The sequence below is a fragment of the Hibiscus syriacus genome, unplaced genomic scaffold (assembly GCF_006381635.1).
Source record: "Hibiscus syriacus cultivar Baekdansim isolate YM2019G1 unplaced genomic scaffold, ASM638163v2 tig00007204_pilon, whole genome shotgun sequence".
Taxonomy (NCBI): Eukaryota; Viridiplantae; Streptophyta; class Magnoliopsida; order Malvales; family Malvaceae; genus Hibiscus; species Hibiscus syriacus.
The window spans coordinates 193,602-265,690 of record NW_024062129.1 but is presented as its reverse complement, the minus strand read 5'-3'; the positions used below and the strand labels follow the sequence as shown (position 1 = coordinate 265,690).

General features: G+C 34.5%; 4 protein-coding genes across 4 annotated transcripts; 2 read left to right on the top strand and 2 right to left on the bottom strand.

The window, feature by feature from the left end:
* The first annotated feature begins 23,434 nt into the window (after positions 1–23,434).
* LOC120201424 (phosphoenolpyruvate/phosphate translocator 1, chloroplastic-like) lies at positions 23,435–26,872 on the top strand. Its single transcript, XM_039202033.1, has 9 exons — positions 23,435–23,964; positions 24,453–24,575; positions 24,666–24,818; positions 25,083–25,168; positions 25,334–25,418; positions 25,589–25,708; positions 25,810–25,878; positions 26,508–26,637; positions 26,749–26,872. The coding sequence occupies exons 1-9, from the start codon at positions 23,578–23,580 to the stop codon at positions 26,817–26,819; spliced, it is 1,224 nt and encodes a 407-aa protein (XP_039057964.1). The 5' UTR covers positions 23,435–23,577; the 3' UTR covers positions 26,820–26,872.
* A 2,573-nt stretch (positions 26,873–29,445) lies between these two features.
* On the bottom strand, positions 29,446–30,995 carry LOC120201407 (transcription factor MYB98-like). Its single transcript, XM_039202022.1, has 3 exons — positions 30,412–30,995; positions 30,169–30,295; positions 29,446–30,066 (listed from the first exon to the last, which is right to left on the bottom strand). The coding sequence occupies exons 1-3, from the start codon at positions 30,993–30,995 to the stop codon at positions 29,539–29,541; spliced, it is 1,239 nt and encodes a 412-aa protein (XP_039057953.1). The 3' UTR covers positions 29,446–29,538.
* A 324-nt stretch (positions 30,996–31,319) lies between these two features.
* LOC120201423 (GDSL esterase/lipase At5g62930) lies at positions 31,320–50,825 on the bottom strand. Its single transcript, XM_039202031.1, has 9 exons — positions 50,821–50,825; positions 45,070–45,082; positions 39,898–39,902; positions 33,765–33,893; positions 33,599–33,676; positions 32,881–33,021; positions 32,385–32,461; positions 31,963–32,127; positions 31,320–31,698 (listed from the first exon to the last, which is right to left on the bottom strand). The coding sequence occupies exons 4-9, from the start codon at positions 33,861–33,863 to the stop codon at positions 31,530–31,532; spliced, it is 729 nt and encodes a 242-aa protein (XP_039057962.1). The 5' UTR covers positions 33,864–33,893; positions 39,898–39,902; positions 45,070–45,082; positions 50,821–50,825; the 3' UTR covers positions 31,320–31,529.
* Positions 50,826–55,398: 4,573 nt separating this feature from the next.
* Positions 55,399–57,575, top strand: LOC120201406. The gene is made up of 3 exons (XM_039202021.1): positions 55,399–55,705; positions 56,638–56,718; positions 57,325–57,575. The coding sequence occupies exons 1-3, from the start codon at positions 55,399–55,401 to the stop codon at positions 57,573–57,575; spliced, it is 639 nt and encodes a 212-aa protein (XP_039057952.1).
* The last annotated feature ends 14,514 nt before the right edge of the window (positions 57,576–72,089 follow it).

Below are 72,089 nucleotides of genomic sequence, written 5' to 3'. Positions count from 1 at the left end.
ATTTTCTTGTTGGGATTTTCATTTCGCATTGCGATTCTCTCGTTGCGATTGTAATTTCCGTGTTGCGATAGTCAAATGCATGCCTAATAAGTGATAACAACTGAATAACAAGAGTTGGTTAAGTCAAAATGGTTGGCCTGAGTCATTAATTCAACTGAAAATGTTAAAAGTTCACACATAAAATCCACATAATACAACGTTTGCATTTAAAAATCACCTAAGTTAACAGTCCCAAAAGGTGAAGCCAATTGTGATTGGGATTTTAAAGATGATTGCCTTTGCTTGACACCATATGAGCTTTGGATTTTGATGAGGATCCATATTTTGGTAGAGGAAAAGATGATTTTGATGGCACTGGTGATCCACATGTCAACCTTGTATGACCACTTTCCTTGCACCGACTACATGTCGATCTCTTCTTCTCTTCACCCTTAGACGGTATACGATCGTGACTTTTTGGTCGGCCAGGTAGCCTTCTGTCCATGGCTGGTGGCAAAACTGTTTGTAAGTCATCTGGTATGTCCCACTCAGAAGGATGTGGAATAGGGTAGACAATCTCGGCATAAGTCTGTCGATAAACTTCTGTAGTGTAGCAATCCATAGCGTATGCGCTTGAATCATCTTGGTTTAAATGAAGAGCAACTTTTATAACATGGCCACACGGATAACCAGATGTTTGCCATTTCATACAACTACACGTCTTTGCATTTAGATCGACTAGCCCATTTAAGTTATTATCCAGTACTTGAAACAAAGTGTTTGAACATGGTTCAACTCTCCATGACGTTGACTTCACAACACGTTTCGTTATCTTTTTTTCAGTCTATGGTGTAACACGATGTTCCAATGTTCCTGTAAATTTAAATAAACAATACTTAGTAAAATATATAAATATGATAAGTTACGAATTCAAAGAAATAATACCTGCATGGTTTCTTTTCTTGTAGTACCACTGTTGAATAGAGGCTCGAAAAAACTCCATTAACATAGTAATGGGTAATTTCCGGGAATGACGACTTAGAGCGTTGATTGATTCTGCACTATTAGACGTCATGAAACCATATCTTGCTCCAAGTTGATGTACTCTTGACCATCTTTCAAACCCGACATCTTCTAGTGTTTAAGCACACTGAGGTAAAACATGTCTTAAACAATTTATATGCTTATTGAAATCCACTTCCCGATAAGCTTTTACAGCCTTCCAGTATGTCCATTTGTGCTTTTTTATACCAGCAGACCTTGATTTTAGATTTCTATACAAATGAACACCACAAAGTCCATGAAAAGCATCTGGGAAACACCTTCTAACAGCGTTGTCAATTGAGTTTGCCCTATCGGATATGATTGTCAGATTGCTAATAGGACCTATGCAATCCCTAAGATGTCCCATAAACCATGTCCATGAATCAGAGGTTTCAGATTTGCCAACCCCGTAAGCTATTGGCAATATCCCATTGTTAGCATCCATGGCTACTGCTAATAAGTTTACTCCAAGGTATCGACCTTTCAAATGTGCTCCGTCAACTATAATAAATGGGCGCATGCAAGTAATAAACGAACGAATCTACAAAATAATATACACAAGAAATATAATCATTTAAATGTGAAATGCATGTAACTAACAAAAATGAGTCAACAAAATTATATTGATTTACTAACCGTAGCACCAATGGCGATAAACAGCAACTCAAAGTGTCCATCTCTATCTGTTTTGATATGAGTTACTGACCCAGGATTTTTCAGCTTTAAATTGTGACAATAAGCCGGCAGTTGGGCAAACGATGCTTCTGGCGACCCCCTCAACAATTCCAAGGCATAACATTTGGCTCTCCAAGCTTGAGAATATGATATACTAATCTTTAACCGAGCATTCATGTCAGTCATAATTTCATGTCCCCGATATACCCTGCCATTCAAAAACATTAACTCAGCCAGAAAACCACCCAACACCTTTTTGTTTGCCTGTCTATGGTGAGGAAAAACTTGGGTTCTTGAACATGTATGTTTATCAATAAAAGTCCTAACTTGAAACATTTCGCAATCTTTTATTCTCTTTGCAATCATACGCCACGTACAGTTTTTGTCAATCATACACCTTGTTTCGAAACGATCTTTGCTTGATTTGTTAACTTTTAGTTGATAGCCATCTTCCACACATTTCGTATACAAAGCTATCTTCAAGTCTTCCTTTATATCAAAACAATCATCTTTCTTGATACGAATAACTTTTGTGTAACAATCAACTGCTTTCTTTACCAACTCTTCTTCCGGTATCTGAAGTAATTCTGGCATATTCCAGTTATACGCCCGTGGCATTTTCTTTTCTTCGGGGACTTTTTCTTCTTCTTTTTATTCTTCAGGATTATATGAATTACAGAATGGATGTTCAACATGTTCATTCACAGTCGTAACTTCCTCCTCATTATCATCAACAATACATTCTTCGACAACGGCTGTTTCATCATCAAAATTCGGGTATTGACCAATATCAAAATCATTACACGCAGGGTCTGTTTCTTCTTCTGAAACATCATCAAAATCCGTGTATTGACCAATATCAAAGTCCGGATATTGACCAAGACCAAATTTCGAATACTGACTAGTACTCACAATTTTTTCTGTTGGCTCATCATCGTCTAACTGGTCAATACGAAAACCGGAATTTGGTGCTGAAAGTTGATTGGGATTTGGATTAGAGAAAGGTTGTGGGTTTTGAGAAAAACTTAGTTGATTACTACCCGCTACTGACCCAACAATACTACTTCTAGGTTCAACAACATACAATGTAACATCATCTTGTGAAACACTAATGTAAGCAATGAATCGTTCAACATCTTCATTGTCGGTTAACAAATAAACTTTACCATTTCTCTGATAAGATAGCCTAAATCCACTTAGGGGCTCTAAATTCAATTTATTTGAAACACGTAGCATTAGAGTTTCATAAGTTAACTTTTGTAAAGACAATTTTAGTTGAAGATTCATGGGTAAAGGCATATATTGTAAAACACCATGACCATTATCCCATGACCCTCCAAAACACAAATCTATCCAAACATGATCAACATTAGATGATTTCATGGTTGTAAATTAATTTACTAAACAGACGAGCTGCGAAACTAAAACCTGTTGCCGGATTGGGAAGGATGTCGTTGGATATAGGAACGGATGTCGCCGGAGAGAGTGATAGATGGAGATGGAATGAGTTGTGATTTAGGGATTTAGTTTATGATTTGCTGCTGTTGCGTAGTTATATACCCAAAATTTCAGTGTTGTGATTTACAGATTCTCGTTGCGATTTACGGATTATCGTTGCGATTTACAGATTCTCGTTGCGATTTACGGATTATCGTTGCGATTTACGGATACGCGTTGCGATATACGGATACGCATTGCGATTTACGGATACGCGTTGCTATTTACGGATACACGTTGCGGTTTACGGATACGCGTTGCGATTTATGTGTTCGCGTTGCGATTTTCATATTCGCGTTGCGATTCTTGAAAATCGCAATGCGAATTTGTACTATCGCATTGCGATTTTCAAGAATCGCGTTGCGATTTTGGAAACTGATTTGCGATTCTGGGGATCGCGTTGCGATTTTTATTTCGCGTTGCGATTTTGTTGGTCATTTTGGCAAATCCAAAAAAAGTTGGTTAAAATCGTATATTATAAGGCATTTTTGGTCACTGAGGCGATTTTCTCTTTAAATTATTTTAATTATATTGGTACATTTGAGTTAAGGGATTGAAAGATGATTCACATTAGTGATGGTTAAGAGAAATTAGGAGGGGTTTGGGATAGTGGAATGTCAATATCCATGATAAGCTGATCTTCTTGGTGAAAAGAAAATGCATTTAGGCAGGCAATGGACATGTGTTTGTCTTCATGTTATGTTATATACGATATTAGGATTGATGGTTGATTGTTTAGTACTTTTTTTAAAGATATGTTTGGATTATATTTATAACTAGTCAGTGAATAAATTATGAAAGATTTTATTATATATATATATGATAAAAATTAAATGGACTTTAAAATGAATCATATTATGATTCAGTAATAATATTTAGAATACTGATTTTTTATTAAAAATTAAAATGGTTAATTTGATAAGATTATGCGGATTTATGTATAATAAATAATATTTCTGATAGTCTTTCAAAAAAGTATGTAGCATTCCTCTCTCATGGCTGAAAATTCAATTTCAATTTTTTTTTGCTCAAATTACACTTTTTTTCTATTTAAATTATTTTTCATTCAATATAAGTACCTAACGTTACAAACATTACCATTTGAAGTGTTCCGTCTGTAATGGAAATTAAAAGATTCCGTTAAATGACAAGTGTTATTTTGAAAGTTTTATTTAAAATAAAAAACTTAAAATTATATTTTCCTAAAAATTCTAAATTTTTTGAAATCTTAAAAAAAAAAACCCAAAAATCTCGAAATCCTTAATTTTAATCTCTATACTCATGTCAACCGATGTCATTTGTCGACGTCACTGTTGATCTAACCTTCCCCGTCGATACAATCACCTGAAGAACCCTAACCAATGATTTAATTCAATTCTTTAAAATTTTAAATTTATAAACCTTAATTTTTTAAAGGCTTCATGTAAAAAAAGTGCCCAAACTGTACCTATTTTCTCAAAGTGGTGCCTAAACTTTTTTCGGTCAATTTAGATGCATAATGTTATAAACGTTATCATTTTAGGTGCCTTTGCCGTGACGGCCGTTAAAAAAGCAAGTTAAGTGATATTTAAAAAATCTTGTAATTCTAATCTTATATAAAAAACTTAAAATATTAGTATATTTAAAAAAATATTAATTTCTCTTAAAATAAAAAAATCCTAATCGTAATTCTAATCTTACCTCCCTTTCCGGCCACGACTACTGCCGTCAGCATCATCCTTGTCATCTCCCTAGTCAGACGTCGACATCCTTATCGTCGATTGATCATCAAGATCGTGTAGTGTAGCGTGATTCGTTGGGTCCATTTTTGGTTCGTTCGCTCCTATTTGTCGAAACGATTTTTTTAAAACGGTACGGGTAGGGGGCGAAATTTTGAAAACCACGTCATTTTTAATTATTCTCTTTTCAATTGAATTTTTAATTAAAAACAATGCAATTTTAGAAAATCTCTCGTTTCGAAAAAATTGGAAATTCCTTTATGATAAAAATATAAGGTTCGAGGAGTCGCCACCAATCTTTGATTAGGGTGTGATTGGGCACCCAAAAACGTCGTCATTTTAAATAAAAATTAATTTTAATTAAAACAACAAATTAAGGTCTGCGTTATCAAAATCTGAGTTCGGGAGTCGGTTACGCGTGGGGAAGGATTAGCACCCCCACAACGCCCTAAATCGGTACCTAGTCAATTAATTAATGTCTTTGCAACGAATTTCACAAGTTCGAGTTTAATTTGATTAATGATCCCTTTAAACAATAAAAGTGCAAATTGGTAACATTGAAAAGCAACAAAATATGTTAATTTAAAATTACCGAGTCATTAAAAAGATAAAGGATATTCGATTATGTAAAAATATCGAGACCAGATCTTTAGGTGAGTTCTAACGATCTTTTCTCAAATAATTTAAATAGCCGAATATTTCTTTTTCTTTCATTCCCAAATTTTAAAGTGATTAATCAATTATTTTGGTGACACTGTTGGGATACATTTTTAATTTAAAACCGTTAAGAACAACTTTCCTGTAAGTTAAGAAAAGCTATTCGGACAGTTTTTAAATTAAAAGGGTATTACCCTTAATCTGATTATGTGATTAAGTTGAGTCATGCACATGAGGCCAACATGCGTAAACGCTACAACTAAATATATATGTACTAACGACATGCTTGAAATAATATGTACATGCATACATTCAAAATAAATCTAAATTAGCTCTACAAACATGCATGGGATATTGAACAAGTGGCTAAGATATAAAGAAAATAAACAGTGAGCTCTTTTCATAAAATCTCATTTCCAAGTGCTGCAACCATAATATAACCAAAATGCTATATAGGATCAAAAAGAAACATGCAAAAATTGAAGGTTAAATGTATAGAACATCAAGACTTAAATACACTAAACTGGGGACCAAAATTAAATACGCTTAAAACATTGGGACAAAATTACAAACATTCAAACGTTGATTTATGGACCAAGTTAAAATGCACATAAAATATGAAGATAAAATTAAAATGTGCAGGAAATATGAATTGAGGACTAGAGTGCATTAAAGTAAAAACAAGCGTGACTCCCTCAGCCATAATCCCACGCGAACCGGCCACCCAAAACGCTGCCGTCTTGATACCTTAATATATATGATATCATAGGTAAAACTGAACCCTAGTTCCCATTTCATCCTCAGTAGCCGCAACCCCTCTCACTCTCAAACTCCTCTCTCGCGAATGGTCACTTCAAAGCACAAAAGAACCAACGCCGGCCACCGTGGCTTCCGATGGAGACTCACGACTCTCTCAGGTAAAAACTAACGCTTTGATCACTCTTATTTTGATTCTAGTCTTAAAGCCTAAAAATCAACCCTAACTATTTCCTTTCTCCCTTGACCGAGACTCTCCCCAACCCAGATCCGCGATGACAAGGTGTTTACCTTTGTGAAAGGAGACGACTTTGCTCCGATGAAAGAGACTTCAGAGCTCCCGAATGTGAAAATCTTCTTTTTTTTTCTTGTCTTCGATTATTTCAAAATGTTTGTTTTGTGTTATTTTGATTTAAGTGAAATATAAACTGAGAGTGGGTTTATTGAACGAAAGAGAAAAAAAAAACTCATTTTCATTTGTCATGAAAATCTTGTCACATTGTTTTCGAATTCAAAGAAAAACTGGATCAAGAGTAGAAGCCCCCTCTTTTTTCTGTTCGTGAATCTCCCTTCGTTGTTCCTTCCTTTGAATGGTTGTTGGAAATCTTCTCCTCCCCTTTCGCTCCTGAACCGAGCGCCCCCCATTTGCTGTCTGTCCTCGTTGCCTTTAATCTGCCCCCCCATTAATTGATATCCCCGTGATTCTATATTGATTGCTATTTTTCGTTCTGTCTCGTGGTTGATTTCTCCTTGTTCACTGCTGCCCGTGACCCCCCTGTTATGTTGTTTTCTATATTAATGTGCTGCTTCATCATCTTGGATTTGCTGTTTGCAGGGCACGCACGAGCTGTTGCCGTTGGTGGGTGATGGGGAACCGAGCTGTTCTGATCAGGTTTGGTGTTGGCATGGGCAGTGGAGCTTCAGCAGTATGGGCATAGGTGACATGGGAACATGGGACAAGGCCTCGGGAGGCACCAGCTGCTGTTGGGAGTGGAGTAGAGAATCGAGATGTTCTGCTCGGGTTTGGTGCTGGCATGGGAAGCTGCTCGGTTCTAGTATTTCACGTGGGAGACAGTTGCTAAGGAGCTGTGCTGCACATGGAAGGCATGGATGACAGCCACCAGTGGTCTCACGTGGGAAGCAATGGTCAACTCGGGTCTTGTAATTGTTGAGTCAATTATTTGAACTCGGGCTTGTAAATGGACTTTAATTTTAGAATTTGGATTTCAATTTGTGCCCCGATTTCCATATACGATTCCAATTCCAATCGAGCACCTAAAGCTTTCAAACGTGAAATTCCACGCTTCATTATTTGAATTAATTCTTCATCGAGCACTAACATCTTCAAATTAACTCTTGATCATCTTCAAAATGAAATTAAAAGGCCCGGACAAAATTAGGGTATTACAGCTGCCCCTCTTTGCTCGTTGTTGTGAACACAAGAACGTAGCAAAGATAAAAAAAATGACCTAATTTTGTCTGACTGCAGCATCCTCTTCCCTTCTTCAGTCTTCCTCTTGACTTTCGCCTCTATCTCACGTTCATAAACCCGAGAATCTTCGACTTCCTTTTTTTTATCTGACGGTTTGCTCCAACACTCTTCTGAGAAAGCTTAAAATGTCTCGGACGACTTATATTGTACTTGGGCGTTTTTGTCCAATTCCATCTTCTTGCTTCAAAATTTGATAAGAGATCTGCTTCACTCCTCCTTCGGGGTAGGTGAGACTTGAAAATCTTTGGAAAACATGTCTGTTCCCTATTCTTTCAGAGAGTATAGGACTCGATTAATCTTCAATCAGCGTACTTGCTCTTTATTCTTTTCAGAGAGTATAAGACTCGAACAATCTTCAACGATTGTGTCTGCCCCCTATTTCTTCAGAGAGTATAAGACCCACAATCTTCATCAATCGCGTATGCCCCCTATTTCTTCAGAGAGTATAAGACTCGAACAATCTTCAACGATTGCGTCTGCCCCCTAATTCTTCAGAGAGTATAAGACCCACAATCTTCATCAATCGCGTTTGCCCCCTATTTCTTCAGAGAGTATAAGACCCGAACAATCTTCAACGATTGCGTCTGCCCCCTATTTATTCAGAGAGTATAAGACTCGAACAATCTTCAACAAACGGGTTTGCTCCCTATTTCTCTAGGGAGTATAGAACTCGAACATCTCTTCAAATGGGTTCGCTCCTTCTTTATTTAAGGAGTATAGAACTCGAACATCTTCAAACGGGTTTGCTCCTTCTTTCTTTAAGGAGTATAGAACTCGAACATCTTCAAACGGGTTCGCTCCCCCTTTCTTTAGGGAGTATAGAACTCGAACATCTCTTCACGGGTTCGCTCCCTCTTTCTCTAGGGAGTATAGAACTCGAACATCTTCAAACGGGTTCGCTCCTTCTTTCTTTAAGGAGTATAGAACTCGAACATCTTCAAACGGGTTCACTCCCTCTTTCTTTAGGGAGTATAGAACTCGAACATCTCTTCACGGGTTCGCTCCCTCTTTCTCTAGGGAGTATGGAACTCGAACATCTTCAACTGGGTTTGCTCCCTTTTTCTTCAGGGAGTATAGAACTCAAAAATCTTCTTCTTACGGGTTCGCTCCTTCTCTCTTTAAAGAGTATAGAACTCGAACATCTTCAAACGGGTTTGCTCCTTCTTTCATTAAGGAGTATGGAACTCGGATATCTTCACACGGGTTCGCTCCCTCTTTCTCTAGGGAGTATGGAACTTAGACATCTCTTCAAACGGGTTCGCTCCTTCTTTCTTTAAGGAGTATGGAACTCCAACATCTTCAAACGGGTTCGCTCCTTCTTTCTTTAAGGAGTATAAAACTCGCATATTTTCATTTGCTTCACTACTTTATTGTGAAGGCTTGAGTTTGATTTGCTTCAAAGGTCAAACCTGAAAATCAAACATTATCAATCATTAAAGTATGCTTGAAGATTCGAAAAATATTATACTCAAAAATTTAGAATTTAAGAGAATCTTTTCGAAATCATTTCTCTTGTGAGAGCTTGTCTCGCCGCAATTGAATACGAGAGTCTTCCTTGACTTGACTGCCATTTGAACCTCTCCCTTTATGGGACCTTGAATCGGTTAATGACTCCTCACGCGCGTTTCCTTTTAATCACTTGATCAGCTTCTTTGTACTCAAAACCTTTTTCTTTTTCTCCTACATCTGATGGTCGGATGGTTTGTTCCAACACTCTTCTGAGAAGGCTTAAAATGGATCTGCTTCACTACTTTTTGGTGAAGACTTAAGATGGTTTGCTTCACTACTCTCTGGTGAAGACTTATGATGGTTTGCTTCACTATTCTCCGGTGAAGGCTTCAGATTGATTGTTTCACTATTCTCCGGTGAAGGCTTCAGATGGTTTGCTTCACTATTCTCCGGTGAAGGCTTAGGATGGTTTGCTTCACTTCTCTTCGGTGAAGGCTTAAGATTGACTTTGCTCCAATCTCATGTGTGCAAGTCTTTCTTCATACACGAAAATCTTCGTTTTTCTTCTACATCTGATGGCCTTCACTTCAAAGCAATGCTCCTTCTATGGATTAGACCTCTCTGTTTTTCAGGGTATGCCTCTTTAAACACTTTGCATTTGAGGTTTGAAATATTCCTTTCGATCATTGGGATTTTAACATTCTGCATCTTCTCTTTGCGCCGGAAGATATGTCAAAATCATGTATTTATGCAAGAAACACGAATGCAATTCAACGTATTAGTGTAATGTATTTTCTTTTATGCAAATGATGTTATCATGAATGCATAAATGTTGAATCAATCTTCACTTGGCTCCAAAGTGGTGAGCTTGGTCTTCTTCTATTTGATCATTCTGTTAAGGGTATACTTCATATGCTCGTGTAACAACTCATAGTTTCCAACTTGCATCTTTGAAGAGCCATCTGATCTTCTTTTATCCTCCTTTCGCCTTTGTCTTCTGTCTTCATTTTGGAGAAATCATTTTCTCTCTCGACTTCTTGCTATGGTTAGAAGCATAGATGTATTGCCCCATTCTCGGAGACTATGTATATGACTGCGCCAAACCCCACAAAGATCAAAAGGAAAGTTACGTCCATTCTGATTTGACTCTTGAAACACGACGCCAAGAGGATCATATCAAATCTTCTGTTCCTCACATTTAATCAAATAAGGCTTGTTTATACTATTTCATGCCGAGAGGTTAACAATAACTCATCAATGAACCTTAGTTGGCTCCACTAGTTTCTTGATGTTTAACATTCCATCGCCTTTTCTGCTGGAAGAAAACTTCATCACTTCTCCTTTTAACCTTGGGGTTGTTGTAGAAAACAACCTTCATCTTGGTAGCAGAAACAACACATGACCGCAACACTGGTTCTACACCATATTTAATGGTTCGTAAAACATTTGACAACATATTCATCTTTTCATGTGGCTTATGCTCATATCTTTCAACTGGAGAAGCTCTTCATAGCATTCAGAGTTTTCGTACGATATTACAATGATACCAAAATTCAATGGAGATTAAAGTGGGATGCTTAGGCTCGCCAACCTTAATGCACGTGCAATCACCAGAATAATGCAATTGATAATGGACAAAATGATCATTTATGGTAAACTCCACTGTCATAGTTTCACCATTTTTATTCTTCGTATTTTTCTATCTCATTGGAAACTATTTGTCCAATTAAATGATCTTGCCACAGGACTTCATAGGTTTCCAAAGATGCCCCACATTAATACCTCCAGTTGAAACATGTCGTCACTTGTGCCGCAACATTATCTTATATTGATACGGGCCTTCAAAATGCCAACACCTCAATTTGTAAGGCTCATTCTCAATGTCTTCTTCGTCTGGATCTTGTCATTTCAAAATTATGTGGGTTCATTCGTGCCCCAACATATCACAACTTGAATGTTCTCATTCTGGTGTCACTACACAATAGTGTTGTCAAATAGTTTGAGGGCATTTCTTCATGCTACTTAGGAAGTGATCAACCCTTCTAACAAATGTCTTGCATTTTCATTCGGACTGAGATATGTACCCCTTTCAAATATGGCGAGCATATACTCCTTGATGGGTTATTGACAACGTCATCTGGAAATGCTAAAAGCTCTTATTCTTCATCCATTCTGATTTCTTAGACCTTCTGCTTCAAGGTCGCGGAATGCTTCATATTATGGCCCCGCTTATTCTCTTTCTTCCAATAGAGGCATAATGAGCCTCTCCAGCTGCAAGGACTTTTCACGTTTGAAACTTGTCATGTTTGAAAATGTTTTTATCCCTTCTCTTATTTTTAGGGAATGTGAAAAAAATTATGAAGAAATTTCAAAAATACTGTCATTTTCTTCAGGCTTGCAATCAAAACAAATTGTAAAACAAGAGTTCAATAAATACCAAATAAGGCAAATTCTCTTTTAATCCTTCAAAAATTATATACATTTGAAAAGAGTAAAGATTAATACTGACAAAAGGCTTAGGCTAACTTGGGAAGGTAATGTGTTTCAGGTTAGCTTCCTGCATCCTTGATCCTGGTGTTTTATTGATGTGATGAGGTAACCATTTTGCTTCTCTTCTGGAAATGTTCACTGGTTCTCAGTCTTCGTGAGCGCTTTTGGACTGTGAGATGCTTTATCAAGAGATGTATAAGATCATCCTTCTGTACAATGGTCGACAATCTTTGTGTTCGAGTTGCCTTTTCAGGTTTTCAACTCGAATTCTCCTTTGGTTTCAAGACTTGATCTAAAATTTTACGTCTTGAACCCTCCTTTTTATTGTTCTTCCTATCATGCATTAAAGATTTTAAAAGAATTATTTACAAATAAAATTAACCCTGATGGGGCGGATTGAAATATGAAGATAGTCTCTCCACTTAGAAATCCATGTATGATTAGAAGGGACTTTTCAGGCACGTAACGTAGGCTATGGCTCACGGTTATGAAAGAAAAGGATAAATAGGCTCAAACAAGTGTTTAAGGGTTATCAAACCAAGGATCAATTTGTTCTGCTGTCTTCAACCTTGCTCTGCCTGATTTGAATCTGCTCGTGCATATTCTCTTCTTCTTCTTTTTTCTCAATGTTTCACGATCTTCGGGTGAATAAAATTGAAATGTTTGAACCACTCTTCTTGAGGTGTTTGATCGATTTTCTTTCATTCTTTTTTTTCATTTTTCTCATTTTCAATTTTTCTCTTTCTTTTCCTTTTTTATTTTCTTTTTCATTTCATCATTTTTTTATCTTTTCTTTTTCTCTTTCTATATTTCTCTTCTTTCTCTTTATGATGTCAACTCAATTTGATCTTAGAGCGCTTTGTATTTGGTCTGCCTCCTGGTGTCATGACTTTCTTCTGTAGCAAAATCCGGACTGATAATCTTCACCCGTGCGAGCAGAAGTTATTCACCTTTGCCCTCCAGTGTGAAGGGTGATCCTTGGTTTGGGTTGAATCCGAAGAAAATTACTATAGGCTCAAAAGGGGACAACAAGGGGTATATATACATATATTTGGAGGGATAAATGAAACAAAGTCGTTCATCATCTCATACATGGAAGTCTTCATAAAGGAGGTATCCCCAAGGGGATGAATTTTCAGGATTAACCTTATCTACATGAAAACAATATAATTAATGCATGATAGAATTATTTCAATGATTCCCTTTATTTCTTCTTCTTCTACATAGTCCTCGCATGCCCTTGATTTGTTACACTCCATCTTGTCTTTCTTGCAGGAAATGTCCTCGTCATGCCCTAGGGATTTATTGAGGTTGGGGAATTGATGTCAATGATTAGTCTCTGGGTTATTTCGGGTAAGGAGTCCACCAATGGTTCCTCCGGCTTTGGATGGGACATGAAAGGTCTAATCTTACCTCTTTTCAAAAGCATATAATTAATGAAGTAGTAAAACAACCTTTAACTCAAAAACAATTACAAGATCAAAACTTGATTCATTGCTCATGACCTTTGGAAAATGACGTAAGTTCATTTAAAAATCCTTTTCAAAAAAATTGAGAAAAATGACAAAAACATGTTCAAACAAGATGTTGCAAATGACAAAATGTTTCATGATGAACAAAAGGATTTATGCGCAGTCAGGATGCCCCCATTATTCGTTTGATGCAGTGATGTTTGATTCGATCAGGTGCTATGCATTGTGCTCTGGTGCCCCACTCGAGCTCGTCATCCATTGTTTCACCAATTCTTGTGTTAATGTCCCATTTTCCACAAGCATCTCTATCTCCTTGAACAACATCCTACAATTCTCCGTAGCATGCCCTAATGCCCCTAAGTGGAAATCACGAACACTATCCTGATCATAGCTATGAGCAGAAGGGTCTGGTTGCACTTTCACTAGCCTTGGTGTGAGGTATTCACCTTTAACCGAATGGGGATACAGATCCGAGATAGACATTTGAAATACTTTCAAAGTATTTTTCGATTTTGGGACTTTCTTCGGATGACTCGAGTACCCTGCTGCCCCTCTTCTTTTACGGTTGTGGGAGCTATGAACGTGACATTCATTCACCTCATCAGCTCTTCGCTCTTCATTTCTTGAGCTTTTGGAAGTGACTTTCAAGTTTCCTTTACTAATTGCATCCTCAATTGAATCTCCAGCTAACATAATATCCTTAAAGTCATTTGTCGAGTTTCCCAGCAATAACTCAAAGAAAGGAGCTGGGAGAGAATCGAGAAACATATATGTTATTTCTTCTTCTAGCAAAGGAGGCTGAACTTGTGCTGCTATTCCTCTCCATCTCAGGGCATATTCTTTAAAGCTCTCAGTAGCTCTCATCCTTATCTTTTGAAGGTGATGACGTTTTGGGGCTAAGCCTTTAACATATCGATATTGCCCCAGAAAAGCATCAGCTAGATTGACCCATGTCTTAATCTGCTCTCTGTTCAAATGATTATACCACACTACCGCCGGGCCAACAAGACTATCATGGAAGTAATGAATCAACATATTGTCATCATTTAGGTACCCTTCCATCTTTCTACAAAACATTTTCAGATGAATTAGGGGGCAACTAGTGCCATCATATTTCTCAAAATTAGGCACCCTAAATTCACGTGGGATGACCAAATCAGGGACTAAACTGAGTTCCCTAGCTTCTAACTCCTTGTGAGAGGCATTAACAACCTTCATATTTTTAACGGCTTCATTCAACCACTTGAACTTGTCTTCAAATTGCTCAAAATTGACGAGGCTCATCTCTCGGTCTGAGCCAGACGTCCCAGGGCCAATTATCACTCTTGATGTACCAATCTGAGATTGATTTCCTCTGTCATCCATTTTCTCTTTACCAGTAGCCTGTGGTATCAGTACTTGGGCCATTTGATTTGATACGCCTTGTAGAGAACCCGATGTTTGATTCCTTGTACCTTGTAATCCGATCAACTGTTCTTGCAACTGATCTTGTGATTTCTCATTAACTTGCTCCATCGCTTCCATTTGTTTGTTCATGATGATGAGGAACATAATGAATGAATGATCTTGTTATTACTGTCACATAACCTCCCATAAGTTATTTCCATGTTTTCATAATTAATGCATATAAAATGCTTAAATAAATACATGCAATGTAAATGCAAATGAAAAATGCAAATACAAAAGGTGTCATTCTAGAGTGACCATCTTAAAACAACTTTCATTGAACACAAAGGTTTCGGTACATCAAACAACTTTTATAGATAATGGACAGCTTTCACTCCTAGCTTTTCTATCTCCTTCAAAAGCCAATTTAACTTCCACTCATGCTCAGGGGTTGAGTTGTCAATATGCTTTAATTCTCTTGCAAAGCCAGCTAAATCAACCCATTTGTGAGCCACATCACTTGCTTGGGTCATAACCTCTTTTATAACGTTGTCACTTTTCTTTATCTTGAGAGCTGATTCTCGGAGCTGCAGACACTGCTGTTGATTTTTCTTTGTAAGAAAATCATCGTGGTTATGAAACTCTTGCATAAGATTACTACAATCATCCACCATCTTCATCAACTTCTTATTCTTGGCTTTAGTGGCTTCTAGCTCAGCTTCACTCTCCCGTTTATGGCGTTGATGTGAGATTTCTATGTTAGCTATGGCCAAATTCAACGTCTGATTCTCGGCTTGGTATCTGCCCAAATCATTGATAGTTGTATCGCACATTTTCTCTGCAATATGTAATTCATAAGAAAACTTATCCGCTCGGCCTTCATGCACCTTGCAATTCTTTCTCCACTGTTTAATATCATTCTTCAATTTAGTGACTCCTGCTACCCACTCCTCTGGGACATTTCCTATGCCGGCAAATTTAAAGGCGTGGTTGATCCTTTGAAAACTATCCCGCATAACTTCCATCTCTCTGCTTAATCTATCATTCTCGCTCTTTAAATGACGAATCTGAGCTTTATATCTTGACAACCTATCTTCTTCTTGGATGTCCTCACTGATACCCTTACCTTTGAACACATTTGGCTCTGACTCAACAGGATAAGCTGCTACCGAAGCGTGTTGTCCTTCCGATTCAAATTCTAATACTCCATGATCCAGAAGATGTTGTACTCGATGTTTGAAGGTGGCGCAATTCTCAATGGAATGTCCTTGAACCCCAGCATGATATTCACAACGAACATTTACGTCATACCATTTTGGATACGGAGGCTGCAACGGCTTCACATAATGCGGAGCTACTTCTCGGGCTCCCACCAGTGCATCATACAACTCCTTATATGATATTGGGATAGAATTAAAATGAGAACCACCTTTCATCTTGGGTTGAACTGCAGTTTCAATTTTCACTTTCCTCGATGTCTGGAGTAGACTATCAAATGCCACTGCGTTCTGACTGCATGGCTTCTTTTCATTCTTCTGAATTTCTAAAGTTTCCACTATTTCTTTGGCGTTTCCAAACAACTTGTTGATACGAACAATGATTGTGCGTGGCTTCTCATACTGGCTAAGATCAGTAGGCTCTAAAGTGGTCTCTTGCATATTTGACACCTCAAGGTTGCTTCCGTCAAGCTCTTTCTGTCTTGTTGTAGAAGTCCCACTTCCTTTGGCTAAAGCATCTATCCTATCCATCATCCTGGACATCTGCTCTTTTATCTCTCTTATCTCCTTTTGCTCTTCCTCAGCCATGCGATCTTTGGGTGCAGATCTTTCCACTATTCTCGAAGCTTTCTGGTGATGCCACTTCTTAGCTGCGTTATAGTCTGCTTGATCACGAAACCCCTTGTTCCTCATGAAAACCTTCTACTATGCTGACCACTCACAAATCGACACCTTTTGATTATGTCATGATCATGCAATGCAAACAATGGGAAAACCCACATAAAAAACAAGTTAGTTCAAACAAAATGTCAAAAGGCAACAATAGCAAAATAAGTAAATTAATAAGATAATGCGAAAATAAAAATACGAGTACAAATGCAAATGCACGAGGTGTTAATCCCGAAAGTGACCACTTATAGAACAACCGTTCACTTAGACAACAAGAATTCCATGAGTACACCGTAGTCCAAATACAACTGTGCTTCTTCATCTCTTCATTTCCTTAAGTCGTACTCTTCATGGGATCTGGTATTGCACCTTCAAAATCGTCGGCGTATTCCATCACATTTGATGACGTCGGATGTCTTGAATCTTAAAATCTTCATTCTTATCTTCCATGCGATGTGGACTTCTCGTCTTTACGAAGGTCTTCTCGTCTTTATGAAGGGTCTTCTCGTCTTGATGAATGGCATTCTCGTCTTGATGAATGATATTCTCGTCTTTATGAATGCTCTTCTCATCCTTGTTACGATTGTATCTATCCTTTGACTCAACATCTTGGCCTTTACAGTTTCTTCAATCAGGTTCAGATCTCTTCATTCATCGGTTGTCCTTCATGGATCGTTTGAACATCTCTGGATCTCCTGGTTTTTACTACATAGTGGAGAATTTCTTGCCTCAATATGGTCAGCCTTCTTGTTAGTCAATCACTTGTGAATTAACACCCCTCGATGACATGAGGATGCAAATGCAATAAAATCACAATAAAATAGACATAGAACAAAAACGGGTTAGTACACATAAGATAAACAACAAGATAGTGGATACCGTAAACATCACATAAAACCTACCCTCACATGCTGGCTACCCAATCATGCTTTAGTAGATCCTACCCGACATGATATCTACCCACATGTTTTGTCATTCTTAAAAGATCCTAACCGCATGGTATCTAATTCACATGTTTTGTGCGAAAATATAAAACCTAACCGCATGCTTTTCTAGTTCTCATACTTATTGCAAAAATAAATTCGAGGAAAAGGTTAGAATGAGTTTCCCCTTCGTGTCTGCAGACAGAGATTCAACATAAGATGGGCAGAGTTTCAGTATTTCTAAAAGGGTCCCCGAATTATCCTTTGCTGGTGCCCCATTGGGCTTGCCAGACCCTCGATCCTCGCCCATTATAGGCTTAAAACGGATCAAGTTCGATTCGAGAGGATACATTTCCCTATGTCCATGCGAGGAAACTCAATGTTTCACTCGTAAACATAAGGCATGTACCCCAGAGGTTACTTGCTAAAGCCCATGTGGAGAAAAGTAATTTTTCTCACGTAAGCGTAGCGTTCACCCCTACCTAACGGGATAGAGCACAGTAAGAAGGCTCTAAATATCAAAACAGTTGTAACGACAGTGAGGGGAAACCCATAATCCTTTGCCTCGATCCAAGAAAAACAATAGACTAAAACGAAGGTCAGAAAACTGAAACATGTAGAACACACATTAGTACAACTATTTATTCATTCACCAAATTACAAATTAAGATGTAAATAAAACAATTCAAACAAACAAGGGATCAAAGACCAAATTAAAGCAAACTTATAAATTTTGTTGCAAAGACAATTAATTAATCGACGATCGGCCTGACTCTCTAAAAAAAGTCCCCAGCGGAGTCGCCAAGCTGTCGAAACGATTTTTTTAAAACGGTACGGGTAGGGGGCGAGATTTTGAAAACCGTGACATTTTTAATTATTCTCTTTTCAATTGAATTTTTAATTAAAAACAATGCAATTTTAGAAAATCTCTCGTTTCGAAAAAATTGGAAATTCCTTTATGATAAAAATATAAGGTTCGAGGAGTCGCCACCAATCTTTGATTAGGGTGTGATTGGGCACCCAAAAACGTCGTCATTTTAAATAAAAATTAATTTTAATTAAAACAACAAATTAAGGTCTGCGTTATCAAAATCTGAGTTCGGGAGTCGGTTACGCGTGGGGAATGATTAGCACCCCCACAACGCCCTAAATCGGTACCTAGTCAATTAATTAATGTCTTTGCAACGAATTTCACAAGTTCGAGTTTAATTTGATTAATGATCCCTTTAAACAATAAAAGTGCAAATTGGTAACATTGAAAAGCAACAAAATATGTTAATTTAAAATTACCGAGTCATTAAAAAGATAAAGGATATTCGATTATGTAAAAATATCGAGACCAGATCTTTAGGTGAGTTCTAATGATCTTTTCTCAAATAATTTAAATAGCCGAATATTTCTTTTTCTTTCATTCCCAAATTTTAAAGTGATTAATCAATTATTTTGGTGACACTGTTGGGATACATTTTTAATTTAAAACCGTTAAGAACAACTTTCCTGTAAGTTAAGAAAAGCTATTCGGACAGTTTTTAAATTAAAAGGGTATTACCCTTAATCTGATTATGTGATTAAGTTGAGTCATGCACATGAGGCCAACATGCGTAAACGCTACAACTAAATATATATGTACTAACGACATGCTTGAAATAATATGTACATGCATACATTCAAAATAAATCTAAATTAGCTCTACAAACATGCATGGGATATTGAACAAGTGGCTAAGATATAAAGAAAATAAACAGTGAGCTCTTTTCATAAAATCTCATTTCCAAGTGCTGCAACCATAATATAACCAAAATGCTATATAGGATCAAAAAGAAACATGCAAAAATTGAAGGTTAAATGTCTAGAACATCAAGACTTAAATACACTAAACTGGGGACCAAAATTAAATACGCTTAAAACATTGGGACAAAATTACAAACATTCAAACGTTGATTTATGGACCAAGTTAAAATGCACATAAAATATGAAGATAAAATTAAAATGTGCAGGAAATATGAATTGAGGACTAGAGTGCATTAAAGTAAAAACAAGCGTGACTCCCTCAGCCATAATCCCACGCGAACCGGCCACCCAAAACGCTGCCGTCTTGATACCTTAATATATATGATATCATAGGTAAAACTGAACCCTAGTTCCCATTTCATCCTCAGTAGCCGCAACCCCTCTCACTCTCAAACTCCTCTCTCGCGAATGGTCACTTCAAAGCACAAAAGAACCAACGCCGGCCACCGTGGCTTCCGATGGAGACTCACGACTCTCTCAGGTAAAAACTAACGCTTTGATCACTCTTATTTTGATTCTAGTCTTAAAGCCTAAAAATCAACCCTAACTATTTCCTTTCTCCCTTGACCGAGACTCTCCCCAACCCAGATCCGCGATGACAAGGTGTTTACCTTTGTGAAAGGAGACGACTTTGCTCCGATGAAAGAGACTTCAGAGCTCCCGAAGGTGAAAATCTTCTTTTTTTTTCTTGTCTTCGATTATTTCAAAATGTTTGTTTTGTGTTATTTTGATTTAAGTGAAATATAAACTGAGAGTGGGTTTATTGAACGAAAGAGAAAAAAAAAACTCATTTTCATTTGTCATGAAAATCTTGTCACATTGTTTTCGAATTCAAAGAAAAACTGGATCAAGAGTAGAAGCCCCCTCTTTTTTCTGTTCGTGAATCTCCCTTCGTTGATCCTTCCTTTGAATGGTTGTTGGAAATCTTCTCCTCCCCTTTCGCTCCTGAATCGAGCGCCCCCCATTTGCTGTCTGTCCTCGTTGCCTTTAATCTGTCCCCCATTAATTGATATCCCCGTGATTCTATATTGATTGCTATTTTTCGTTCTGTCTCGTGGTTGATTTCTCCTTGTTCACTGCTGCCCGTGACCCCCCTGTTATGTTGTTTTCTATATTAATGCGCTGCTTCATCATCTTGGATTTGCTGTTTGCAGGGCACGCACGAGCTGTTGCCGTTGGTGGGTGATGGGGAACCGAGCTGTTCTGCTCAGGTTTGGTGTTGGCATGGGCAGTGGAGCTTCAGCAGTATGGGCATAGGTGACATGGGAACATGGGACAAGGCCTCGGGAGGCACCAGCTGCTGTTGGGAGTGGAGTAGAGAATCGAGATGTTCTGCTCGGGTTTGGTGCTGGCATGGGAAGCTGCTCGGTTCTAGCATTTCACGTGGGAGACAGTTGCTAAGGAGCTGTGCTGCACATGGAAGGCATGGATGACAGCCACCAGTGGTCTCACGTGGGAAGCAATGGTCAACTCGGGTCTTGTAATTGTTGAGTCAATTATTTGAACTTGGGCTTGTAAATGGACTTTAATTTTAGAATTTGGATTTCAATTTGTGCCCCGATTTCCATATACGATTCCAATTCCAATCGAGCACCTAAAGCTTTCAAACGTGAAATTCCACGCTTCATTATTTGAATTAATTCTTCATCGAGCACTAACATCTTCAAATTAACTCTTGATCATCTTCAAAATGAAATTAAAAGGCCCGGACAAAATTAGGGTATTACACTATTCTAATGGCTTTTCGTTGGATAATTGGTTGTCTGGTGAAGATGCAATCAGGTGGAGATTCGACGACGACAAAGGCCGACAACTGATGTGGGATTAGAGATTGAAATTAAGATTTTCAAAGTTTTGAATTTTTAAAAAAAATTATTTTTTTTACCTTTTTAATATATACAAAAAATTTTAATTTTTTATTTTAAATAAACTTCTTAAAATTAAATAAATGTGACATATGTCATGTAATGCAATATTTTAACGACTGTTACAACTGAAACACTTAAAGTAATAATGTTTATAACGTTAAACATCTGCACTGACTGAAAAAAATAAAAGTTTGGTATTACTTAAAAAAACGGCATAGTTAAGATTTTTTTTGTATTAAGCCTTTTTTTTAAATCCCTAAATTACTATATTATATAACTATCACTCGCCAATTCTTGGTGAACTATGGGGGGATTTAAACATTTTAATGCAAGGATGTGGGATTTCATAGAGGGAGAGGGCTGAACGGGGACGAAGGGTGGGTGATTTTTTTAAAGATTTTTTTTAAAATAATACTTTTGTTTTATAATAATAAAAGTTCAAAAAAATATAAATGCGATATCTATCATTTAACGGATTACTTCGATAATCATTACGGTAAGAGCACTTAAAATAATAAAATTTGTAATATTAAACATCTAGATTGATCGAAAAATAATTTGAACACATAAATAAGAAAAAAATAATTTAAACATTTTTTTATATTAAGCATATATATATATATATGTCTTTTTTATTTTTAATCCCATTTTTCGATCGGTTTTGAAAAATGCATAGTTTTCTACTCCAATAGAACCTCCTCTAATATGGGACGCAGATATTCTTACCTAAACCAATTTGGTAGGTCGTCCTCGAGCGTATCTCACGTTAACCAAAATGCATTGGTATTATTATTATTATTATTGAAATTCAAAGTATAATATTGTACAAACAAATACCAACAAATGTACCAAAAATATATTATATTTCAACAAAAAGCTATATATCAACAAATAATATAAAGGATCTGTTAAAAATTAATATAAAGGATAATGATTTTCAGTCATAAGTATATATTGAATATTTGCATTACGCTACCTTCTTTTTTTCGTATCATTTTCTATAGATTACATCAATTTTTTTAATTTTATTTAGTCGATGACGATACTGATTTTGATGTTGATCATCAATAGCCGATTCTCTTATTTCTTTGTTTGTTTTTTAGCTTTTTAATAAGAATAATTATGCATTTGTAACACATTTTTCTCTGTCTTTATGACACATTTTTTGTCTTATTTCTCGGTCATTTGGTCGTTCTTTTTATTTTATGTTTTCTCAGGTTTGGATTTGAGGATGCTATGACTGATCAAGATGACGTTTATTTGTAATTCTATTGATCTTCCTTGCTATGGACCATTATATTGAATTTGGATACACGATTTTACGGTCATGTATAGTTTCTCACAGTACTCGGCTCTGATTTGCAATTCTCAGTGGTTTTGAAATAGCTTAACTCCCTTTTGTGGTTTGTTTGTCGATGCAGTTAGATTTGTTAATATAAATTTTTTGTTTGAATCTTTTGGTTAGGTTTTTAACATTATATATGTTTGGTATTTATATGATCTAAAGTGAGTAGTTTCAATTTTATAGGAAAATATAAAAAATTATGTATTTAGTTAACGGTGATAGTTGTAGACCATTGTTGTAATTTTTAGATATTTGATTAGCTGTTTTTATTTATATATATATATATATATATATATATATATATATATATATATATATATATATATATATATATTTGCATTACGCTTAAGTAATATACATTTGTTAAATTTCTTTAAAAATGAAAGAGTAAAAAATAAAGTAAATACATAAATTAAATTATATAATCTCAATAGATTGATGATGTTTTGTACTTTTGAAACAATAAAAATTATTGCAAAAATAAATTTGAATATTGACGAGCACGATATTATAATTATAAATTGAATGATCAAAGAAAAAGAAAATAGAAACTGCTAAAATTCATCTGACCTACTTTCGGTAACCGATAGAAAAAGAATTTCAGCCAAACATTAGAATATTCGTGGCCTTTTTTTTTCTCTTTAAATATATGACTTGTTTTAAAATAATTTTTTTATTTGAGTAATTAAAATAATTTTATTTAAAATAGATTATATTAAATTCTTACTCAAGTATTTAAAATGTTATTGATTAAAACAGACGTTTAAGATAATTTTTTTGTTTAAAGATTTGATAATTGACAGTAAACACTAATTATAAAATATTATAAGTATTTTAAATGAAAAAGGGAATTAGATATTTTTTAACTGAAAATTTTCTAAATATTTAGATAAAAATAATATATTTTAAATATTCAATTTTGAATTAAATCTATGTATTTCGAATTTTCGATGAATTATATAAATGTAATCTGAAAGTGGGGGTGTGAGGGCTGAGGGAAGTAAAGCAAGCGGACTCACACTGTTCCCACCAACCCTCCCTCTCTCTCGGCGGATTCCACAAAGCTCTTTTCCATTTCTTTTCTAAATCCCTTTTTCATTTTGTCTCCGTAAATCTCCGATTGAGATCTTTCGTGGAATCAAATCAACAATGCAAAGCGCAGCGTTTTCTTTGTATTCTCCTTGTTCGATTCCTTCTCTGAAACCGCGAAAATTCGGTTCCTCTGCTGGGTTCGATCCTATTCGCGTTTCCTGTTCTTCCTCCGTTCCCAAACGCCACGATCATTCTGCTTCAAGCCATGCCGTTTCCGTTACTTCTTTGCCTAATAGATCCTGGCCTCTCTCTTCCTCCTCGTCCTTGCCGCTCAGGGCTTGGAACTTAGATTCAAAGCCAGACCGCTTCGAAGTTAGAGCCACGGCTGCGGAGAGTGCCGGAGAAGGCGAGAAGCCAGGTAGCTTGATGAAGACATTGGAGCTTGGATTGCTGTTTGGATTGTGGTACCTCTTTAACATCTACTTCAACATCTATAACAAACAGGTTTCGCTTTCTTTTTTCTTTTTACTATAAATCTTTGATCTCCTTTATTGTTTTAAGATTTACTGTCTCGTTTACTCTTCTTTGTTATATTAGCTGAATTCAATTCGAAAATCAGCTTATTGGTAAAATATTTCCGTGATTTTTTTTTTTTTTAAATAAAACTGTAAAAGGACATTAAAGTGTAGAGAGGAATTCAGAATCAGAAGAATAAAAAACTCAACCGGATCCAAAGAACAAATAATATTGTGAAGAACGAACAAAAAAGATTAAACTATTTTGAAGTATATATTTATATGATTTTACTTTAGTATATCTTAATAATGTTAGAGACTAGTGGTTCCGCTATGCTGGTGCATGCTAGTTATTTTGTTCATTTTTAAAGAATTATAACTTGATTTTCAAGAGACTAAATTCGATAAGCTAGATTGAATGATAGGATATAATTTAAGAGAATGGACTGTAACTGACTTCTGTTTCTTTGTTTACAGGTTCTTAAGGTCTACCATTACCCTGTAACTGTCACTGTCATTCAGTTTGCTGTTGGGACTGTACTTGTTGCCCTGATGTGGACTTTTAACTTGTATAAGAGGCCAAAAATCACTGGTGCACAGGTAATTAGAAAAACATTTTGGTGCAACATTCTCTTGGGATTGTTGGTTCCTTTCTGGATTGATTCTAATTTTTTAATTGTTTATTTGCAGCTAGCAGTAATTCTACCACTTGCTGTGGTGCATACCTTGGGCAACCTCTTTACTAATATGAGTCTAGGAAAAGTGGCTGTTTCTTTCACTCACACGATTAAAGCTATGGAGCCATTCTTCTCAGTTCTGCTTTCTGCAATGTTTTTAGGAGAGGTAATTTCTTGTTTAGTTATTTTCATAATTTTTTTCCAATCATATTTTTATAATTATATTGTATCTATAAATACCTTTTTAAGTTTCCTTTCTTCTGTAATCTCTTGAAGTTATTCAAATTGTTGATTTTTTTACAAGAGTGATTATTGTGCCTGTTTGAAACTTCTTCAGTGTGAAAACTGATGCAGTTTCTTTCGTTTTTGGGAATTAGTAATGCAATTTCATGTTGGTTCTAACTTCGAGTATGATATTTTACTGTTACAGCTGCCAACTCCTTGGGTAGTTGGTTCCCTTGTACCAATTGCTGGAGGAGTTGTACTTGCGTCTGTTACTGAATCCTCATTTAATTGGTAAGAATTGTACATACTAGCATCTACTATCGTCCTATAACTGTAGAAAGTTTTATTTTACTTGCTATCCATTTCTGAATTTGATACAGATATCTTGTTACCAAGTACTTGAATTGGTTACTTTTATATCATTGTAATATAACCTCCCCTTTTTTACCTATACAGGGCTGGATTTTGGAGTGCAATGGCTTCCAATTTAACAAACCAGTCCCGTAACGTTCTTAGCAAAAAAGTTATGGTTAAGAAAGAGGTAATTTTATTTTTTGATGTCTTTTCTTGGTCACTATGGTGCTAACATTTATTGGAGTATAAATTCTATCTCCTTGTTTGTTTCACTGCAAAGTAATCTCTATTCATTGATAATCAAATTTTGGAGTTGATTTTTTTATTGGTACATAACAAGCTGTTATTATGTTACAGGACTCTATGGACAACATTACCCTCTTCTCAATTATAACAATTATGTCCTTTTTCTTGCTAGCCCCTGTGGCTGTCTTCATGGAAGGCATAACATTTACCCCTGCCTACTTGCAATCTGCTGTGAGTATTCTTAATCAGCTAAGTTGCTATAGGTGCCCTGATTTCACTTTTGATAATGTTGTCTTAATCTCCTTGTAATGGACTACACTTTTGTCTAACAGGGTTTAAATGTTAAAGAAGTTGCTGTAAGATCTCTGCTTGCTGCTCTTTCCTTCCATGCCTATCAGCAGGTAAGAACTTTTTCTTTTGATGGTTTTTCGTGATTCTTAAGAATCAAATGCATGGGTACAATTTCACTTCGTAGTGATGAACAAATTAAAAATGGGACAAAACTTGAGGTTTCTTAGGTCAAGTTCGGTAGGTTTCTTGTTGAAAATACCAAAGTAAACTTAAATTTGGAAAACAAAATAGATGGGTTGAAATATCATGTGATATATACAAAATCTCAAAAAAAATTGTATTTGTTCTGATGATTTATTTAAATGGGCATTTTTATTGGAAGTTCAAACAAGTCAAAGAGTCACTGTTCAATCCATATATAAAATCTAAGCCTAGATGCTACTTTGATTAACTTTTTGCATATTATTGATCTTCTTATTGAATTCTATTGGTCTATTTGAGGAACTATATTGATGTATTTGGCTCTAGAGAGATTGAGAAATAATTGATGTAAGGAAGTGCAATGATTACGTCGGATGTCTGAATGTCTCTATTTTCTTCTTTTTTATTCATTTCTTTTATGAAAGTAATAAAAGTTTGAGTTATGTCAAATCCTTCAAGTGCAGTCTTAAATTTATTTTTAGTGCAGTCTGCTCAATGCAAAGGTGATTAGTGTTTGATGTAAAACTATAATATGCAGGTTTCATATATGATACTGCAAAGGGTATCCCCGGTTACTCATTCTGTGGGCAACTGTGTGAAGAGGGTGGTTGTTATTGTCAGCTCTGTTATTTTCTTTAAGACACCGGTCTCACCGATCAATGCTCTTGGTAAATTTGCATTCTAATAATTTGTTATTGAAAATTGTGGCTGTTTTGAGTTTTTTTAATGGCGCCTTTATGTTTTATAGTTAATGGATCTTATTGTTATTATTTCTGCAGGAACTGGAATTGCCCTTGCTGGAGTTTTCCTGTATTCTAGGGTCAAGCGCATTAAGGCAAAGGCAGCGTAATAGGTTTGCCTGATATGTTCAACTTTTATGCGACAGATTGAAGGATTTGTTTCTAGTTTAGACGGAACCTATTTTTGGTTTTTGTTTTCGTATTTGGATCATTTTAATTCTATTTTTGCTGACTGCATTGCTACTTGATCTTTTAATCAAAGGGTCGATTGTCATTTTATAAGTTGGTTCTTACATTTTATTTATTTATTATTATACTATAATGATTATAAGGTAGTATCTGTTTTAAAGGTTCACAACCATTTGACAATGGAAACTCACACTCTGTAGTATATGGTCCTCAAATCTAGAATCTCTAAGAATAATAAGCACCTCTCTAATCATTGAGGTAGTTTGGTTCGAACGTTACTTTTAAGATAAAGGAACTTTACAATCTTTATTTCCAACTTTCTGATCCAACCGAAAGTGGAATACCATTGTGGGGAGTGTGGATATAGCACCAAAGTTAAATTATTTGGCTATGCAGTGGGGATCACAAGTTCCACAGGTGATTTGTGCAAGATATGTGGAGGAGAATGTGAAGCTGACGTACGCTCACTTAAGAATCGTGATGGCTGCTAGCTTTTCGCAAAATAATTATAGGGTAAATTATACAAATGATTATTAATATTTGAATAAATTTTATTTTTCTCATTGAAGTTTTAAAACTAATTAATTGGTCATTAATACTATTGATTTATAGCAGGTAATAGCTGTTACGGAAGATGATAGAATGTTGATATGTTGATGTGACACTTTACACTCATGTTGACCACACTTCGACTTAAGAAAATAATTTTGAAATAAAGCCCTCTTTTCTTCTTCACCTTTCTTTTATCTTCTTTATCTTTCAAAAATGGAACAGTGAGATAAACCAAATCGGCAAATCCCATAAGTGAAATGACAGAAAAAAAATGAAGCTAATCTGTGAACATACTGTGAAGTTTTAAACACCGATGTAGTTCCATTTCCAATGAGCTCAAGTACCACACCATGCATTCCTTTAAGGTTATTTCCAATGCAGATGTTTCTCCAACCACATCCAATATAGACTTGACTATCACTCTCCTTGTGTCCTAGACTTGCCATCCGTGATCTCCGTTGTTCATCAACAACTGTCTCACAAGATTTACCTATAAAACCATTGAATCTCGTAAATTTTCTCGGAATATTATGCAGTTGTAAAACTTGAAACATGAAAAGCCTGAAACCAAGAATTGATTTTATAGGCATGTTGTTTGTAACATACATGCTAACCAATCTGAACCTTTTCATGCATGCAATAGTGCCTCAAAGTTGCCACTAAATGAGGGCTTCCATGGCTCACCCGAGTGCTCGCCCATTTATCTTTGGTTGAACTTCTGGTTTGGTCTTTGATTTTGGTAGCAAAAACTGGGTATTCTCTTTGACATGCACTGGTATCAAATACCAGAACGTCGAGCACCATGTTTCCTCCATATCCGAGCACCAAGAAATCCCCTACATGCAAATCGTGGTCTTGAGCGAAATCTTTCCACCCATCTTAAGAAAGGAGTTAATATTTTGGTTGCTCTCCCGGTTCCAAAGCTTCGCCTTCACTTCTCTGGACCAACCCAGCACACCTAATTTTGGTGATTGAGCCTCTCAACATGGGTTTTCTGCATGCACAATAACTCGAACTCGAGACTTGTTTAAACGCTGCTTAATACTTGAACAGACTCCTATTGGTAAAAGGAGTTAATATTTACTCATCCGATGTCCCTATTTCCAAAGCGAGAGGAGGGATGTTTACCTCAAAAAGTGTGGAACAACTTAAAAACCCCTCTTAATCACCCTGAAACTTCGCTCATTTGTTAATGTCCCTCAAATCAAGAGAATATACAAGTAAACAGTGAATTACTAACTACTTCACTTTATGCTCCCTTTTCTAACATTCAAAATCCAATTTCACCAATGATCTTCAAAACAGGAAAAATGCATAACCTCTATATTTTTTAAATTCAACTCCAGTATCATTTTCTTTCATAAACAACACATTTTCAATGTTATCCATAATCAGTGCAATTTAAACCCAATTACACAACAAAAGACAGCACATGATATGATTATTTGGAAGATGATGAAAGACATAGAAGAGAAAGAAAAGTAGAGAAGCAGATGGGGTTTATTAAAAATACTTTTTTGGAGTCAAAGTGGGATCAACGTGATTATAAAATGTCACATCAATATTTTGTTATTTTTCCTAACAACGGTTGACGGCGAGTGATTGATTCTGTTATAAATAGATGTCCAATTCGTTAGTTATCATTATAACAAAATGATTCCACCCATTAAACTAATATATTTGGAACATGGTTGCTTCAAGCTTCTACAGACGGGTATCAGTCAAAATTGCATTTATTGCACCATGCTTTATTTCTTCCATTAAAAGTTGAGTAATTAAGTTTTAATAATATATAAATGAAGGAAAAATCTTTTTCAAAGCTTAGAATTATATCCTTCCATAAGAATCCAACACTAGTGGATTCCGTTCATATGCTTTGTCACATTCATGCAACATTAATTCCGACGAATTCAAGTCCCTTTATTTTTATGTGTGTATATATATAAACCATTATTATTTATTATTTAATCCCTTTCTACTGTAGTGATACCAGTGCCACCCTCTTATCTCTAAGATATTTCTTCTCCATCTAGAAAAACCCTAAACCTCCTCCGGATAGTTTGTCTCACACTGGTTTTGAGGTGTTATTTAGATGTTAGGGTGGGCTGAGATCATCTCCACCAAGTCTAGCTCCTTATTCACTGTCCCCATATCCATCTCAAATCTTTTGTCACCTGCCATAGGAGCAGCGGGTATTTGATCAAGAAGAGAGTCAATGCTGCAGCTCTCTTGAAGCAGTTTCTCATCAAAAGAAAACTCATTAAATACATATTCTGGAACCACACGGTCTGTGCTAGGGCAAAAATCTAACGGCTTGGTCGAGCTCTTATCTGCTGCTGGTACCTCGGTAGCATTCGAAGATTTTTCTTGGGATCTTGTGCTGCTGCTTGACTCTAAGTTTAAGCTCTTGATGTATTCCTGCAGGATGGAGCCTCTAGGGTACTTGGAACGACATTTCCTCTTTGAAAATTGCCTTCTTCTGGTTGCATTCCAATGATTCTTGATGGAGTTTTCTGTTCTTCCAGGGAGCCTCTTTGCAATTTCTGCCCATTTGTTCCCTATTTCTGTATGGGATTCTATTAACACCTTATCCTCCTCCTCACTCCATGTGTCCTTCTGCAATATTTAACCATCTCATATACACATATACATGTTGTGCGTATATCAATATGTGAACATGCATGCACAAGGTAATAATATTATTTAGTGTGACTTAACCTTGATGTCTGGTCTTAGATGATTGTGCCATCTCTCTCGGCATTGCTTCCCTATTCTTCCAGGCAACATCTGAGCAATATGAGACCATTTTCTCACTCCATACTGATCAACTAACTGAATCAGCAGCCTGTTCATGCGTGCAGATATCGGTAAGAAGACAATTGAATTAGTTTGTTTCGGATTCGATCCATGGACAACATTTAATCCCCAACAAAAAGGAAAAAAAAAAGGTCCATAATTTACCTGTCTTCTTCCATTGTCCACTGTCCCTTGACTCCATTAGACTTCTTACGACCTTTCCAATTTGTAGTCCTCCTAGAGGTTGGATTGGCCAATGTCCTATTCTTGTCGCAGTAACCATTTTCTGCAGTCACACACGACATTTCATCCGCCACCACAAAATCAAAGGGTGCCGCCATGTAATTCCCGACGTCGGATCCCATAATAATATCGTTGGACATGTTCCCTTGATGACAAAGGTTCAACATTCCCACGCTCCCGAAGTTGTCCATGACCTGTCCATGTCCGACGCTACCGTGATCCGCTACAGCAGCAAACGGCTTGCACTCGTAAAAATCTAAACTGTTCCTGGAGCAGCTGTAAGGGAATGCATCGAAAGAATCATAAACATAAACAGGGTTCGAAGACGACCCATTGACGTGAATTTGATGATCATGATCGAGGTGGTGAAAGTCTTGCAGGTAATAATCCTTTGAGGAAGAAGATGGGATCGTGGTTTCAAAGGGTTTTAGACAGTTGTCAGACAACAACATCGGCGGCTGGCTTTGAGTAGACATGCTTACCCCATGCTTTGGATCAAACTCCATCGTTCACAAAACCACAATCCAGGACAAAAATATTACGTTTTGGCCGTGTCTTGTCAGCTTTGAGTTCCTTAATAAGGTGAGAAATAAGGGAGGACATTTACTATATTGCTTGATCTAGGCCGTCCATTAAGGCTTAATCCCATGGTTAACATTCACGTAACATCATGCCTAATTATATTATACTGCCCTTGCTTATACCATGTAACCTATAGGCCAAGTGGCAGTTGCTCATTGGCTGGCTGGTGGCAAATTTTCACTAAAAGGGCATTTTAGAAATTAGCAAATTGATATGAAAATTCATGTAAATCAGTAACGCAAAGTGTTGGGAAACTAGAATTAAATACTAAAACAATTAATGAACTTTTAATACTTTCTTTGTAACCTTCAGAATAAAAGTATTAAATGTAAATTGTAACACACATGTAAATGCAACATTAATGCTTGTGAATTTTTCATGAACACATTGAAATGAAGCATCAGAAGTGAAAATGTTATCCCATATTAGAGTGAGGGGCGGGGAAGAACCAAAGGAAGCTACAAGCATTTATGCTGAAAAGCCTTTTCTGGGTTGTTGCCATCGATGTCGGAGTGGTGAGGAAAATCGTAAGGCATTTCTGCAGGGTCAAGCCATGCTTCCTTGAAAACCGTCACAACTTCTTCAGACACAACCGCATTGCCTTCTGCTGTCAGATGCAATCCATCTCTGAAATACATACCAACAACCGATTCATTAGTAACAACAGTTTGCTGTGCCTAATACCCCAACGATTTAGTTGGTTTTTGCCCACCATTAAACCTTAGAAGGAAACTACTTAGATGTCAATGAGCCATCGTGAGAGAATCGGATACCGTGCGGAGGATATAAATGTTGCAAATGTGTGTACAGAACTTTTCTTTGACTAAGGATCTTACTTTTTAGATATCGAGTATCAAGCTTCTAAATGTGCTAATTTAGAATACAACAAACCTTAGATATTTTCTCTGCCAACCATCTGTTTCCTGCATCTTGGACCAAATATTGATGGATCGGATACCCAGTTCTCCAGCTACTTCAACACACCCTTTAGCATACACTCCGGCATTTTCATTTGTTCGTTCTGGCAATTTCATTGCTTTCTCACCATAAGTTGCTCTGTTGAACAAAATTAAAAAAAAAATATTTGAAGTTCATGGCAACCAAAGTAATGTTCAATAATCTAGTACAAGAAATGCACTCTGCAGCCTGCCCCTTGTGAGTGTATTATACGTGCAAGATAAAGTTCATGACAACCAAACCCATGTGATGGTAGCAACACTTTAATTATGTGTAGATCCTTAATAATCTCAAAAAAGATGATAAGGTCCGGTAGTTATGTGTAATGATGGATGAAGGAAAACAATGTCCTGTACCGTGCATATTCCATACGCCCTTCCTCATCAATAGGGGGTGGAGTTATAAGAACCATAAGCATGGTGGGTGAACATTCCTGTGGAGAGACAATGACGATTCGTGAAAAGTAGGTCAACAGAACAAGTATGTAGGTTCAAATGCATTTTCCTATCAGGTGAAGTATGAAGATAACTCGGGACTAACTCCTAAGGACTGCACTTGCTAAAATCTTTGGGCAAGCAGCACCTAGAACTGTCTAGGCTCATGCCGACATTGCTATAGATCATCATCATATGTGCAGATTAACTTGTAGCTTCCTCTTAGTAGGATATATTTTCCATTGTATTCTCAGAATGTACGAAAGCTCATTAGAAAATGCAGAATGGATTCTAGAATAGGGATGTCAGTTACAGAAACATATGCTATAATTAAAGCTGAAAGGGATACAGCGTCAATTGTGAAATGCCCTCCTAAAATGATTGCTTAAAAATAATAGTGAAGAGATGAAAACTTAACCTTCAAATGGGCAACCATTTTTCTGAGGTTGTCCTTGTACTCTTCTATGGGGACATGCTGCCTTTCTCCGGTTCTCCCTAGGAGAGCTGCATCATTAGCCCCGAAGAAAATTGTGGTAGCAATAGGAGGTTTACTCGAGTCCTGAGAGAAGAAAGATAAATCTGAGACTAGCGTGTAATATATGGTGCAAAAATGAGGGGGAAAGCCGGAACAAACAAATACAACAGTTGAATTTCCTGGAATAAACAAAGCAAGCAAAAGAAGATATTTAAATGTTAGTGACTATCATTGATGAAATTAGAGATCACCTAACAATGACGGTACCGTAGAAATGTAAATGTCAAAAGTAGATCATATATGGATAGATTTACATACATACATATACATATTTCCTCCGACTTCAGAGATTATAAAAAATGTTATAAAATGAAAAACTTGATCCCTAAATACACAACAGCAATGAGTTGCATATAACGTCCAATCTGTCCTTGATCTATAAACAAAATGACTAAATCTTAGTTTGTCCACCAGTAAAACTGAATACGAGGGTCATAATACAAATGTGGAGATCTATCCCCCATTCTAAGAACATCAAACAAATTTCAAAAGCACGATCTAAAATCCTAACATTCTAAAACCCTAAACTTTAACAGATCAACAACTCTGCAAATTCACAGCTGTAGCTCCAAAGAAATTAAAAAGGATTGCAGAGGTTTACAAGAGGGAAGATATGATGCAACAAAAATAGAGCCCATCTGGTGTTGTATCCACCATACCCACGAACTAAAACATCGGCCTGTGTAAATCAAAATATATGTATGAGAAAAAGAGTTAAAAGGAGTGAAAATGGGTGATATTTTATTTAGAAGAAAAAAAGGAAGAACCTTGCGAGAGTAGGTGTTAGCAAGAGAAGCACCCCAGCCTCCCGAGCTAAAGGATTCTTGTGTAATTGAATCTCCAAATAACACTATGTTTGGTCTCATTCTTTCTTCTCCCACGAAAGTCGATGCTCTCTCCCTTGGCCTCCGCTGTTCTTATGTACGAGCAAAGATCATTACTTATTAAATTATTGATATATTTTTAAGGCGAATTTATTAATTTTTTTAATGTGAAATTAATCACTATTTATTTATTATGTATGGTCTCAAGTTTATTAAAACTTAGAATAAAGTACAAAAATGATCCCTGATTATTGAGTATTATTTTATTGAGTTACTGACTATTAAAAGTTATAAAATGATCACTCGATTATAGGGAGTTGCTTTCTTAATTCCATCGGGTTTTAAAAGTTACAAAATGGTCACTTGATTATTCATTATAGTCCAAAATAGTCATTTTTCGTTAAAAAAAATTAACGGTCTCCTGAGTTGGACTTTAACATGCTGACTGAGATATGATAGTCGTTTGAGATCATCATCTTAACAAAATAATTTTTTAACGTCCAACTTAGACGACTGCTAATTTTCAATAGAAAAGGATGAGTCTGGAACTTAATGAATAGTCGAGTGATCATTTTGAAACTTTTAATAGTTGAGGGACTCAACAAAGTAACTCTCTATAGTTGGAGGATCATTTTGTAACTTTTAATAGCCAGAGGACTTAATAAAAAATATTTTATAGTTGAGAAACTATTTGTGTACTTTATCCATTAAATTCTTATTTTTTTAAATTGTTTTAAGGTAAATTCATTAATTTCTTAAATGTGAAATTAATCACTAATAATTTACTATGGGCCATTTTGGCATTACATTTAATGTGTAAATTAATTTTAATATATAAACATATCAAAATAGATTATAGAAAAATATAAATATAAATATAATTATAATAAAAAAATATAAAATGAAAAAATAATTAGTATATAATTAATACATAATTTATACAAACAATTAAATTTTAAAATTCTTTTTCTGGGTAAATGAGTGGAGTCCATGCAACACAGTAAGAGTAAAATTATAACTTTTCTTTTAAACAGAAATTTGAACTGCCAGAAAATCCATCTTTTGTAGTTGGTTTAAAATCATCGCTCTAAATGCACTTTTACCTTTAAATTTTATTCGGTTGATAATGATTTTGATTTAAAACCTGACTTTTAGATAAAAAGTGAATCTAGACAACATTACCAATTTAATACCCCAAAAAATATGGTTAGTGAGCAAAATGAATATTTGAAAGTTTGGTGACTAAAGTATAAACTCGAGAAAATTTAAGGACTAAAATGGTAATTTTCAAAAGTATATATTTTGTCCCGAAAATGAATAAATATCCTTAAGAATGATGTTTTGGTGACACTTGGATTTTTAGTACGGAGTTTGTGTCAAAAGCTATAAAATGCTAAAGTTCAAGAAAAATTCGGATAAACGGATTGAATCGAAAATTCAGGAAATTTTTCTTGATGATAAAGCAAGGGGAAAAATATCTTTTCCATACTTTAAAATTATAAGATTTAATGTGGACCATTGGATTTAATTGATTTCCATGTTAAATCTTAACCATTGGATTAAAAAGGACAAGATTGTAATTTTGAACTTTACAAGGGTAAAGTTGTAGACTACTAACTTTATGGTTTAATTTTAGCTCTTGGATGATAAATTTGATATGTGGCATGATTAGGATCATTGTATTTTAAGGTCATAATAATCATTTTGGACTAAAATAAATTTTAAATTCATTTAGGTTATAAAAATCCAAAAATGACTAAAAAACAATTCAAGAAAGTTCTTTAAATTGTTTGCTGCAGACGTGATTTACAACAAAATAATAGGTAAGATTTGATTTTTGATTTTCACGCATTTTGAGTTGGATTTAAGATTAAGACATGAAATTCAATTTTGTTCTCCATTGAGTTCTCTTTCATTTGATACCATTTGTTCATGTTGTTCATGCTTATAACCCTAAATTTATGAAAGGGTGGATGAAGGTGATGATGGAATTTGAGGTTTCAAGGCTTGAAAATGATGATATAAGTGTTGTTATGTTGATTTCATGCTTCAAGTCATGAACAATCCATTAGTTTTCCTTTAGAGATCAATTTGGAAAAGATGAAAAGTTAAGGGGTTGATGTTTTGAATTGATTTTTTATGTTAGATATGATGAGAATATTATGTTTTATACATTAGCATGTTTATTCAAGATTGAAAACGAGGAAGAATGGTTGGATCCTAATAGTGACCAAAATGACACTTTAGGAAAAGTTTAAGAATTATATTCAAAGCTTGAATTTGATGAAGGTTGTCGTAGAAAATTACAATACATGTTTAAATGTTTTGTTTGGAGCTTTAAATAACCTTGGATGGTGATCGATTATATTCGACTGTATAGGTTTCTTAAGGAAAAAATTGTGAAAAAAATTCAATTGACTTATTTATGATATTTATTATCTTTCAAGGAATAATTTGATGATTAAACTATTTGAATTTATACTTGAAATGTGAAATTTCTATTGTTAATCCTTAAAGCCTAAAAGAGAAATAAAGACTTAAGGTGAAACTATGGTTTTAAAGGTGAATTCAAGTAAGTTAAGGCGAGTGCAATGCATACATAACATAATATCTTGACTTATATAAAGATCTAGCTTAAAGCTTGGCGAGGCTTATATTTTGACTTATATAAAAAGTGTTAAGGCGAGTGCAATGCATACATAACATAATACATGGATGTTTTATACATCATTAGAAACACTTATGATGAGTATACCTTGTTTATTTATCATGATATTTATGCCATTAATCATTTATTTAACATGTTCTAAATATGTCAAAAGTTAATATAAAATGAAATGATCACTAGTTTATATATGATGTTATATCATGAACGTTATTTCCGGTATGAACTGCCAAATGTTGAATTATGTTGATATGCAATGCCATGAATGAAATAAATATAGACTATATGCCCAAGTAGGCCATTGAGGGACAATGATATAGTTGGTATGTCATAAAGTCCAACATTAGGCTGCATATTTGATTTAGCACTATATAGGACACATAATGCATATAGTGGGTGGGCATAACCATATGTCTATTAGCACTTCGATGTATATTTGACTTGTGTACCCAGGGTTCTTATAGGCTTATATTTGGGTTATGGTTTATTGGTTAATAAATGATAAACATGTGAATAAGCTTTTGAGCTTTTGGAATAAACGACAAGTATATTGGTAAGAAATTTTATATGTGGTTTATATCATGTTAATATATCGTAAGATGACTGTAATACATGTAAAGTGATCATAATGCATTGAGTATTATTATTTATTCATATTTATATGTTGTATTGCATTGACTATTACTATGATTGTCCCACTAAGTGTATACTTAGCGTATGATGATTCTCATGCGTAGGTAAAAAGAAAAAATCAGAGTAAGGAGTATTCGACATCATACCTATCGAGGAGTATATCTCCAGTATCAGTAATGACATATTTCTGATGTATTTTTTATTTTCTAATTGACATGTATATATGTGTTAATAGTATTTTGGTGTAAACTATGCTTAAAACAGGTTTGTAATAGTTTACCTGATAGTAGTTTTAATGAATATTACATAGATTATGATAGTTACAAAAAAATGGACTATATGTTAACGATTCAGTAAAATTTAAATTAAACGAGTATTAAGATGAATGTAGATTAAATAGAATATTGTAGTTTTATTTGTTATATGTTATAGTAGTGAACTGCTAAGTTGTTGCCTAAAATTAAAATTAGTTTGGTTAATAAATTAGAAATTGATGTTCTTTGATAAATTAATAAATGGTTAAAATTTAAATGCTAAACAAATTAGTTTGTCATACCTGAATTTAAGGGTCAATTTATAGGTATTTGAAAGTTAAAGGTAGTTTTAGAAAGTTGTAGAAAATTTAGGGATTGGAACTCAAATTTTACCATTTTTCTTACCCAATGAAAAATAATACCTCGATCGGTAAAACCTTAAAAATCCCTAATTTTTAATCCCTAAATCCATAGCCCATAACTCAACCCCCGTCAGCCTTCATCGCTTAAATTCTTCACCGTTCGGCCACTGTTTGATGCATTGGCACCCTCGTTTGAATCACCGTAGTACCCCGATCAAAGCCCGAGCATCGTCGTGCCGTGAAACACCTCATATCGTCGTGAATCGATGATTTTTTACATGATGAAAATCCCAAAATTTCCCTGTTGTCTTCATCAAATTCCAACCGACCTAGTTGGCGTTGCCATTCACCGCCCTTCCCATTGAGTTCCTCATGTGTTTTCGATAAGAACCCGACCTATCTAGTCCCCTCACCATCGCTGTTATGTTCGGTCACCGTGGGTAAGTTGTCAGTCATTTTTATGGTTGTTTTCAATCGTGATTTTGGCTTGATTTGGAATTAAATTGGTTGTTTTAGATGTAAGGATGATTTTGGAGTAATCAGACCACCAACAGGACCTCCGTCGCCGCCACACACGCCGCCACGTGCTAGGGGTGCGCGTGGGGCTTGTCTTGGCCTAGAGAAATTTCCAGAACCAGGTTGACCCGACCCACCTGTTCGATCTGACCTGACCCGTCTGTTTGATCCGACTCGACCTGACCCGTCTGGTTCAGTCCACTCACCGAGTCAACTCAGTCTGAGTCAACCTGTATGAGTCAACTTAGTCTGAGTAAACTCAGTCTGAGTCAACCCGTCCAAGTCAACTCGTCCAAGTCAACTCGTCCGAGTCAACCCGTCCGAGTTAACCCGTCCGAGTCAACCCGTCTGAGTCAACCCGTTGACTTTGATTTGTTGCCTTTGATATGTTGACTTTGACCCGTGAACTTTAACCAAAAAGTTAACTTTTTTACAAAGGTCATATTTTATGTTTTTCGACGTCCTGATTCCGAATCTGAAGTCTTTTTTTTGCCAAATTAGCACCCAGTAAGCCGTTTTTCAGAGATTCACATTTGGATTCAATATGGTTTTTAAATTAAGTACAGTTTCTGACGTTAATTTGGTTGATTTGTATTCGTAGAATTATTAGACGTTGAATTCAAGTTCTAGAGTGATTGAATGAAGTTTAAAGGATCGTTCGATATAGTGCAAAAATCGAGGTGATACTTTATTATCTTTTGTATGCTTTTAGGGACTCACTGATAAATGATAAATGCATGAATGAAAATAATTGGTCCATTAGGATAGTTAACTATCTTTGGACTCAGATGGAAATTGGATTAAGGACAGAACACTGTATAAGACTCTAACAGCTCAAAAAAGAAATTGGTAGACTGATCAGAAACAGATCTTAGTTCAATGAATAGGTCCATAAATCAATCAATCTCAAAATACGCAAATTCTGATTAATCCCGTTAAAGATTAGATGGTAGAACTATTTGGATAAGAAATTACCAATAATAGTACTATGTTGTAAAATTAGAAAAATGCCCTTATACTGAAAAATGACGCATATATCCCCTGATGGTAAAAATAACCTACGGTAATCAAATGAGTAAAGTACTTTGAACACTAAAGTAACTAGAATGCTTTCAAGCCTAAGTTATCCGAAGTAATGCCACTGATATAATTGATTGATATGTCGATAATACCCTTAAAGTGTAAAAACGAATATGGATAACCATGATAGTATAGACGACCTAAGAAATTATATCACGATCCATTGGAATCTTGGAATCACCGATTAAACTTATGATTTATCTAGAATGCCCCTGAAGTATAATATGAGTCGAAGCACGTCCAAACCCTAGAATAATTAAACACTCGCAGCTCTGAAATAAACAAATCAACCTCGTATATTATATGCCAAGTTAAATGAAATGGAAATACTGTATGTAATCGAATTTACAGAAATGACCGAATTACTCAGGAAACTCCTAAGTGACCGAAATAACTTGAATACTAATTGAATTAAGTACCCCGATGACCCATAATTAAGTTAATAATTTGGATAAGTCTGGAAACACTAATGATCAGTTCGACAAAAGTTATCAGTATTAAAGTGAAAATACTCTGGAAGTGCAACGATTTGACCAGTTGACAGATATCATTGATGAGACTTCTACAGTTCGAGTTAACTCGATGTTTCGATAAATCGACCCAAATCGTAAATGCGCTAAATATTCGTTTCTCCCTTTTCAGCTCAAAACACTTTGAATTATCCAAGAACCTAATGCACAAAATACCTTTGATTTTCCTGAATAATAGAATCACTCCGGCCATATATGAAAACACAAGTAACTCAGGTGTAAAGGATTCTGAATATCCTTATGATTACATAGTGCCTCCGAAAAATGTTTAAATACTATATGATCCTGATAAATCACATTCTGAATAACTGATGATTCCGTCAACTAATGAACTCTTCCGATAATGATTCTAACTTCCAACATTCTATTCGTATACTGAAGATCCGTGTTTCCTCTACCCGATAAGATTATCATGTACCTCTGAATAGTGTCTGGAACCTCTAGTGTGTTCCCTAACCACACATATATTTTCTCTTATTCTGTTCTGATCTTTGATCACTGCTCTGATTTCTGGTATCTCTGTTTACTGACTGAAATTATTTTTATACTGGGTACTCTGGATCTGGTATGAAGACTCTGACAGGTTCAGTCGATGCTGGTAATTCCTTTTATGGGTTCATTACCGATTGGTAATTCCTATCTTTGGCAGGTTCAGTTGCTATTGGTAATTCCTTGAATAAGTTCAGCACCGACTGACAATTCCTTATGGACCTAAGATGACCATTGGGTAGGCTCTGAGGCCCCGATAATATTTTTTGGGTAGGCTCTCAGGCCCCAAGGTACTCTCTTACGTTATGTAGTTATGGGGAATTGCATATGTCATTCGTTTGGAGGGTTTTACTATGGTTTTAAAGATACGTTTTAAACTGTTGATGTTTTAAAAATGATTTGTATATTTTCACTAGTTTTGTGGGAACACACTAGAGTACCTATTCCGATCTCCTGAACGTAGTCATCCGAAATATTTCCCTATGAACTGAAAGCTTACTGTCTGTTACTACCTAAGATATCAGTGGGACCTCAGCTCAACCTAAAAGTCTGTAGATGTTGAACAAATAAGGAAACAAATGCTTATTTGTTATCTGCATGTCATGTAGCATCAATTGGTAGTATTGTGTTACTGAGCTTCCCAAAGCTCATTCCTTGACTCCATATTTCATGTTGAAAGAATCAAACCAGTGTAGCTTTCAACATCAGTAAAAGAGTTCCACCGGTGTTGCTTGCGGAGTACGGTGCATGTAATTAGGGGCATATGACTTATATTTTGCTTTTATATCGAGTCAGATATCTGTTTTATTTCTAAATATTGATAAATTTTACTTTTGTATTTATAAATTCTTCTATGATTTTAAGCGTTTTAACAAAAAGTTTAATTTTTCTGATATTTTTATGGTGGGTCACTCCGGTGGCCCTAATGTGAGAGTTACTTATCTCTGACCCGACTCTAAAAATGAAATTGGGAGATGTTACTGCTCTATGAACCTAACCTCGTAACCAAGGTTGAATTGATTCCACAAGGATAATTCCGTTTCGATTCTTTTATTGGAATGAGGGTAAGTTCTGACGAGAATGTATACTCAGCTGGTTAAGGATAAGTAGAGGACCTGTATTTCTATAAAAACTACTATAAGATATGGAAGAATTGATGAAAACTTCATTTTTGAATTTCTGTGATTTGAGTTAATTTTGAGGACAAAATTTCTTTAAGGAGGAGAAAAGCGTAACATCCGAATTTAAGGGTAAATTTATAGGTTTTAAAACTTAAAGGTTGATAGGGAAGCGGTGATGGGTTAATTAATGTTGATCTTATTGAAGAATCAAACCTAAAAAGCTCTAGACTCGATGAAAAATAAAGGGGGATGAATAGGGAAAGGTGATGTCATCGACTAGGTATTTTAAAGTTTCATTTAAGTGTTGGAAACAAGGTAATAAACAAGATTAGAACAAGATAAACAAAAGATAAAGAAATTGAAAATAAAGTAGATAACCAAGAAATCAAAAGATCTCCCTTATGAAGGTGAACGATAAAGACGATTGATGGTGTGGATGATATGTGGAAAATCGATGGATAATATCCTATTGAGCCCTCCTAGTCGCAACGAAAAGGAAAATACGAAAATATGGCTCTAACCAACCCTCCTAGCCGCGATGAAAAGACAAATTGGAGTGTGAAGATTAATCTCTCTCACAAGAACTTGAAAGAACTCCAGGAGAAGAAGCTTCGAAGGCACAAGGCAATCATCACTTGCAAAAACAATCTCTCGTTGTATAATTAATCAAAGAAATCATATTTACAAAGTTGAATGAAGCCTCCTTTATATAGGGGCTGAGTTCTAAAGGTCTAAATAACTAATGAATAAAATAATAACAAACTAAACATGTCTTAACTCTAATTCCTAATAAAATAATAATAACTAAAAATAATGTTTTAACCCAAACTTATTCCTAATAAAATAATAAATATAATCCTAAAATATAATGCATCATCCTATATTAAATTATATTACAAATAATCAATATAAATATTGAAAATTCGTAATATTTACAAAATCACGTATTAATCTCGTATAGGAATTTCTACATGCGCTATCTTCACTAAAATGAATGTATCTTGAGTTCCCGATATCGGATTGATGTGATTCAAGAACCGTTGAAAGGATAAAGACATACATTTGTATATTCATAAGATATGTTAACCAAATAAGATTAGGATCTCATTCAAAAAGTCATCGGAAGTCTGTTCATGTTCTGGTATTCTTTTCCAAGGCTTGGACAAGTGGATCATTTGGAAGAGTTATTACTTCTTCCTTTCATGTGAGCCTTGTGATGCATGTATCATCCTCCCTTACTTCAAAAAGATTCAACCTCGAATCTATAGCATTAAAGGGAGCAATATTAGAATCGTTTAATGATTCATTCACATTTGCTTACTGGATAGGTTCGAGTAGAAACATTAGTCCAAAGAAGCATGTATTATGGAATCTGGTGCATGTATCATTCCCCTACTCCTCAAAAGGATTCGTCCTCTAATATGAAAATCATAGAGAAAGAGAATTAGATGTGTTGAAAGGAAAACTTTTGAAACATTTACCAAGATCAATGTTATGTGTCATTATGCATTTTAGTCAAGGTTTCTTCTTTGTAGGGACTGATTTCTTGTAGTCTTGAAATCCTCTTTTGCATATAAGTCTTATAATATGATGTTTAGGTTGAAATTCAACATGGCATCGGCTACTATTGGCTTTCTTTATGATTGCTTCAGATATTCTCTCGATGATTTGACTCGTGTGTGGCGAGAATGAGTGTTGAAAAACCATGTTAACTGGTTTGTGAAAGTAATCCCTTAAGTATCCTAAGTGTGGTTCATGAATTAATAATTCTCGGGAGGAGATTTGTGGATTGTAAAACCTTCGTGGTAGTGCATCATCTATTGTGTTTTGCTTACCTCGGTCTTTTATGCACTTAAAGGAGTTGTGTTTATTATGGATGACAATTTCAAGAGTCTTACCTTGTAAAAAATAGAAGTGTTTTATAATATCATTAAAATAAGTAATAAAATACTTACCTTTGGACTTTCGTAAATCATGAATCTTCATTGATATAACATATTGATTAGGGCTTTCAGGTGGTAACCCGTCAGGATGGTCACCTAACACCATTCGACAACTCTTGGTGATGGAAGATGGTATGGGCCAGTCTCATGTTGCTTTTAGTTTTTCATCATTTACATGGATGCCCTGTGCACAAACTATAAAACCTGTGAAGTTTTTCAAATCATGTTTCGTCTTTAAGTTGGCGTCACTACTAAGGCTTTCATGGATGTAACTTTTTTGTAACAAATCTAACTCTTTGGTTTCTTTGAGATTGTATGTTTGACGATGTATGATGAAACCTTAAATTAAATTGGTTTGGTTTTGTTTTCCTCTTTCCAGTGGTAATCCGTCAGGTGGATCACCTAGCACTTCTCGAAAATCCTGTAAAAGAGATGAAAACACACTAGGAAAATCCTTGTTAATGTTAGAAATCGAAACAATTGATTCCTTAAAGAGAACAAGGATGCAAGTTTGTTTGTAAAGAAGATTCTCTCTCAATTCTTTTTTGCTCACACATAGATTTTGAGTCACTCTTTTCTTCTCACAAGTAGGTTCACTCACCTCCCATGGGTCATTATTCTTTTGGCTTTTGTAACTAGTAACCTCTTTTGCTTTTGCCTCTTTATGAGATTTTTCTTTTTTTACTTTCCCTACCTCCTCACAAATTCTCATTTGATCTTTAGGGGCTGAAAGTGTGTCATTCTTAGCTGGTCATTGTTTCTACTTATCCGATTTGTTATCTCTCGATTTTTCTGAGAAGATGGAGTACAAGATGAGGAATGATTTGAAGGATTACCTTGGTAATGTTCTCTGAATCGGAATTTCCTTTGGATTTGTTCTTCGATTGTTATTGCCTTCTTTAGTGTATCTTCAAGGTTTTCATACTGATGGAGGTCAAGAAGATCAGTGATGTTTGAGTTCAAGCTGACGACGAATCTTGACACGTTGGCCTATTCTTTTTCAATTATGTTAGCCCTATTAAGTAAGGATTGCATCTCCTTGTAGCAGTCTTCAACTGAACTTCTACCTTTTCGTAGTCAGTGTAGTCATAGTTTAACTTCTCGTGTATAATGTATCGATATGAATCGATTCTTTATGGTTTGTTTAAGGTCGATCCAAGAATTGATTGCTTGAATTTGGAAGTTCTCAATCTTTTTCCTTGTTTGCATCCACCAAGTATGGGCATATTCTTCGAATTTCATGGTGATGAGGGGAACTTGTTCAGCTTGGGGGCAGTCATGGTATACGAACATGAGATCAACTTTTCCTTCCTAATATGTGTACTTGTTCGGATCATTGTCTCCTTTGAAATTTGGGACCGTGAACTTTGGTTTTGCAAAGAGTTTGGGTGCTTGGAAACGTGGTTGTGCTCTTCTGGGTCCCAAAGGTTCAACATTGTTTGGTCTTGGATTCTGGTTTGGTAGATCTAATTGAGGTTCTTGTTGTTCTCTCATGATATTGTTAAGTTCATCAAATCTTTTAATTTGAGTCGTGAGTCGTGCAAGTGTAGCTAAGATAGCCGTAAGTGTCCTGTTGTTATTGTCGCCCATCCTGAAATCATAACACTCAAAAGAAAATTTTAAAGTAAAATAAAAATAAAAGAAAGAAAATTCAACAAAGCAAGAAACCTCACAAGTCACTCCAAGAAAGTAACACAGCGAGAGACAAGTAAGCCGATCTTGTACTCTTTACTTTACCAAGTAGTCTTCCACATTTCGTATCGGAGTTTGATTACTAGCAAAGGCTATAAGAAAAACTTAAAAGCTCTAAGAGGCCATACAAGGGTTAAACTCTAAGAGAATGAGAATACAAAGAAGGAAGAAGTATGCAAACTCTTTAGTCCTACTAACGCAAGAAAGATAATGTGTTAGATAATGAAAAAGAACAATAAAAAGGAAAACAAAAGAACCTAAAGCACTAAGAGTTAAAGAAAAAGAAACCAAACCTAAAACCTAGAAAACGCTGGGTCAACTTGAGCAATGTTTTTGAGGGGGTTACCGGTGTCCAAATATTTTGAAGAAATTCTTGAATGTCTTTCGATGCGTCTAGAAACCACATGTAAAATTTCATAACCAAATACCTTCAGTAGTATCCAGTAGACTCTGTTGAACGGTGAGTCCTCTAACAATCTATTTTTTTGTGATCGCTTTCTTCGAAGGTGTTATTGATCTCCAAAATTCTTTTTTTTGTGAATGATCTTCAATATATGGAGTTGCAATATGGAAATTTTCACCACAAAATTCCTCATGTAGAATTTTCAAGAAATTCAACAAGATTCTAGACCGAATCTGCCGATGAAACTTGAATGATGTATTTGAAGGCTCTAATGAACTCTGATTGGGTTAAAATTTGTAGTGGAGATTACCCTTAGGATGACTATGATATATGGATAAAATAAACCCTAAATTCATTCATTTATAGTTTTTGTTTATTTTTTGGTTTTTTTAAATAGCAAACTAACAAGAAGGATTTGAATCTAAATTAAAATTAGATAAAAAGAACTTGAAACGATGAATCTTTTTTGAACTAGCTCCATTGGGGTACCTTGACGATTTTGTGTGCAAGAACAAGCAAGATTTCTTGCTTCTTTCCAAGAATCGGCCCAAATCTGATACCAATTGATAGGGAAACGGTGGCAGGTTAATGAACGTTGCTCTTGTTGAAGAATCAAGCCTAGAAAGCTCTAGACTCGATAAAGAAAAAAGGGGGATGAATAGGGGAATATGGTGACATCAACTAAGGTCTTTTAGAGTTTCGTTTAAGTGTTGGAAACAAGGTAAGAAACAAGATTAGAACAAGATAAACAAAAGATAAAGAACTTAAAAATAAAGTATGATAATCAAGAAATCAAAAGATCTCTCTTATGAAGGTGAACGGTAAAGATGATTGATGGTGTGGATGGATATGTGGAAAATCAATGTATAATGTCCTATCGAGCCCTCCTAGTCGCAATGAAAAGGCAAAGACAATAATATAGCTCTAACCAACCCTCCTAGTCATGATGAAAAGGCAAATTGGAGTGTGAAGATTAATCTCCCTCACAAGAACTTGAAAGAACTCCAGGAGAAGAAGCTTCGAAGGCACAAGGCAATCAACAGTTGCAAAAATAAATTCTCGTTGTATTATTAATCAAAGAAATCTGATTTACAAAGTTGAATGAAGCCTCATTTATATAGGGGTTGAGTTCTAAAGGTCCTAAATAACTAATGAATAAAATAGTAACAAACTAAACATGTCTTAACTCTAATTCCTAATAAAATAATAATAACTAAAAATAATATTTTAACTCAACCTTAATTCCTAATAAAATAATAAATATAATCCTAAAATATAATGCATCATCCTATATTAAATTCTAATAAAATAATCAATATAAATATTGAAAATTCGTAATATTTACAAAATCACGTATTAATCTCGTATAGGAATTTCTGCATGCACTCTCTTCACTAAAATGAACGTATCTTGAGTTCCCAATATCGAATTGATGCGATTAAAAAACCATTGGAAAATAAGAAATAGACGGTTGTATATTTAGAAGACATGTTAACCAAATAAGATCAGGATACCATTCAAAAAGTTATCACAAATATATTGCTGTTCTGATACGCTTTTCCAAGGCTTGGACGAGTGGATCATTTGGAAGTTATTACTTCTTCCATTGATGTGAGCCTTGTGATGCATGTATCTAAGGTATTTTAGAAAAATTCAGAAAATTTAGGGACTGGAACCCGAATTTCAGTATTTTTATTACCCAATAAAAAATAAACCCCATATCAGTAAAACCCTAAAAATCCCCAATTCTTAATCCCTAATTTCCTAGCCCATAATTCAACACCCGTCGGCCTTCATCACTTAAATTCGTCACCGTTCAGCCGCTGTTGGATGCACTTCCACCCCTGTTCGAACTACGTACTGCCCCGACCAAAGCCAAACCATCGTCGCGCCATGAAACGCCTCATATGTCGTGAATCGATGATTTTTCACGCGATGAAAATCCAAAAATTTTACCATTGTTTTCGTCAAATTATGACTGGCCTAGTCGGCGTTGCCATTCACCTCCCTTCCCTTCGAGTTCCTCAGGTGTTTCTGATAAGAACCTAACCCATCTGGTCACCTCACTGTCGCTATTCCGTCCGGTTGCAATGGGTAAGTCGTCGATCACTTTTATGGTTGTTTTTAATCGTGATTTTAGCTTGATTTGGAATTAAATTGGTTGTTTTGGATGTAAGGATGATTTTGGAGTAATCAGACCACCAACAAACCTCTGTCATCGCCACTTGTCTCAGCATGGAGAAATTTTCGGAACCGGGTCGACCCGACCCGACCTGCCTGTCCGATCCGACCTGACCCGCTGTTCCGGTCTAGTCATCGAGTCAATTCAGTCCGAGTCAACCCATCCAAGTCAACTCAGTCTGAGTCGACCAGTTGAGTCAACTCGTTCGAGTCAACCTGTTAACTTTAACCCGTTGACTTTGACCAAATAGTTAACTTTTTCGAAAATGTCCTATTTTATGTTTTTCGACGTCCTGAGTCCAAATCCGAAGTCCATTTTTCCTAATTTATACATGGTAAGCCGTTTTTCAGAGATTTACCTTCATATTCAATATGGTTTTTAAATTAAGTCCAGTTTCTGACATAAAATTGGTTTCTTTGTATCCGAGGAATTATTGGACGTTGAATTCAAGTTCGAGAGTGATTGAATGGAGTTTAAAGGATCGATCGGTATGGCATGGAAATCGAGGTAATACTTTACTACCTTTTGTATGCTTTTTGGACTCACTGATCAATGGTAAATGCATAAATGGAAATAATTGGTCCATTAGGATAGTTAACTATCTTTGGACTCAGAAAAAATTGGATTAATGACAGAACACTGTATAAGACTTAAACGGCTCGAAAAAGAAATTGGTAGACTGATCAGAAACAGATCTTAGTTCAATGAATAGGTCCGTAAATCAATCAATCTCAGAACACGTAAATTCTAATTAATCTCGTTAAAGATCAGATGGTAGAAATATTTGGATAAGAAATTCCCAATAATAGCACTATGTGGTAAAATTACAAAAATGCCCTTGTATTGAAAAAGGACCCATATATCCCTTGATAGTAAAAATAACCTACGGTGATCAAATGAGTAAAGTACTCTGAACACTAAAGTAACTAGAATACTTTCAAGCCTAAGTTATCTGAAGTAATGCCACAGACATAATTGATTGAAATGGCGATAATACCTGAGTGTAAAAAGGAATATGGATGACCATGATAATAGAGGCAACCTAAGAAATTATATCATGATCCATTAGAATCTTGGAATCACCGATTAAACTCCTGATTTATTTGAAATGCCCCTGAAGTATAATATGAGTCGAAGCACATCCAAGCCTTGAAATAATTAAACACCCGCAGCTCTAATATGAACAAATCAACCTTGTATATTATATGACCAAGTTAAACGGAATGGAAGTACTATATGTAATTGAATTTACAGAAACGATCGAATTACTCAAGAAACTCCTAAGCGACCGAAATAACTTGAATACTAATTGAATTAAGTACCCTGATGACCCTAAATTAACTGAATAATTTAGATAAGTTTAGAAACACTGATGATCAGTTCGACAAAAGTTGTCAGTGTTAAAGTGCAAATACTTTCGAAGTGAAACGGTTTGACTAGTTGACATATATCATTGATGATACTTGTACAGTTTGAGTTAACTCGATGTTTCGATAGATCGACCCAAATCGTAAATGCCCTAAATCTTTGTTTCTCCCATATCGGCTCAAATCACTATGAATTCTCTAAGAACCTAATGCCCAAAATGCCTCTGGTTTTTTTGAATAATAGAATCATTTCGGCCATATATGAAAACACAAGTAACTCAGGTGTAAAGGATTTTGAATACCCTTATGATTACTTAGTGCCTCTGAAAAATGTTCAAATACAATATGATTCTGATCAATCACATTCTGAATAACTGATGATTCTGTTAGCTAATTAACTCTTTCAATAGTGATTCTAACTTCTTACATTCTATCGGTATACTAAAGATCCATGTTTTCACTGCCCGATAAAATTAACATGTACATCCAAATAATGTCTGGAACCTCTAATATGTTCCCTAACCACACATATATTTTCTCTTATCCTGTTGTGATCTCTGATCACTGCTCTAATTTCTGGTATCTCTATTTACTGACTAAAATTATTTTTATACTAGGTACTTTGGGATCTGGTATGAAGACTCTGGTAGTCTTAGTCGCTTCTAGTAATTACTTGTATATGTTCAACACCGATTGGTAATTCCTATCTCTGGCAGGTTCAGTCATTGCTGGTAATTCCTTGAATAGTTTCAGCTCTGACTGGTAATTCCTTATGGACCAAAGGTGACCCTTGTGTAGGCTCTGATGCCCTGAGAATCTTTCTTGGGTAGGCTCTCATGCCCCAAGGTGCTCCCTTAGGTTATGTAGTTCTGGGGAACTGAATATGGCGTTCAGTTGGAGGGTTTTACTATGGTTTTAAAGATATATTTTAAACTGCTAATGTTTTAAAAATGATTTGTACATTTTCACTAGTTTTGTTAAAACACACTAGATAATCTATTCAGATTTCCTGAACACAGTCATCCAAAATATCTCCCTCTAAACTGAAAGCTTACTGTCTGTTACTACCTAAGATATCAGTGGGACCTTAGCTCAGCCTAAAAGTCTATATATGTCTGAACCTATAAGAAAACATATCTTATTTATTATCTGCATGTCCTGTAGCATCAATTGGTAGTATTGTATTATTGAGCTTCTCAAAGCTCATTCATTGACTCTCTATTTTAGGTTGAAAGAATCAAACCAGTATAGCTTTCGACATTAGCAAGGGAGTTCCACTGGCGTTGCTTGCGCAGCACGGTACATATGATTAGGGGGCATGTACATTGTATTTTACTTTTATATCCTAGTTAGATATCTATTTTATTTCTGAATATTGATAAATTTCACTTTTGTATTTATATATTATTTTATGATTTTAAGCGTTTTAACAAAAAAGTTTAAATTTTCTGATATTTTTACGGTGGGTCGCTCCGGTGGCCCTAATGTGACACCCCAGATCGGGTCACCCGCATTGGTCTGAGGGGGTTACATAGTTTGTGACATTCTGGCTCATATTTGGGAATTAAATACGGGTAATGTTATTACATTAATTGCTATCATAGCTACATGTGTAGTAGATTATAGACATGAGTCTTGTGTGTAGTGAGTTGGGATCATATATATGCTACTAAGATGTCATAATTACTGATATTTGTATATATATACTTTGATTCATATTATTTAGTAATGTTACTCCTTACTAAAGTTAGATGATTGTGACTTTAACAGATGTTAGACCATCAGGATTCTCATCAAACAACTGAGCAGAATACTCCTGTACAGAGAGAGAGTAATGAGATAAATCAAAATCCATCTTTTACTCAGCAGAATGTAGAGACACATGCTCAAGATCAGTAGAATATGCTTGTACAAGATCTAAGTTTATTTTGCCAGGCATTGGATGCTATCATAAATCATCGAGCACCAGTATCAATTTCAAAGGAATTGAGGAAAATAAAAGCTCCAGAATTTCTAGGTGATACTGATGCAAATCCAGTTGTTGCTGATTACTTGATTACTAATTGAATGATATAAAATTTATGCTAATCAGGTTTCCTTGTGATGATTAAAGAAAGTTAAAGGGAGTCATATCTATTTTGATGAAGCAAGCTAGTGTGTGGTGGAATATAATCACTACACAAGTTCCTTCAGAGCAGATTACGTGGGAATTCTTTCTAAAGGAATTCAAAGAAAAATATATATAGGACGTGTTCATTGATGAAATGAGACAATTATTCCAGAACTTGAAGTAGTTTAGTTGGTTAGTCTACGAATAAGAATGTGAGTTCAATAGACTAAGTCGATTTGCTGCAGAGTTCCTCAAAACCAAAAAATCCAGAGTTGACAGGTTCATTGCTGGGGTGGATGCCAAATATAAAAAGATATTAATTTCTCACAATTTTACTACTTTTCAAGAAACTATGAATTAACCAAAGGCTATGGAAAAAGTAGATCTTGAGGAAAGTGTGGAGACAAAGGCTTAGACCAGTAAAAGGCCTAGAAGTTCTTTTACTGCCATCATTTAAACGTAGTAAAATATTTTCATAGAAAATTGTGCAGCGTCAGGATCTTCAATTAAAAGGGGATATTCTGGAGGAAAGACAAAGCAGACTTAGACAACTACTGCAGGTACTCGAGGTTCGAGATTTCATCTTATTCCGGAATGCAAACACTATGGAAAGAAATATTCTAGTAAGTGTTGGTTCATTGGAGGAACATGCTACCATATAGGCAAGCTGATCATTTTAGAAAGAATTGTCCAGAGGTTTACCAGATTAGTCAGTGGTAGCACCTCAGAAAGATAGAGGTACCAAAAGCGGAAAATAAAGAGTATCTGAGGTTACATCTAATTTAGAAGACAAGACTACTACTCGAGCATATAATATCAAGACTTGTAATGATCGAGAGATAGTAGCAAGTACGTTCAAACTCTTTGAGAAACCTATATTTGCATTGATTGATCCATACTCTACACATTCTTATATTAGTTGAAAAGTAATACTTGAAAGAAATATCTCAATAGAACTAATTTCAAGTGAAGTGGTTGCTACCAATCCAATAGGTCAAAGTGCCAAAGTAAGTCGAACATACAGAAAATGTCCTTTAAAGATTCAAGAAGTAGAATTCTGAGCTGATCTTATGGAATTACCATTCAAAGAGTTTGAAATCACTATAAGAATGGATTGGTTATCGATATATGATCCTACGATTAAATGTCAATTGAAAAAATTAATCTTAAAGGGACCAGATGACTCAAAAATAATATTTATAGGCGAAAAGACTAATTATCTGAGCAATTTTATATCAGCTGTAACTGCTAGAATTTTATTATCACATGAGAGTGAATCATATTTATCTCATATTGTAAATACTAAGGAAACAAAGATAAATCTAGAGGATATCCAATGGTAAGAGAATTTCCTGATGTACTCCCAAATGAATTGCAAAGATTACCTTGTAATGCCCCAAATTTTATATAATGACCAAAATATAAAATTTGAAAGTTTAGTGTCCAAAGTATAAACTTTGAAAAAGTTTAGGGATCAAAATGGTAATTTAAAAAGTTACATTTTGACCTCATAAATAAATAGTTTACTGCAAGAATAACTTTTCTGTGAGAATCAAAATTTTTGTACAGATTTTGTATTAAAAGTTATAAAGCGATAAAGTTTGAGGAAATATTTGGTAAGTCGGATCGAATAGAAAATTTAGGAAAATCTTAAGGATGTTAAATTATTATTAAAAATATTATTTCCACATTTTAAAATGTTGGAAAATTATATAAATCTTTGGATTTGAGGATTTAATTCCATGATTAATTTGGACCTTTGGATTAAAGTGGTAAGATTGTAATTTTTGGAAAAAGACAAGGCCAAATCGGTAAAGTAAGATTTTGTTTGTTCATCTTTGAATTTAGTAAGATGATAAGGTTGAGGTGTCTTGGTTTGATGGTAAATATGAAGTTCCATTAAGCGTAAATTGGTATTTTCCCAATTAAATGAATTTAATATTCATTAAAGTTTAAATTAAAGATAAATTAACATGAAATTAATTTAAAATTCATGCCAATTTGTTATCATCTTCTCCACGTGCCGTGAACCTCCTAAGGTAAGAGAAAAAATTTTGATTTTCATTTTTGAGCAATTTCCTTTGGATTTCAAGTTATATCGTGAAATAGAAAAATTAATCTATTCGAAAAACGCTATCTATTGGTACCAATTATGCTTGCTCAACTTGCTTGATTTCAAAGATCTTAATTCTTAGTGTTTGTGTTCACATTAGGGTTTTTGAAATTGATGATTAATTTGATGTTTTTGAGGTTGTAGATTAATTTTCAAGCTTGGTTGATGATTAAAACTGGTTCAAACTTCCTAGAAATGTTTCTATGATTTTCGGCCAAATTTTGAAATTATAGAACTTTGTGTTTTGATGACAGTTGATTAGGGATTTGATAGTACATATGATGTAAGGTTGATTGGAAGTTGATTTCATGTTTGAATTGAATCAAAATCGAGCAAAATAATGAAAACCTAGTTTTTAAGGTTTAAAGTATTCGACCAAGGCATGTTTTAGTGAGAAAAATTATGCAAAAATTATGTAAGGGCTCAAAATGAAGTAGGAAATATGTAACAAACCTTAGAAAAATTTGAGAACCATTTTGTAATTTTTTAAAAGTTGGGGGGCCAAGTCAAAAATTTTGGAAATATTGTAAATGGTTGTGTAATTGTCTAATAGTTGATGTACTATCCTGGAAATTACTATTTTGGAATTGAAATGAGTGTTAAGATGTAAAATATGACTATTTTGGAAGTTTGAAAAGTTTGGTGATTTAAGTACAATATTCGTATAATTGGCGAGCTTAAATGTAATTGTGCATTTGTAAAAGCAATTGGGTGGTATTAATTTCAATGCTGGAATTTTGGTATTAAAATTTTAAGTGATAAAATGGTGAAAGACCATTTTGTGTAAATTGGAAAAGTTGGTGCCAATATTGAAAGAATTATTAAGTGTTCAAGTATTTTGGTAGAAAATAAGTTTCAAGTATATTATGGATTTTGTTTTGGAGATGTGTTTATGTTAGTAAAATACTAACATAATCGACATCAATTTGTGATTTTGTACATATTGTAATTGATTTTGTGATCGAAGCAAATCGAATATAAAATGATATAGTGTGGAGCATAGTGAGACACATCTTTTGATATATATAAAGTGTCAAGGTGAGTGTAATAGATGTTATTTTGGGTATGAACTACCCTAATGTTTATTACATGGTTATTCGCTGCTATGGATGATTTAATACATGACTAGATGCCCAAGTATGTTATTGAGGTTTAGTGGTATTAATGGCATGTCGTAGAGTGTAGCAGCTGCAAATTTAAGTAGTACTAGAGTGTCTAATAAAGACACATAGTACAAGTCAGGTGGGCAAGGCTCGACCTCAGCCCTACGATGCATTATTAAGTGAGCAAAGCTCGACCTCAGAACTATTGTGCAATATTTGACTCCTATACCGAGTTCCTAATGGATTAAAAATTTTGGACAATTGTTGCTGGTATAAAATGATTTTATTTATATTATGTCGTTTTGATTATGACATTGGAAAATGAAATTAAATTTATTGCATGATTTGTATTGCATTGTTTATTGTGCTTAATTGCCTCACTAAGTTTATACTTAGCGTGTAATGATTTTCACACGTAGGTAAAAACCAGGATTAGAGGTAAAGAGTACAGAGCAACTCCAAGCATAAGGGAATATATTACAATATCAGTAAGACATCCTATGATGAAACTTTGACTTAGTTTTGTGGCATATACTTACGAATGTCCTATTAGTTCTGTTTAAGTATTTTGAAAACTTGTTTGTAATGGATAAACTGGATCATTTTATGCTATTTTAAATATGGATAATATGAACCATTTTTTTTATTTTGAGTAGACATATTTGATATACATATATATGTTTTGAATATAATGTGATAGTTTTACTTGAGATTCTATTTTTGCATTATCAATTACCATTTTAAGAAAATAAATTTTTAAATCACTTTTGAATTTGGAAATATTTTAAGAAATTCATGTGCTATCTATAATCTATATTGGTTTAATTATACGAGTTTTAGGTGTTACATATATTGGTATTAGAGCTACATGTTTAGCTGTTTCAGGACATGGAAAAAGTCTATAATAAGTTAAGATTGTATACATGTCATTAGGATGTCAAAAGTTTATTGATAGTTGTATATATACTATGATGATTCTTATTAGTGAGTAAAGTCGGTCTTTACTAATGTTAGATGATTTTGACTGTGTTTAGATATAAGAAAGAAAGGAAAAAAGGTAAGAAAATTAATAACGTTGAAAGGAAGGTCGAGATCAAAACAGATCCAAAATTATCCGATATTTCTTCATCATCACGCTTTAGAAGAGTCGAAGTTGTCAGAGATTTTCCTTCATTTTGTGGAAGAAATGCCCCAACGTTTAATGATGTTTCTACACAAGAGGAATCAATTAAAACGATTAAGCGAATTACAATAGAAGTTGAATCGGATGAGGATCCAGAGGAGATTACTGAATCTATTGACGACTCTGAGGTTTCGTCAGGTAAGCTTAAATAGTTGAAGAATATTTAAGTTAATCATTAAATTGTTTAAAGAATTATTGATTTGAGGAAGTGGTAAATAAGTTGTATGCTAAAAGTTTAAAGAAATCTGAGTTATTAGTGAATCAAATGATAATTAGCTTGAATGAGAGTACATGTTAAGTTTTATGGACTTGATAGAATTACCTTACGAAGGTAAAATTGTTAAATGGATTGTCTTTCCATTCCAGGCTATAATGAATTATTGCGTAGATGTAATTGATTCTCAAGAACTTGAAAAGTTTCGAGTTCATATTGGTAGGAAAAATAGAAAATTTGTTTACTAGTTCGATTTTAGCATTAACTGTTATGAAGTTATTGCTACAAATTTTCAATTCTTCAAATTGAACGACGTGGACATTTAGACTTTTATTTGAGATGGAAAATGTTTCAACTGCTCGAGAATATTTTCTATGGATCTGGAAAGGTTATACGAATTACCTTAAGAAAGAAATAAGGAATTCTAAAATAGAGATATTCAATTTGACTTGATCTTAAGTGATATTATAGTGGAAAACCTATGGGTCATGGTGCAAGTGCGAGTCAGACAGACAATAATTTTTGGATAAAGATTCAAGAGGCTATATTCCAGGTGAATCTTATGGTATTATCATTTAACGAGTTTTAGATCATATTGAGCATGAGTAGGTTGTCTCTGCAGTCAGGTTGGGTTAATGGTCTCAAAAAGCGATTAATTTAGAAGGATGTTAAGAAATTGGAAATTTTAGTGATTGATGAATTAGCGAAATAATCACTAATGTGATATCAACAATGGTTACGATTAATTGATGTAAAAAGGATGTATAGTTTTTCTAGCTAAGTTAGTAAATACTTAAGTATATGAAGTAAGTTTATATGATATTCCCATAACTCGGGAATTTCCATATGTTTTTAGATGAATTATCTGGGTTACCTCTAGATCGAGAGGTGGAATTCAAGATTGATGGTTATCAGGGCATTGATCTTGTTTTTATGGGTTTGTATCAAATGGATCAGACAAAGTTAAGAGAATTAAAGGCCCAATTGCAAGAGTTGCTAGATCGAGGATTCATTAGATCTAGTATTTTACTTTGGGGTGCACTGGTGTTGTTCGTGAAAAAGAAAGATGGATCAATACGATTATGTATAGATTATCACCAGTTAAACAAGGTGAATATCAAGAACAAGTATCCTCTTCCGAGAATTGATGACTTGTTTGATCAACTTAAAGGAGCAGCAGTTTTCTCGAAGATTGATCTTCAATCGAAATATCACCAGTTAAAGAGTAAAGAGAAAGATATTCCAAAAACAGCTTTCAGAACATGGTATGGGCAATACGAGTTCATAGTAATGTTTTTTGGTTTGAAAAATGCTCCGGTAACATTCATGGATTTGATGAATAGAGTATTTCAACCTTACATGGATCAATTTGTGGTGGTATTTACTGATGAAATTCTGGTGTACTCGAAAACAAGGATAATGCATGATGTTCATCTCTGTACTGTGCTCGAGATACTTAAGGATAAAAATTTATATGTCAAGCTATCAAAGTGTGAGTTTTGGCTGTCAGAAGTTACTTTTCTTGGTCATTTTCTTTTGGCAGAAGGCATAAGAGTTGATCCTAAGAAGGTTCAGGGAATAATGGAGTGGAAACCTCTAACGAATGTTACAGAGGTTCGAAGCTTCTTGGGATTTGCTGGCTATTATTGGAGGTTTGTGAAAAAAATTTTGATGATTGCTTCTCCATTGACCAAGCTCTTGATAAAGGATGTTTCATTTACTTGGACTGAGAAGTGTCAAGGGAGTTTTGAATATCTAAAGAAAATTTTAACGGAAGCACCAGTGCTGGTATAACTGAAGTCTGGTAAAGAGTATATGGTGTATAGTGATGTATCTCATAATGGTTTGGGTTGTGTACTTATGCAAGAAGGTAAGGTGGTAACGTATGCTTATCGACAACTATAGACACTTGAGAGAAATTATCCTACTCATGATCTTGAGTTAGCAGCAGTGGTTTTTGCTCTAAAGATTTGGCGTCATAATTTGTATGGTGATCGATGATACATCTACATGGATCATAAGAGTCTGAAGTACATGTTGACTCAAAAAGAGATAAATTTGAGACAGAGGAGATGGATATAACTCTTAAAGGACTATGATCTGATCATTGATTATCATCCAAGGAAGGCAAATGTTGTAGCTGATGTACTTAGTAGGAAAACTTTTATAGCTTTGCGAGCTATGTATGTGTGACTATTGTTGAAAGAAAATGGCACATTGTTGGTTGAATTAAAGATAAAATCGATGCTTCTAGATCGGATAAAAGATCTACAAAGGGAAGATGAGAGATTCTTGGAAAAAATGCACTTGTGGAAAAATGTGAGACTAAAGACTTTGAAGTCAGGTCTGATGGATATCTGTATTACTGAGGAAAAATCTACATTCCACACGATGATGTATTGAAGAAATATATTATTTCTGAGGCACATTATATTCTGCTGACTATGCATCCAGGCAGGAACAAGATGTATCGAGATGTAAATAGTCGATTTTGGTGGCCGGGTATGAAAAAAGTTGTTACTGAGTTTGTTGCTACATGTATGACGGCCAACAAGTAAAAGTTGAGTATCAAGTGCCTTCAGGATTGTTGCAACAGATTTCCATTCCATACTTGAAGTGGGAAAGAGTCACTATGGATTTTGTTACAGGGCTACCTTTGACATAAAATGAGAAGGATTCTATTTGGGTTGTAGTTGACCAGTTAAATAAGTCGACACATTTCATTTCAGTGCGAATGGACTATGCATTGGATAAATATGCAGAGTTGTATATAAAGGAGATAGTTAAGCTGCATGGAGTGCCAGTATCGATCATATTTGATAGGGATCCAAGGTTCATTTCATGATTTTGGAATTATTTGCATAAAGCTTTAGGTAGATGATTGAATTTCAGTACAACCTTTCATCCGCAGACGGATGGTCAATCAGAGCGTACTATTCATATATTAGAAGATATGCTGAGGGTATGTGTGATTTAATTCAAGGAGTCATGGGAAAAGTATTTGGCTTTAGCAGAATTTTCCTATAACAATAATTATCAATCGAGCATCAAGATGGCTCCGTATGAAGCTTTATATGGGAGAAAATACCAAACACCATTAAATTGGTTCTAGTTAAATGATCAGAATCTTGTTAACCCTGATTTATTAAAAATATCAAGGATAAAGTGAAGATAATTCAAGATAATCTCAAGATGGCATCTGATCGACAGAAGTCTTATGCAGACTTGAAGCGAAAAGAGATTAAATTTCAAGATGACAATAAAGTTTTTCGTAAAGTATCGCCTTGGAAAAAGATATTGCGTTTTGGGTGGAAAGGAAAACTAAGTCCAAGATTCATTGGACCTTATGAGATCTTAAAGAGAGTCAGACTGGTGGTTTATCAGTTAGCATTACCTCCGGAGTTAGACAAAGTTCATAATGTTTTCATGTGTCGATGCTTAGAAAGTATCGATCAGATCCTTCAAATGTCATTGCATCAGAGGAAATTGATATCCCAGATTTGACTTATGAAGAAGAACCAATACGGATATTGGATCGAGAAATCAAATAACTGTGTAGCAAGACGATTACAGTAGTCAAAGTGCTTTGGCAAAATCATAAAGTCGAGGACGCTACATAGGAAGAGAGTAGGACATGAGGAAACAATATTCACATCTCTTCACTACAGGTAAGTCTTAAAATTTGATGACGAATTTTATTTAACAGGGGAGAGTTGTAATACCCTAAATTTTTGATAGTGACCAAAATATAAAATTTAAAAGTTTAGTAACCAAAGTATAAACTTTAGAAAAGTTTAGGGACTAAAGTGGTAATTTTAAAAAGTTACATTTTTACCCTCGTAAATAAATAGTTATAAAGCGTTGAAGTTTGAGGAAAGATTTAGTAAATCGGATCAAATAGAAAATTTAGGAAAATCTGAAGGATGATAAATTATAATTAAAACTATTATTTCCATATTTTAAAATGTTGGAAAATTATATAAATCTTTGGATTTGAGGATTTAATTCCATGATTAATTTGGACTGTTGGATTAAAGTGGGAAGATTGTAGTTTTTGGATAAAGGCAAGGGCAAATCGATAAAGTAAGATTTTGTTTGATCATATTTGACTTTAAGTAGATGATAAGGTTGAGTTGCCTTGGTTTGATGGTAAATATGAAGTTTCATTAAGCGTAAATTGGTATTTTCCCAATTAAATGAATTTAATATTCATTAAAGTTTAAATTAAAGATAAATTAGCATGAAATTAGTCTAAAATTCATCAAAGTTCATAATGTTTTTCATGTGTCGATGCTTAGAAAGTATCGATCGAATCATTCACATGTCATTGCATCAGAGGAAATTGAGATCCCATATTTGACTTATTAAGAAGAACCAATACGGATATTGGCTCGAGAAATCAAATAACTGTTTAGCAAGACGATTACACTAGTCAAAGTGCTTTGGCAAAATCATAAAGTCGAGGACGTTACTTAGGAAAGAGAGTAGGACATGAAGCAATATCCACACCTCTTCACTACAGGTATGTCTTAAAATTTGATGACAAATTTTATTTAACTGGGGAGAGTTGAATACCCTAAATTTTAGATAGTGACCAAAATATAAATTTTGAAAGTTTAGTGAAAAGTATAAACTTTAGAAAAGTTTAAGGACCAAAGAGGTAATTTTAAAAAGTTACATTTTTGCCATCGGAAATAAATAGTTATCAAGCGATAAAGTTTGAGGAAAGATTCAGTAAATCGGATCGAATAAAAAATTCAGGAAAATTTGAAGGATGATAAATTTGAAATAAAAATATTTTTCCACATTTTAAAATGTTGAAAAATTATATAAATCTTTGGATTTGAGGATTTAATTCGATAATTAATTTGGACTATTGGATTAAAGTGGCAAGATTGTACATTTTTTATAAAGTCAAGGGAAAATCGATAAAGTAAGATTTTGTTTGTTTATATTTGACTTTAGGAAGACGATAAGGTTGAGGTGTCTTGGTTTGATGGTAAATATAAAGTTTCATTAAGGGTAAATTGGTCTTTTCCTAATTAAATAAATTTAATATTCATTAAAGTTTAAATTAAAGATAAATTAGCATTAAATTAGTCTAAAATTCATCAAAGTTCATAATGTTTTTCATGTGTCGATGCTTAGAAAGTATCGATCGGATCTTTCACATGTCATTACATTAGAGGAAATTGAGATCCCAGATTTGACTTATGAAGAAGAACCAATACGGATATTGGCTTGAGAAATCAAATAACCATGTAGCAAGACGATTACATTAGTCAAAGTCCTTTGACAAAATCATAAAATCGAGGACGCTACTTAAGAAAGAGAGTAGGACATGAGAAAGCAATATCCACACCTCTTCACTACAGGTATGTCTTAAAATTTGATGATGAATTTTATTTAACGGGGGAGAGTTGTAATACTCTAAATTTTAGATAGTGACCAAAATACAAATTTTGAAAGTTTACTGGCCAAAGTATAAACTTTGGAAAAGTTTAGGGACCAAAGAGGTAATTTTAAAAAGTTACATTTTCCCTCGTAAATAAATAGTTATAAAGTGTTGAAGTTTGAGGAAAGATTCAGTAAATCGGATCGAATAGAAAATTCAGTAAAATCTGAAGGATGATAAATTAGAATTAAAAATATTATTTCCACATATAAAATGTTTGAAAATTATATAAATCTTTGGATTTGAGGATTTAATTCCATACTTAATTTGGACTGTTGGATTAAAGTGGCAAGATTGTAATTTTTGGATAAAGGCAAGGGCAAATCGATAAAGTAAGATTTTGTTTGTTCATGTTTGACTTTAGGAAGATTATATGGTTGAGGTGTCTTGGTTTGATGGTAAATATGCAGTTTCATTAAGGGTAAATTGGCCTTTCCCTATTAAATAAATTTAATATTCACTAAAGTTTAAATTAAAGATAAATTAGCATGAAATTAGTCTAAAATTCATGCCAATTTGTTATCATCTTCTCCAACTATCATGATCCTCCTAAGGTAAGATAAAAAATTTTGGTTTTCATTTTTGAGCAATTTCCTTTGGATTTTAAGTTATGTCGTGAAATAGAAAATTGATCTATTCGAAAAACACCATCTTTTGGTACCAATTATGCTTGCTCAACTTACTTGATTTCAAAGAACCTAATTCTTAGGATTTGTTTTCACACTAGGGTTCTTGAAATTGATGATGAATGTTGATGTTTCTGAGGTTGTAGATTCATTTTCAAGCTTGATTAATGATTAAAACATGTCAGACTTCCTAAAAATGTTTCTCTGATTTTCTACCAAAGTATGAAATTGTAGAAATTTTTGTTTTGATGAGAGTTTATTAGGGCTTTGATTGTATATATGTTGTAAGGTTGATTGAAAATTGATTTATGTTTGAATTGAATCAAAATCGAGCAAAATCATGAAAACCTAGTTTTTAAGGTTTAAAGTATTCGACCAAGGCATGTTTCAGTGAGAAAAAATTATGTAAAGGCTGGAAATAAAGTATAAAGTATGTAACAAGCCTTATAAAAATTTGAGGAGCATTCTATAATTTTTGAAAAGTTGGGAGACCAATTCGGTAATTTTGGAAAAGTTTTGACTGGTTGTGTAATTATCTAATAGTTGATGTACTATCCTGGAAATTACTGTCTTGGAATTTAAATGAGTGTTAAGATGTAAAATATGATCATTTTGGAAGTTTGAAAATTTTGGTGATTTAAGTGAATTATTCGTATAGTTAGGGTGCTTAATTGTAATTGTGCATTTGTAAAAGCACTTGGTTGGTAATAATTTCAATGCTAGAATTTTGGTATTAAAATTTTAAGTTATAAAATGGTGAATGACCATTTTGTGTAAATTGGAGAAGTTGGTGCCAATATTGAAAGAATTATTAAGTGTTCTAGTATTTTGGTAGAAAATAAGTTTCAAGTATATTATGGATTTTGTTTTGGAGATGTGTTTATGTTAGTACAATACTAACATATGTATCGACATCAATTTGTGATTTTGTACAAATTGTGATTGATTTTGTGATCAAATCAAATCGAATATAAAAAGATCTACTGTGGAGCATAGTGAGACACATCTTTTGATATATATAAAGTGTCCAGGTGAGTGCAATACATGCATGACATTGTACATAGATGTTTTATACATCATCAGGAAGACTTGCGATAAGTCTACCTTGTTTTATCAGGAAGATATTTTGAAATGGATATTATTTTGGGTATGAACTGCCCTAATGTTTATTACATGGTTATACATTGCCATGTATGATTTAATTCATGAATAGATGCCCAAGTATGTTATTGAGGTTTCAGTGGTATTAATGGCATGCCATAGAGTCTAGAAGCTACAAATTTAAGTAGTACTAGAGTGTCTAATAAAGACAGATAGTACAAGACAGGTGGCAAAAGCCCGACCTCAGCACTACGGTGCATTATTAGGTGAGCAAACCTCGACCTCAGCACTATTGTGCAATATTTGACTCCTATATCGGGTTCCTCATGCATTAATAATTTTGGGCAATTGTTGTTGATAAAAATATGATTTTATATGTCGTTTTGATTATGGAATTGAAAAATGATATTAAATTTCATGCATGATTTGTATTGTACTGTTTATTGTTTTTAATTACCTCACTGAGTATATACTTAGCGTGTGATGATTTTCACGTGTAGGTAAAAACCAATATTAGAAATAAAGAGTATAGAGCAACTCCAAGCATCAAGGAATATATTACAATATCAGTAAGACATCCTATGATGAATTGTTGACTTAGTTTAGTGGTACGTACTTACGAATGTCCTATTAACTCTGTTTAACTATTTTGAAAACTAGTTTGTAATGGATAAACCCGATCGTTTTATGCTATTTTAAATATGAATAATATGAACCAATATTTTTATTTTGAGTAGACGTATTTGATATACAAATATATGTTTTAAATATCTTGGGATAGTTTTACTTGAGATAATTTTTATATTATCAATTACTATTTTAAGAAAATAAATTTTTAAATCTCTTTTGAATTGGGAAATGTTTAAGAAAATCATGTGACATCTATAATTTGTATTGGTATAATTATACGGATTTTAGGTTTTACATACCTCATGATGAAGAAGTGGAATTTGGGATTGAGGTGCTTCATGAAACGACACCAATATCAATGACACCTTACAGAATGACTCCTACAGAACTTAGAGAGTAGAAGGCTCAATTACAAGAATTATTAGACTAAAGTTTTATACAACCTAGTATATCACCTTGGGGAGCTCTAGTCCTGTTTGTGAAAAAGAAAGACGAATCAATGAGATTTGTGTGGATTACCGTCAACTTAATAAAGTGACAATGAAGAATAAATATCCTTTACCAAGGATTGATGATCTCTTTGATCAACTTAAAGCAACATTAATATTTTCTAAAATTGATTTTCGATTGGGGTATCATCCATTGAAGATCAAAGAAAATGATATACCAAAGATAGCTTTCAAAACTAGATATGTGTAATATGAGTTTGTAGTAATGCCATTCGGGCTTATGAATGCACCAACAAATTTTATGAATCTAATGAATTAGATCAATTTGTGGTGGTATTCATTGATGATATATTGGTTTATTCTAAAACAAAATAGGATCATGATACTCATCTTCGAATAGTTCTTCAGATCCTCCGAGAAAAGAAACTAAATGCAAAGTTGTTAAAGTGTGAATTTTGGTTACCTGAAGTAGCTTTCCTTGGGAATATAGTTTCGGTTGAAGGGATTATAGTTGATCCTAAAAAGGTTCAAGCAATTATTGAGTGGAAAACTACTAAGAATGTTTCTAAGAAGAGAAGTTTCTTGGGATTAGTTGGTTATTTTTAGTGGTTCGTGAAAGACTTTTCGATGATTTTTTCTCTAATTACTAAGTTATTGAGAAATGATGTGCCATCTGTTTGGACAGATAAATTTCAAGAAAGTTTTGACAAAATAAAGAAGATATTAACAGAAACCCTTGTTTTGATACAAACAAAATTTGGAAAAGGTTTTGTAGTATATAGTGATGCATCCATAATGGTTTGGGGTGTGTATTAATGCAAGAAGGGAATGTGATAGTGTAACACCCATATATCATAAATGTCACATAATACGAGCCACAAATGTCACATCAACTCAACTGATATATTATACATGCCACTAATAAGTCAAAGTTAGGATGTCTTACTGATTATGTCGGTAAGTTTGATTATGCATAATAGCTAGCAAGCTCCTTACTTCACGACCTCTACTTTATTCGAACCTATGCATTAAATTCATCACGTGCTAAGAAAAAGTTAGTGAGCCAGAAATATAACTAAAGTGATGTAAAACCATAAATTTCATATAAGAAATAAATTGTAATTTAAATAAAAACATTAAACTTCAAGCTCGGCTAGTCAAACCATTTTTCCTTCTGAAAACCTGGAAAAAATCATCATCTCATGATTTTATAAAAAATCATATAAGTTATCATCAAACATCATAAATAACTTTTGTTCTTTTTTTTCAAATATATTTCCTAACTTTTTTCTATTCTATGTTATTTTCTTTTATATATTGTCATAACTTTCACACTTAATGTTATTTCCCAATGTATATGTACGAGAATATAAGGTACATGAGTTTAAGGTGCACACTAAATACATGAGTTTAAGGTGCATACTAGGCACAAAACGGTGTCGAACCATAACTGAAACTACAATATGATACACTTCAATGCAATCATAACCTGAGCACCAACGGTGCTGAACATTGGTACACGAATGTACCAAAGCTGAACTGATAACTGAAAAGTACTCACTAAATGACATGCCAAATGTACCTATGACTCTCAATGCACATAAAAAGAGCTTATATGTATCATCATAAAATCATTTATTAATCTGTGTCTGATAACTGTAAAACATCTGATAACTGTAAAACATATAATATCTGTAAACATTCAGAATTCATCATCATAAATATCATACTTGGGAAATTCATATCCAAAATCATTTATAAAACTTGATGAAAAATATTATAGAAATATTCCATACTGAAAATTTATAAATCATACTTGAAAATAAAATGAGGTTGACTTATCGCAAGTCATCCTCGACTATAATAATCAAATAAATAAACTGTACTCACTTTATTTTTTAAATCGAAATATAAGCCTCACTAAACTTTAGATTTAAATCTTTTTCCTTCCACTATTTTCAAGACACATTTTATCAAATTTCCATATTCTGGCAGTTTGTACTACCTTCAAACAAATATTATTCTATATTAATTTATATACTGAAAAATTATTCTGTTTGCACCAATGAAAACTAGATTAGAATAAAAATATAACCATATAAGGTACTCGTTCTAGTTCCACTTGTACAATTTATAGTGAATTACAAAGTTGACATACATATGTTGTTTCGGGCAAAATTTACTGCCTATTTTCTGACCTATCACCGATTAAAATTCATATCTTTTTGTATACCTATTGAAACCAATTTTTGTTTGTTCTAAACGAAACTATACTGATATATGAATCCAATAATATAAGATTTATACTTCAATTATTGTTTTAGAATTTCTGGTGATCTTCTAAACTTTCCATCCAGAACATAATTTCTAGGCAGATTTCACAAACTTACATCCTTAACATATTCACTAAATCTATAAGCTTACCAAATGAACATATAGGCTTGAAGTATCATGCACTAGGAGTCACTTCTTAATGTAACTCCGACATTTGCTCATCGCCAGCCAATGTGTAACATCCTCCATACCGGGTTAGTGATTAAATGGTGAGATTTAAAAATTCAATGACCAAATTGGATAAATTGAAAAGTTCAAAGAATTGATTGAAATGTTTTGTGTAGGATCAATTAGAAAAGAAAGAGGAACTAAAGGGGTAAATAAGCCTTTTAACAAGGGAAACAATTAAATATTAGTTGATGATATTTTATACCCACATGGAAGTTAGTGGGGAAGACCAAAGTTTCCAGATTTCTCTTCTTCTTCATTCTTCTTCTCCACCGTGAAGCCAAGTTAAAGGTGAGTTTTCTTGTTGATCAAATTCTTGATGAATTTAAGGTTACTTATTGATCATTAGATGATAACTAAGCTTAAGGAAAGCTTATGTTATCTTAAAATCAAAAGATGATGGAGTTAGAAAGGATTAAAGAAATGAGGTGAATAAGTGAAATCTTGACAGAAAGGTATTAATTAGATTTTAAGACTAAATTTGACTTGTCATAAGTGGAATTAAAGGATATGAAGTGTCAGAATTAGATTTAGAACATGTTGGAATTTGAGTGAGATTCTTAAATTCTATATAGAGGATTGTATTTCTAAGTTTTAAAGGTATTGAATGGATAATAATTAGTTTAATGTATTTCTAAGTTTTAAAGGTATTGAATGGATAATAATTAGTTTAAGTAATTGTATGCAAGTTAGAGATATAAAAGGAGGTGAATTATGTAGTGTTGAGGGGATTATGAAGGGATTTCGTGCTAAAAATAACATTTCTGGGCTATGTGCATCGATACACATTCGATGCATCAATGGTAAAATCCCAGAAATTGTTCAAGGTGTATCGATGCACATGAAGTGTATCGATGCACTCATTTAAAATAAAAACATCGAATGCCATCAGTGTATCGATGCACAAGTAGTGCATCGATGCACCCCCTTAAAATACAAACATCGAATGGGATTTATGTATCGATGCATAGATAGTGCATCGATGCACCCGTCAAGGGATGCATCGATACATGGTGTAGTGCATCGATGCATACCTTCATTAAAAGATGAAAATAGCTTTTCTTTTAGCCTAAGAAATGATAGTTTAGAATATATTAATTAGTATACTGATAAGTATCAATGAATTACTATGTAGATACAGAGCCTATACAAGTTCTAGAACAATTGCCTAGTAAGATCGATCGAGGAAAAAGCAAAGAAATACAGGTGAGTGCATATGCATAACATGATTATAGTGATATATTCAATTCTAGACTTCTGAGACGTCTAGATTCAATACATTGATGCATGATTCATTTCATATTATGAAGCATGATATAAATTCATAATATGTGCATTGTGTAACATGTTTTAAATGAATATGTATGAAAAGTTATATGAGCTATGTGATGAAGGTAATGAAATGATATGTTTATGTGATATACTATGTAAATTGGGATAGCCCATGTTATGTAGATGGGAACTATAGGTATAGTTGGCATGCCAAGAGTAGAGGGTCTACGCGGTCATTCGAGACATATATGTATTCTTTGGAACATGTGTGAGGTCTTTTGAGAAACATACTTGATCCTTGGCATATGTATATGATTCATAAGGAATTTTCTACGTGGTCCTTAGGGACAATCTTATATGGCACTACGGTGTAATTCTACACAGCACTTCGGTGGAATTCTACGTGGCACTTCGGTGTATTTATATGAGCTGTGGTGATAGCATAGTGCACAACCTCACAATACTCACATAACTTAGGTTCTCAGTATGGTATCATGGGCCAATAAACTTATTAATACGAATTCATGAATGTTAATGTAATATGCTTATAGGTAAGGAATATAGTGATAGAAACTACATTGTTAAGTATTCAATTTCATCTCATTTCATCTTATTATGGCATTTTCATTATAATTCCTTGTTGTTATTATTATTATATTGCCTCACTAAGTCGATGACTTAGTGTGTGAGTGTTTTACACATATGATATGAGAAAGTAGACGAGACATGTTAAGTAGCTGGACAACATTACTCTTGCAACTATCAGATCAGAGGCAACTTAATCAGTAGGTCATTTTGTTATGTAAATTAATGTTGGCATGTAATCAAAGGGTCAAGTTGTGTATGCTCTGAGTATTTTGATAAACTTGTATTAACATATGTATATTATTATATTTTAATAATATAAGTCCAAATGTTTTATCGTTTTTTTAAGAATATTGTTTTGTATAGTCAATGTGACATCCTGGACTCGTATCCGGGTCGGGTATGGCTTGAGGGTGTTGCATTTAATGGTATCATAGCTATGGTTTAGCTGATTCTAGGCATAAACCAGAGTTTATAGAGTCTTTAAAGGGAATACATGCCAACATATAGTGAGAACTTCTGATCTGGTATAGTATGAGTATGTTGTTTTACTAATAGAACAATGTGTTTATTTTTATTAGATGTTCGGACATAATAGCTCCCGAAGTGAAGTGGGAGAAGATAGGCCTGCTGAAAGCTGTAATTCACCTGCCCTGGCCAGACAAGGTGAAGGACAGGCATCTTAGGGAGTGCATGTACAAGACCAAGACACTTTCTTCAGGACGTTGGACGCTATTCTGACGCATCTTCAATCTCCTGTCTCACCAACTCAAATAATGAATATAGAAAAAGAGTTGAAAAGTTTGGGAGCTCCCGAATTTAAGGGAGAAGCCGAGGAAGGTTCGGTTGCGGCAGATCTCTGGTTAAATGATTTGAAAATCATATTGGATGGTCTCCACTGTTCTGAAGTGGAGAAGTTAGATGGAGCTGTCTCTTTACTGAGGGGTCAGGCGAGGATATGGTGGACGAACGCCACCATGAGGATGTTAAGTGACCAGTTGACTTCGTCTTTATTCTTAGAAGAATTTAAAAACAAGTATATTGGAGATCAGTTCATTCGGCAAATGAAGCAGGAGTTTATGAACTTAAAACAGATGAACTGCTCTGTATATGAGTATGAATACGAGTTCCTAGATTGAAGGAGATGCTGATAGTATTGAACTTGTCCTCATTCCAAAAGGTGATCAATCGTGCAAAGGCTCTTGAAAGGGCTCAGAATGAGAGATTGGGGGACTTAAGAGTTCAGATATCAAAGAGGACGTGTGCTTCTTCTAGCTTAGCACCACCAAAAGGAGGAAGAGACTCAGGATTTCGATCACAAGTTATATCAAAATCAGTTGCATCATCTGCTAGGGGAGTAAGTCAGGTAAGGCCTAGACAGACACAGTCAGTGGGATCTAGTGTTGGGAGATCTAATCAGGGTCAAGCAAGACAGTGTCAGCATTGTGGGAAGAACCATTTTGGGACATGTCAGATGTCTTCCGGAGCTTGTTTTCGATGCCAGACATTTTATCTGGGATTGTCCGTTAATGGTTGGAGAGTCTACACTATCTGAGAGAGTTGTTTCGGCCTCACAAAGAGGTCGGGGAAGAGGTAGAGGAAAGTACCAGTCTGAATCATCTGCTCAACCTGAAGTTCGGTCAATCGCACGGGTATACAATTTAAAGACAAGTGAAGATCATGACGACCCTGATATTATAGGTGGTACTTTTCAACTATATGATAAATTAGTATTGGTACTGATTGATCTGGGTTCTAATTATTCTTACATTACAAGTAAATTAGTAAAGGAATTGAGGATACCCTTAGAAGCCACGAGTAATGAGATTATAGTAACTAATCCTTTAGGGCATAGTGCTCGGGTGAACAAAGTCTGTAAGGGGTGTCCCATAAAGATTCATGGAATTGAATTCCCTGCTAATCTGATTGAATTACCCTTTAACGAGTTTGAAGTGATTCTGAGAATGGATTGGTTATTCCGTTACTATGGGGATATTAATTGTAGATTGAAAAAGGTAACCCTGAAGAGTCCAAGGAGAACAGAAATAAGTGTGATAAGTGAAAGGTTTAATCCTTTAGCAAATGTAATATCAGTAATGTCTTCTAAGAAGCTATTGCTACAAGGATGTCAAGGTTTTCTTGAAAATGTGATAGATACAAGAGCTAAAGAGAAAGTATTAGATGAGATTCCAATAATTCAGGAATTCCCTGCTGAGTTGCCTGGATTACCTCCAGATAGAGAGGTAAAATTTCAAATTGAAATAATGTCAGGAACCGCTCTAATTGCAATGACACCTTATCGAATGGCTCCGAAAGAATTGCAAGAGTTATTAGAGAAGGGATTTATTCGACCAAGAGTGTCGTCTTGGGGAGCTCCAGTGTTATTTGTTAAGAAGAAGGATGGGTCAATGCGTCTCTGCATTGATTATCGACAGCTTAATAAAGTAACCATTAAGAATAAGTATCCCCTCCCAAACATTGATGACTTGTTTGATCAGCTAAACGGAGCTTCAGTATTTCGAAGATTGACTTACGTTCTAGTTATCACCAATTGAAGATTCATGAGAAAGATATTCCAAAGACGGCTTTCAGAACGAAATATAATCATTATGAATTCATTGTAATGCCATTTGGAGTAACGAATGCACCTGCTGCTTTCATGGATCTCATGAATAAGATTTTCAACCCTATTTGGATCAGTTTGAAGTTATCTTTATTGATGACATACTGGTGTACTTGAAATCTATTGAAGAGCATAGTACATATCTGAGGATAGTTTTGCAAATTCTTAGGGATAAGAAACTTTTTGCTAAATTGTCCAAATATGAATTTTGGTTAAAAGAAGTAAAATTTTTTGGGCATGTGATATCTACCGATGGGATTAGAGTGGACCCTCAAAATGTAAAAGCTATAATGGACTGTATCAGAAGTTCGGAGTTTCCTTGGACTTGCCGGTTATTATCGAAGATACGTTAAGAATTTTTTGATGATAGTGCTGCCATTATCGAAGCTGATGAGAAAGAACGTACCGTTTATTTGGACTTTTGAATGCCAAGAAAGTTTTGAAGCTTTAATGAGAATTCTGACAGAAACTCCTGTATTGGTTCAATCGGAATCTGGAAAGAATTTTGTCGTATACAGTTACGCATCCCACAATGGGTTGGGGTGTGTATTAATGCAAGAAGGGAAGGTGGTAGCGTATGCATCGAGACATTTGAAACCACATGAAAAGAATTACCCCACCCATGATTTAAAAATGACTGCAGTGGTGTTCGCTCTCAAGATTTGGCATCATTATCTGTATGAAGAACGATGCTACTTGTATACGGATCATAAGAGCTTGAAATACCTGATGACTCAAAAAGAGCTTAATTTGAGACAAAGGAGATGGGTTGAGTTTTTGAGAGATTATGATATAATAATTGACTATCATCCCGAAAAGGCTAACGTGGTAGCAAATGCTTTGAGTAGAAAGACGTTTGCAGCTTTACGAGCTATAGATGCAAGGTTATCTTTGACTGGAGATGATGGTCTATGTGCAGAGTTAAAACTTAAACCAACATGGTTGGACCAAATAGGAGAATTGCAAAGCCAAGATGAAATATGTTTGAAAAGAATAGATCAAGTAAATAATAAAGAAATTAAGGATTTTGAGGTGAAGTCTGATGGGAAATTGTATTATAAAGAA

Excerpts from the sequence above, each read along its gene's own strand:
- LOC120201407 (XM_039202022.1), bottom strand. The coding sequence starts at position 30,995 with ATGGAGTTTGATCCAAAGCATGGGGTAAGCATGTCTACTCAAAGCCAG. Across the intron at positions 30,296-30,411 it reads TGGACAATGGAAGAAGACAG|GCTGCTGATTCAGTTAGTTG; the intron begins GTAAATTATGGA and ends ACGCATGAACAG. Across the intron at positions 30,067-30,168 it reads ATCTAAGACCAGACATCAAG|AAGGACACATGGAGTGAGGA; the intron begins GTTAAGTCACAC and ends TAAATATTGCAG.
- LOC120201424 (XM_039202033.1), top strand. The coding sequence starts at position 23,578 with ATGCAAAGCGCAGCGTTTTCTTTGTATTCTCCTTGTTCGATTCCTTCT. Across the intron at positions 23,965-24,452 it reads TCAACATCTATAACAAACAG|GTTCTTAAGGTCTACCATTA; the intron begins GTTTCGCTTTCT and ends CTTTGTTTACAG. Across the intron at positions 25,879-26,507 it reads CCTTCCATGCCTATCAGCAG|GTTTCATATATGATACTGCA; the intron begins GTAAGAACTTTT and ends TATAATATGCAG.
- LOC120201423 (XM_039202031.1), bottom strand. The coding sequence starts at position 33,863 with ATGAGACCAAACATAGTGTTATTTGGAGATTCAATTACACAAGAATCC. Across the intron at positions 33,022-33,598 it reads TGCATCATATCTTCCCTCTT|GACTCGAGTAAACCTCCTAT; the intron begins GTAAACCTCTGC and ends TTCTTCTCTCAG. Across the intron at positions 31,699-31,962 it reads TGGCAGAGAAAATATCTAAG|AGATGGATTGCATCTGACAG; the intron begins GTTTGTTGTATT and ends TATGTATTTCAG.
- LOC120201406 (XM_039202021.1), top strand. The coding sequence starts at position 55,399 with ATGATTTTGACTGTGTTTAGATATAAGAAAGAAAGGAAAAAAGGTAAG. Across the intron at positions 55,706-56,637 it reads CGACTCTGAGGTTTCGTCAG|ATGAATTATCTGGGTTACCT; the intron begins GTAAGCTTAAAT and ends ATATGTTTTTAG. Across the intron at positions 56,719-57,324 it reads CATTGATCTTGTTTTTATGG|AAGGCATAAGAGTTGATCCT; the intron begins GTTTGTATCAAA and ends TTCTTTTGGCAG.